The following is a 72,089-nucleotide window of genomic DNA, read 5'->3' as shown; positions in this document are numbered from 1 at the left end:
CAGAATCCTACTCGGAATACCACAGACAAGGTTTAGACTTTCCGGATTCTCATGAATGCCGCCATCAATCTAGCTTATACCACAAAGATTCTGATTAAGGAATCTAAGAGATACTCATTCAATCTGATATAGAACGGAGGTGGTTGTCAGACACACGTTCATGGATTGAGGAAGGTGATGAGTGTCACGAATCATCACCTTCTCTATAATTAAGCGCGAATGAATATCTTAGATAGGAACACGCATGTTTGAATGAAAAACAGAAATAGTTACATTAATTCATCGAAACACAGCAGAGCTCCTCACCCCCAACAATGGAGTTTAGAGACTCATGCTGTCAGAGATTACAAAGTTCAGATCTAAAATGTCATGAGATACAAAATAAATCTCTAAAAGTTGTTTAAATACTAAACTAGTAACCTAGGTTTACAGAAAATGAGTAAACTATGATAGATAGTGCAGAAATCCACTTCTGGGGCCCACTTGGTGTGTGCTGGGCCTGAGACTTAAGCTTCTCATGTGTCTGGGCTGTTTTGGGCGTTCAACGCCAGGTTGTAACCTGTTTCTGGCGTTGAACTCCAACTTGTAACCTGTTTCTGGCGCTGGACGCCAGACTGCAACATGGAACTGACGTTGAACACCAGTTTACGTCATCTATCCTTGAGAAAAGTATGGACTATTATATATTTCTGGAAAGCCCTGGATGTCTACTTTCCAACGCAATTGGAAGCGCACCAATTGGACTTTTGTAGCTCCAGAAAATCCATTCCGAGTGCAGAGAGGTCAGAATCCAACAGCATCAGCAGTCCTTTTTCAGCTCGAATCAGATTTTTGCTCAGCTCCCTCAATTTCAGCCAGAAAATACCTGAAATTACAGAAAAATACACAAACTCATAGTAAAGTCCAGAAATATGAATTTTTCCTAGAAACTAATGAAAATATACTAAAAATTTAACTAAAACATCCTAAAAACTACATGAAATTAACCCCAAAAAGCGTATAAAATATCTGTTCATCACTTGTGCATGGTTGTAGATCCTTGATTGGTTTGGATGCAGCTTTTTTTAAGACTTTCTATAGAAGATGGTTGATGTTTGTCATGGGGGTAAGATGCAAACAACTATATCTACCCCATAGATGCTATTGGAGTAATTTATGTTACTAATGTTGTTTAGAAATCACAATTTGATCATTTTTATTGAGTATTATAATAATTTATTACTATTAATATTGTAAATATTAGCATTATAGTTGATTCTAGTTGTTATGATTGAGAGTTGCTGAAGTGAAAGATAACTAGGCGAAACAAATTTCTAATTATTATGCCATCTGTTGATACTACCAGTTCTCCAAAGACAAACTCTGTCCCTTGCAGCTCAGCCCTATCAAATGTTGGTGCTGCTAACATGGTTTTAAGGGAGAAAATCAAAGGAGTAAATACAGAAACATCTGAAAAGATGGAAGATTTGATAAAGTTTGTTTTAATACCTGAATTTAAAGCACCAAAAAAGAAAGTCTAATGATGTGATGATAAATGTAATATGTTGGATAGATAGTAGGACACATTTGGTGCTATTAAGTTTACTTTTTCTTTTGATACATTATGACTAAACTTATATTTTGAATTTGCTTTTGTATATTGGTGTGGCCCTCATACTAAATGGCCTAATTTATATTTTGCTTTTGCATTATGCTGATGCATAATAGACACTAATATATGCTTTTGCACTAATAATACCAATGTAATAGTTATTATAATGTTAATTAATTAGGGGATGTTTTATTTATCAATCCATCTTTGTTCAAATTTTTTTGTTATTTATTTTTGACCATATTATCTATTGAAACTGAAAAAGTTGATAAGTAATTACCAAACTTAACTTCATTTTAATTATTATATAATGAACTTAAGATTGTACATGATGGTCAATTGATCATAAACACACCCACTGGTGCGCAGAAGTTGTGATTACACTTTAATTATGTAAAATTCATCGCTCTTTCTTTCCCTGGTAATGGCGCCAAAAAACATGATGCCAATACCCTGGTTCACAACTTCGCACAACTAACCAGCAAGTGCACTGGGTCGTCCAAGTAATACCTTACGTGAGTAAGGGTCGAATCCCACGGAGATTGTTGGTATGAAGCAAGCTATGGTCACCTTGTAAATCTCAGTCAGGCGGATATAAAATAGTAATGGAGTTTTCGAAAATAATTAATAAAATAGGGATAGAAATACTTATGTAAATCATTGGTGAGAATTTCAGATAAGCGAATAGATATGCTTTCGTTCCTCTGAACCTCTGCTTTCCTGCTATCTTCATCCAATCAGTCTTACTCCTTTCCATGGCTGGCTTTATGTGATACATCACCATTGTCAATGGCTACTTTCGGTCTTCTCTCGGAAAAATGATCCAAATGCCCTGTCACGGCACGGCTAATCGTCTGGAGGCATCACCCTTGTCAATGGTTTCATCTTATCCTCTCAGTGAAAATGATCAACGCACCCTGTCACGGCACGGCTATTCATCTGTTGGTTCTCGATCCTGCTGGAAAAGGATTTACTATCCTTTTGCGTCTGTCACTACGCCCGGCAATCGCGAGTTTGAAGCTCGTCACAGTCATTCAATCATTGAATCCTACTCGGAATACCACAGACAAGGTTTAGACCTTCCGGATTCTCTTGAATGCCGCCATCATTCTAGCTTATACCACGAAGATTCCGATTAAGAGATCTAAGAGATACTCATTCAATTCTAATGTAGAACGGAAGTGGTTGTCAGGCACGCGTTCATAGGGAATGATGATGATTGTCACGTTCATCACATTCAGGTTGAAGTGCGAATGAATATCTTGGAAGCGAAATAAGATGAATTGAATAGAAAATAGTAGTACTTTGCATTAATCTTTGAGGAACAGCAGAGCTCCACACCTTAATCTATGGAGTGTAGAAACTCTACCGTTGAAAATACATAAGTGATAGGTCCAGGCATGGCCGAATGGCCAGCCCCTCTAAAACGTGATCACAGGATCAGAATACAATCCAGGATCCAGGATTCAAAGATGTCTAATACAATAGTAAGAGGTCCTATTTATAATAAACTAGCTACTAGGGTTTACAGAAGTAAGTATTTGATGCATAAATCCACTTCCGGGGCCCACTCGGTGTGTGCTTGGGCTGAGCTTTAACTTTCTACGTGCAGAGGCCATTTGTGGAGTTGAACGCCAGGTTTTGATCCATTTCTGGCGTTCAACTCTGGTTTTTTATCCCTTTCTGGCGCTGAACTCCAGAATTAGGCAGAGAGCTGGCGTTGAACGCCAGTTTGCATCGTCTAAACTTAGGCAAAGTATGGACTATTATACATTTCTGGAAAGCTCTGGATGTCTAATTTCCAAAGCAATTGGAAGCGCGCCATTTCGAGTTCTGTAGCTCCAGAAAATCCACTTTGAGTGCAGGGAGGTCAGAATCCAACAGCATCAGCAGTCCTTCTTCAACCTCTGAATCTGATTTTTGCTCAAGTCCCTCAATTTCAGCCAGAAAATACCTGAAATCACAGAAAAACACACAAACTCATAGTAAAGTCCAGAAATGTGAATTTAACATAAAAACTAATGAAAACATCCCTAAAAGTAACTAGATTCTACTAAAAACATACTAAAAACAATGCCAAAAAGCGTATAAATTATCCGCTCATCACAACACCAAACTTAAATTGTTGCTTGTCCCCAAGCAACTGAAAATCAAATAGGATAAAAAGAAGAGAATATACTATAAATTCCAAACTATCAATGAAACATAGCTCCAATCAGATGAGCGGGACTTATAGCTTTTTGCCTCTTGAATAGTTTTGGCATCTCACTCTATCCATTGAGGTTCAGAATGATTGGCTTCTATAGGAACTCAGAGTTCAGATAGTGTTATTGATTCTCCTAGTTCAGTATGATGATTCTTGAACACAGCTTCTTTATGAGTCTTGGCCGTGGCCCTAAGCACTTTGTTTTCCAGTATTACCACCGGATACATAAATGCCACAGACACATAATTGGGTGAACCTTTTCAGATTGTGACTCAACTTTGCTAAAGTCCCCAATTAGAGGTGTCCAGGGTTCTTAAGCACACTCTTTTTTGCTTTGGACCTTGACTTTAACCGCTCAGTCTCAAGTTTTCACTTGACACCTTCACGCCACAAGCACATGATTAGGGACAGCTTGGTTTAGCTGCTTAGGCCAGGATTTTATTCCTTTAGGCCCTCCTATCCACTGATGCTCAAAGCCTTGGGATCCTTTTTATTGCCCTTGCCTTTTGGTTTTAAGGGTTACTGGCTTTTTGCTCTTGCCTCTTGGTTTTAAGAGCTTTTGGCTTTTTCTGCTTGCTTTTTCTTTTTCTTTCTATTTTTTTTCGCCTATATTTTTTTTTCTGCAAGCTTTGTTCTTTGCTGCTTTTTCTTGCTTCAAGAATCATTTTTATGATTTTTTAGATGATCAAATAACATGTATCCTTGTCATCATTCTTTCAAGAGCCAACATATTTAACATTCTTAAACAACAACTTCAAAAGACATATGCACTGTTCAAGCATTCATTTAGAAAACAAGAAGCATTGTCACCACATCAATATAATTAAACTAAGTTCAAGGATAAATTCGAAACTCATGTACTTCTTATTCTTTTGAATTAAAACATTTTTCATTTAAGAGAGGTGATGGATTCATAGGACATTTATATCTTTAAGACAAAGTTACTAATTACTAATGATCATGTAATGAAGACACAAACATAGATAAGCACACAACATAGAAAACGAAAAACAGAAGAAATAAGAGCAAGGAATGAATCCACCTTAGTGATGGTGGCGTTTCCTTCTTGAGGAACCAATGATGTCCTTGAGCTCTTCTATGTCTCTTCCTTGTCTTTGTTGCTCCTCCCTCATTGCTTTTTGATCTTTTCTTATTTCATGGAGCATGATGGAGTGCTCTTGATGTTCCACCCTTAATTGTCCCATGTTGGCACTTAATTCTCCTAGGGAAGTGTTGATTTGCTCCCAATAGTTTGTGGAGGAAATTGCATTTGAGGCATCTCCGGGATCTCATGGTGATGAGCTTCTTGCGCCTCTTGAGCTCCATGAATGGGCTCTCTTGCTTGCTCCATCTTTTTCTTAGTGATGGGCTTCTCTTCCTTAATAGGAGTGTCTCCTTCTATGAAAGCTCCAGCTGAGTAACATAGATGGCAGATAAGATGAGGAAAAGCTAGCCTTGCCATGGGGGATGACTTTTCGGCTATTTTGTAGAGTTCATTAGAGATGACTTCATGAACTTCTATTTCCTCTCCAATCATGATGCTATGAATCATGATGGCCCGATCCACAGTAACTTCAGATCGGTTGCTAGTAGGAATGATTGAGCATTGAATGAACTCCAACCATCCTCTAGCCACAGGCTTGAGGTCCAATCTTCTTAGTTGAACCGACTTGCCTTTGGAGTCAATCTTCCATTGGGCTCCTTCCACACATATGTCCATAAGGACTTGGTCCAACCTTTGATTAAAGTTTACCCTTCTAGTGTAGGGGCGTTCATCTCCTTGCATCATAGGCAAGTTAAACGCCAACCTCACATTTTCCGGACTAAAATCTAAGTATTTCCCCCGAACCATTGTAACATAGTTCTTTGGATCCGGGTTCTTACTTTGATCATGGTTCTTGGTGATCCATGCATTGGCATAGAACTCTTGAACCATTAGGATGCCGACTTGTTGGATGGGGTTTGTTAGAACTTCCCAACCTTTTCTTTGAATTTCATGTCGGATCTCCGGATACTCATTTCTTTTGAGTTTGAAAGGGACCTCAGGGATCACCTTCTTCTTGGCCACAACATCATAGAAGTGGTCTTGATGGGCTTTGGAGATGAACCTTTCCATCTCCTATGACTCGGAGGTGGAAGCTTTTGTCTTCCCTTTCCCCTTTCTAGAGGATTCTCCGGTCTTAGGTGCCATCAATGGTAATGAAAAAACAAAAAGCTTATGCTTTTACCACACCAAACTTAGAATATTGCTCGCCCTCGAGCAATAAAAGAAAGAATAGAGGAAGAAGAAGAAGAAGAAAATATGGAGAAGAGGGGTGAAGTGTGCTTCGGCCAAGTAGAGAGGAGAGGGTTGTGTTGTGTGAAAATGAGGAAGAATGAAGGGCTATATATAGGGGAGGGAGGGGGGTTAAGGTTCGGCCATTTAGGGTGGGTGTGGGTGGGAAATTGGTTTTGAATTTTGAAGGTAGGTGGAGTTTATGAGGTGATTGGTGAAGGGTTTTTGGGGAAGAGTGTTTATGGGGTTGTGTGAAAGAGAGTGGTGAGAGGTGAGAAGAAGTGAGTGGAGGTAGGTGGGGATCCTGTGGGGTCCACAGATCCTGAGATGATCCTGTGGGGTCCACAGATCCGGAGGTGTCAAGGATTTACATCCCTGCACCCATTAGGCATGTAAAATGCTCTTGCACACATCTCTGGGCGTTCAACGCCCATTTGTTGGCCATTTCTGGCGTTGAACGCCAGAACCATGCTTGTTCTGGGCGTTCAGCGCCAGGATGCTGCCCATTTTGGGCGTTCAGCGCCAGAACCATGCTCTGTTCTGGCGTTGAACGCCAGGCAGATGCTTCTCCAGGGTGTGATTTTTCTTCTGCTGTTTTTGATTCTGTTTTCAATTTTTATATTCATTTTGTGACTCCACATGATCATGAACCTATAAAGACATATAAATAAGAAAAATATTGTTAGATAAATAAAAATTGGGTTGCCTCCCAACAAGCGCTTCTTTAATGTCAATAGCTTGACAGTGGGCTCTCATGGAGCCTCATAAATGTTCAGAGCATTGTTGAGACTCTCCAACACCAAACTTAGAGTTTGTATATGGGAGTTCAACACCAAACTTAGAGTTTGGTTGTAGCCTCCCAACACCAAACTTAGAGTTTGACTGTGGGGGCTTTGGTTGACTCTGCTTTGAGAGAAGCTTTTTATGCTTCCTCTCCATGGATGCAGAGAGAGATCCTTGAGTTGTAAACACAAGGTTGTCCTCATTTACTTGAATGATCAATTCTCCTCTGTCCACATCAATCACAGCTCTTGCTGTGGCCAGGAAAGGTCTTCCTAGGATGATGGATTCATCCTCTTCCTTTCCAGTATCCAGGACTATGAAGTCATCAGGGATGTAAAGGCCTTCAACCTTTACTAACACGTCCTCTACTTGTCCATAAGCCTGTTTTCTTGAATTGTCTGCCATCTCTAATGAGATTTTAGCAGCTTGCACCCCATAGATTCCCAGTTTCTCTATTACAGAGAGTGGCATGAGGTTTATTCCTGAACCGAGGTCACACATAGCCTTAAAGATCATGGTGCCTATGGTACAAGGTATTATGAACTTTCCAGGATCCTGTCTCTTCTGAGGCAATGTCAGTTGATCCAGATCACTTAGTTCATTGGTGAACAAGGGATGTTCATCTTCCCAAATTTCAATACCAAATAATTTGGTATTCAGCTTCATGATTGCACCAAGAAACTTGGCAGTTTGCTCTTCAGTAACATCCTCATCCTCTTCAAAAGATGAATACTCATCAGAGCTCATGAATGGCATAAGGAGGTTCAATGGAATCTCTATGGTCTCTAAATGAGCCTCAGAGTCCCTTGGTTCCTCAGAGGGAAGCTCCTTATTGATCACTGGGCGTCCCAGGAGGTCTTCCTCCTTGGGATTCACGTCCTCCTCTCCCTCTTTGGGTTCGGCCATTTTGGTTACGTCAATGGCCTTACACTCTCCTTTTGGATTCTCTTCTGTATTGCTTGGGAGAGTACTAAGAGGGATTTCAGTGATCCTTTTACTCAGGTGGCCCACTTGTGCTTCCAAATTTCTAATGGAAGACCTTGTTTCATTCATGAAACTCATAGTGGCCTTAGATAGATCAGAGACTAAGTTTGCTAAGCTAGATGGGTTCTGCTCAGAATTCTCTGTCTGTTGCTGAGTGGATGATGGAAAAGGCTTGCTATTGCTAAACCTGTTTCTTCCACCATTATTAAAGCCTTGTTGAGGCTTTTGATCCTTCCATGAGAAATTTGGATGATTTCTCCATGATGAGTTATAGGTGTTTCCATAAGGTTCACCTAAGTAATTCACCTCTGCTATTGCAGGGTTCTCAGGATCATAAGCTTCTTCTTCAGAAGATGCCTCTTGAGCACTGTTGGATGCAGCTTGCATTCCATTCAGACTCTGGGAAATCATATTGACTTGCTGAGTCAATATTTTGTTCTAAGCCAATATGGCATTCAGAGTATCAATTTCAAGAACTCCCTTCTTCATAGGCGTCCCATTATTCACAGGATTCCTTTCAGAAGTGTACATGAACTGGTTATTTGCAACCATGTCAATGAGTTCTTGAGCTTCTGCAGGCGTTTTCTTTAAGTGAATGGATCCACCTGCAGAGGTATCCAATGACATCTTAGATAACTCAGACAGACCATCATAGAATATATCCAGGATGGTCCATTCTGAAAGCATATCAGAAGGACACTTTTTGGTCAGTCCTTTGTATCTCTCCCAAGCTTCATAGAGGGATTCACCTTCTTTCTGTCTGAAGGTTTGAACATCCACTCTAAGCTTGCTCAGCTTTTGAGGAGGAAAGAACTTGGCTAGGAAAGCCTTGACCAGCTTATCCCAAGAGTTCAGGCTATCCTTAGGTTGAGAGTCCAACCATACTCTAGCTCTGTCTCTTACAGCAAAAGGGAAAAGCATGAGCCTGTAGACTTCAGGATCTACTCCATTAGTCTTAACAGTATCACATATCTGCAAGAATTCAGTTAAGAACTGAAAAGGATCTTCAGATGGAAGTCCATGAAACTTGCAGTTCTGCTGCATCAGAGAAACTAATTGAGGTTTCAGCTCAAAGTTGTTTGCTCCAATGGCAAGAATGGAGATGCTTCTTCCATGTAAATTGGAATTTGGTGCAGTAAAGTCACCAAGCATTCTCCTTGCATTGTTGTTGGGTTCGGCTGCCATCTCCTTTACTTGTTCGAAATTTTCAATCAAGTTGTCTCTGGATTGTTGTAATTTAGCTTCTCTTAATTTCCTCTTCAGAGTCCTTTCAGGTTCTGGATTAGCTTCAACAAGAATGCTTTTTTCTCTGTCCCTGCTCATAAGAAAGAGGAGAGAAAAAGAAAAGAAGAGGAATCCTCTATGTCACAGTAAAGATGTTCCTTATTGTTAGTAGAAAAGAATAAGAGAAAAATCTGAACTCAGAAAGAGAGAGAGAGGGTTCGGATTTTTGGTAGTTGAGGGAGAGATGTTAGTAGATGAATAAATAAATAGAATAAGATGAGAGAGGGAAAATTTCGAAAATAATTTTTGAAAAAGAGTTAGTGATTTTTGAAAATAGTTTTTGAAAAAGGTTAGTAGTTTTTTTTTTCGAAAATAAAAATTAAAATAATAAAAAAGAAATTTTTGAAAGAGGGGGAAGATATTTTCGAAAATTAGAGAGAGAGAGGGAGTTAGTTAGGTAGTTTTGAAAAAGATAAGAAACAAACAAAAAGTTAGTTAGTTAGTTGAAACAAATTTTGAAAAGATAAGAAGTTAGGAAGTTAGAAAAGATATTTTGAAAATCAAATTTTTGAAAAAGATAAGATAAGAAGATATTTTTGAAAAGATGTGATTGAAATTTGTTTTTTTTTTTTTTGAAAAAGATTTGATTTTTTTTTAAATCACAATTAATGACTTGATTCACAAGAAATCACAAGATATGATTCTAGAACTTAAAGTTTGAATCTTTCTTAACAAGCAAGTAACAAACTTGAAATTTTTGAATCAAAACATTAATTGGTTATGTTATTTTCAAAAATTTGATATAAAAATAAGAAAAAGATTTTTGAAAAATATTTTTGGAATTTTCGAAAATAACTAAGAAATTTGAAAAAGATTTGATTTTTGAAAAAGATTTTGAACAAGATAAGATTTTCAAATTGAAAATTTGATTTGACTCATAAGAAACAACTTGATTTTAAAAATTTTTTGAAAAAGTCAATCCAAATTTTCGAATTTGATGAGAGAAAAAGGGAAAGATATTTTTTTTATTTTTGAAATTTTTTTTTATGATGAGAGAAAGAAACATGAAAAATGATGCAATGCATGAAAGTTATGGATCAAAATAATGAATGTATGCAAGAATGATATGAATGTCAAGATGAACACCAAGAACACTATGAATGTCATGATGAACATCAAGAACACATTTTTGAAAAATTTTTAATGCAAAGAAAACATGCAAGACACCAAACTTAGAATTCTTTCATGTTTAGACTCTAACAAACGAAAAATGCACATGAAAAACAACTAAAGATGCAAAACAAGAAAACATCAAGATCAAACAAGAAGACTTACCAAGAACAACTTGAAGATCATGAAGAACACTATGAATGCATGAATTTTCGAAAAATGCAAGATGCATATGCAATTGACACCAAACTTATGATATGACTCAAGACTCAAACAAGAAACACAAAAATATTTTTGATTTTTTTGATTTTCTAATTTTTTTGGATTTTTTTGAAAATTATATGAAAAAGAAAAATAAGGATTCCAAAATTTTTTAACATAAATTCCAGGAATCTTGCATTCTTAGTCTAAAGCTTCAGTCCAGGAATTAGACATGGCTCACTAGCCAGCCAAGCTTTCAATGAAAGCTCCGGTCTAAAACACTAGACATGGCCAATGGCCAGCCAAGCTTCAGCATGTAAATCAGGAACAACAGCAGGTAGATTAGCAACAACTAGCTTGCTCTTGATAACAAATTGCAAGCCTCAGTCCAAATGAATTTAGACATGGCTTTACAGCCAGCCAGGCTTCACATGCTTCATGAAACACTAGAATTCATTCTTAAAAAAATTTTGAAGCCATAGAATAATTTATTTTTGAAAACATTTTTTTTTTCGAAAACAAAAGAAAAATTTTTGAAAGATTTTTTTGAAAAATTTTTGAAAACAAAACAAAAAGAAAATTACCTAATCTGAGCAACAAGATGAACCGTCAGTTGTCCAAACTCGAACAATCCCTGGCAACGGCGCCAAAAACTTGGTGCGCAGAAGTTGTGATTACACTTTAATTATGTAAAATTCATCGCTCTTTCTTTCCCTGGTAATGGCGCCAAAAAAACATGATGCCAATACCCTGGTTCACAACTTCGCACAACTAACCAGCAAGTGCACTGGGTCGTCCAAGTAATACCTTACGTGAGTAAGAGTCGAATCCCACGGAGATTGTTGGTATGAAGCAAGCTATGGTCACCTTGTAAATCTCAGTCAGGCGGATATAAAATAGTAATGGAGTTTTCGAAAATAATTAATAAAATAGGGATAGAAATACTTATGTAAATCATTGGTGAGAATTTCAGATAAGCGAATAGAGATGCTTTCGTTCCTCTGAACCTCTGCTTTCCTGCTATCTTCATCCAATCAATCTTACTCCTTTCCATGGCTGGCTTTATGTGATACATCACCATTGTCAATGGCTACTTTCGGTCTTCTCTCGGGAAAATGATCCAAATGCCCTGTCACGGCATGGCTAATCGTCTGGAGGCATCACCCTTGTCAATGGTTTCATCTTATCCTCTCAGTGAAAATGATCAACGCATCCTGTCACGGCACGGCTATTCATCTGTCGGTTCTCGATCCTGCTGGAATAGGATTTACTATCCTTTTGCGTCTGTCACTACGCCCGGTAATCGCGAGTTTGAAGCTCGTCACAGTCATTCAATCATTGAATCCTACTCGGAATACCACAGACAAGGTTTAGACCTTCTGGATTCTCTTGAATGCCACCATCATTCTAGCTTATACCACGAAGATTCCGATTAAGAGATCTAAGAGATACTCATTCAATTCTAATGTAGAACGGAAGTGGTTGTCAGGCACACATTCATAGGGAATGATGATGATTGTCACGTTCATCACATTCAGGTTGAAGTGCGAATGAATATCTTGGAAGCGAAATAAGATGAATTGAATAGAAAACAGTAGTACTTTGCATTAATCTTTGAGGAACAGCAGAGCTCCACACCTTAATCTATGGAGTGTAGAAACTCTACCGTTGAAAATACATAAGTGATAGGTCCAGGCATGGCCGAATGGCCAGCCCCTCTAAAACGTGATCACAGGATCAGAATACAATCCAGGATCCAGGATTCAAAGATGTCTAATACAATAGTAAGAGGTCCTATTTATAATAAACTAGCTACTATGGTTTACAGAAGTAAGTATTTGATGCATAAATCCACTTCCGGGGCCCACTCGGTGTGTGCTTAGGCTGAGCTTTAACTTTCCACGTGCAGAGGCCATTTGTGGAGTTGAACGCCAGGTTTTGATCCATTTCTGGCGTTCAACTCTGGTTTTTGATCCCTTTCTGGCGCTGAACTCCAGAATTGGACAGAGAGCTGGCGTTGAACGCCAGTTTGCGTCATCTAAACTTGGGCAAAGTATGGACTATTATATATTGTTGGAAAGCCCTGGATGTCTACTTTCCAACGCAATTAGAAGCGCGCCATTTCGAGTTTTGTAGCTCCAGAAAATCCACTTTGAGTGTAGGGAGGTCAGAATCTAACAGCATCAGCAGTCCTTCTTCAACCTCTGAATCTGATTTTTGCTCAAGTCCCTCAATTTCAGCCAGAAAATACCTGAAATCACAGAAAAACACACAAACTCATAGTAAAGTCCAAAAATGTGAATTTAACATAAAAACTAATGAAAACATCCCTAAAAGTAACTAGATTCTACTAAAAATATACTAAAAACAATGCCAAAAAGCGTATAAATTATCCGCTCATCACCCACATTACCTACTTGTTAACTAAAATCACACCAAAGAAAATCTTAAACCAAATCCAACAATAATCACAACATACACCAGGGCCACCATTATCATCTTTAATGTAGTTACAGCACTCTCTAAATTTCCTACTCTCCAATTGTGCTCATTCAATATTTTCTGTGAAACTTGAACCACACCTTACTATTCTTTGTATCCATCATCTATCCCAATGAAAGAAATTAGACACCAAACTGCAATAATTTAGACGCAGACAATGAATAACAATCACTAAATCATCTCTTCAAATACAACACAACAGAATCAGATAGCTTTTAGATATATCTAAATTTACCTCATAATTAGGATACCCATAAAATGACATTCCAAGATTGTCTGTGGTGGCTGAATACTTAATGACCATACGCAACTCACAATTACATAACAACATTCTTACCCTTGTTTTGAATACCCTAGCCACTATAATTTTTGGTACTAGAGTTGTTTATGCTTGAACTTTCTTGACTTATATCACCAAAACCCATCATGCCTCATGCATAAAATAGGAGAAGAACAGCAAGAGACGTGGAGGAAAATGACAACAGAGAAGAGGAGAAGAAAAATAAATGATGAAGATGAAGATTTGAGAGTTAGCATTTTATAATTGTGTATGGATCAATTTGAGTTTTTAAACAAATTTGAATTTGGATACCATGCAATTTGAATTGAACTCATTGTTTGTCCAAATCAACTAACAGTTAACTACCAAGTTGGTACTTAACTACACACATCAACAACATTAAACGGTTGATGGTACACGTGGTCATGAACATCGAAACTGCTCACCTTCTGCATATATCAATCGACTTTGCTTTCTGGGAGAGCCAATAGAGAACTCAACAAGGGTATCCACTTTTGACTCGACTCGTTGAAAGAGTAAAAGCTCCTGACTAGCTTTAGAGCACACGGCTATTGTACTTCACTATCGGTCACCGCATTGTAAGCGATCTTTATACGTTAGGTAAGTTAGCGGCGTAATAAGCCGGCCTTTGAAGAAAGAAAGACCGTTCCATTTTGTTCGAAAGCGGTCCACTCCGAAAGTAGTGGTGGAAAATCTTTGGGATGGACTTAAAAACTCTTTCTTTCTTGAAACGAAAGAATATGAAATGAAGAATGACAGGGTTAGGTAAAAGGTGCATTAAAGCAAGTCACTTATTATCCCCACCCACAGGGGGTAAGGAACTGGGACGGAATGCGAGCCAGAGGCAGTACATCCTTTCCGGTAAGCAGCACGTGTGGGTGTGTTTGTTCGTCTCAGATTTCTGAAAATGAAGAGTATATTTGGTCATTTTATAAAATGAAAAATTTAATCGAAGCGGATTTTGAATTTTACAGACCATTTGGAGCATTACCTCCGTTATTATTTATCAGTTTAATGCATAATATAGTTTATGAGAATATGCAAGTAAGTTTCAAGAAATAAAATGTGTGTAGGTTGTGTTTATCACATTGTTTTGATGCGTGTAAATTTTTAGTTTTTGTCTTCGTGACATATGGATAAGTTATTAAGTGTTTAGTTATATGTATTTGTTTTATAAAAAAAATTAGCATATATATATATTTATTGTTGTCACCTTAAGAATGTTCACTTTTACCCACGATCAAGGAGTCAGTCGGTAATCAATTTTAAGTGCGTGAGTAAAAGTTTTATTGGAAAATTTAAGAAATATTACTGACGATTTGTAACCGTCCATAAAAACAAAATAATAATAACAGTGCTTGTACGAGTGCTAATAAAAATTGTCAAAAAAAATGAAAATATTAAATTTATTGATGCTTAAGTCATCGGTAATAATAACAAAGATTTTTTATTATTAAAAATGTGCATTTACCGATGATTTAATCATCAGTAATGATATTATTCATTGTTTTCTATTATTTCCATTAATAATATATTATTATATTTTTCAAATACCTATTATATATTATTAAAAAAAGTTTAAAAATAATTCAAAAATAAATAAATAGTAAACATATAGGCTTATTCAAAATTCATACCAATAAACTAAATAAATGCAATAAAGTCAACAAAAACAATAGATACAATCAAATCCTATCTAGTTAGTATGCTGCATGTAATCCTCATAAAGGAATTGAATATCATCATCCCTAGTGGTCGTTATCACGCTGCTCGGGATTATCACTACAAAAAAGTCATTGAATACCGTTAGATTTATTGACAGATTTAGCGACAGAATAAATCTGATGGTATAAACTTCGTCAGTAATTATTTATCGACGAATTTTTTCGTCCGCTGCTAATTACCAGCAAATTTAGCGACGGATTTAAATTTTTAATTGATGAAATTTTGGAGCTTGTTATCGTCGGATATTTTACCCGGCAAATCCGATGGTAATATATTATTTATTATTAATAGTTACCGGCAGATTTAACCGATAGTAAACTTAAATTTTAATTTTTTTAAATAATTTTTTTAAATATTCAAATTTAATAATTTCTAAACTAACAAAATTCAAAGTTTTACAATTTTGTATAATAATTTATCTATAATTTTTAAGTAAAAGTTCACAAACAAATTTAAATATCAAAGTTTAATATTAAAACTAAAAAAAAATCAATTAAGCAAGAAAATCAAATTTAAAATACACCAAACCTTCAATTTGATTTTTGACATTTTTTAATTTAATTTTATTCTATACATATTTTCACTTATATTTATATAAGCCTAACATACTTTAAATACATTCAGCAAAAACCATAACTGTCTATAATTGTAAGAGCTATACATATATAGAATATGAATTGAATATATTTACAATAATAAATGCAATTCCAAACAACTAACATATATTTTATTAATAGAATAAAAAAAAGTAAAAACACAACAAAAGACCTTAAAAGAAAAGAAGCTAGACAAAGTATTCAATGACTAATGAAGAAGACACTTCTCAAACGAAATTTATGAGACCTTTACATTTATAATTTGCAAAAAAATGAAATATGTGTGATCACAATAGTAGATCAGATGCTCCCAAAGCACTGACAATATTGCAAGCAAATCAACATGCATCTTGATAATATGTATACTTTTATTATATTGCAATTGTTTTACTAGTTTTCTTTATTTTTTTCTTTCTTTTGGCTTCTATAAAAGTAAATTTCATCTCTATTTGTTCTTTTTTATAATAACTAAAATAAAATAAAATATCACATATTTTATAAGGACTACTAGATAGAACGATAAACCTAATTTAACTTAACACTTAGAAATTATCCTAATTATTAGGTTTAGGGTTTAGCAAATATCAATAATGCCATATAAAATAGAAAGAAGGAAAGAAGACATACATGAATGAAAGAGGAAGGATAACATTGCAGCTGACAAAGACAAGTGGTGGCGGCGGCAAATGATGGAGGCAGCAACTCACAGCGGAGAAACAAAATCCTCCATGGTAGAAACAAGCTCTAGGTGGACGCTCCTCAACGACGACGATGGCTAGAGTTTTGGGAAGCGGTCGACGGCGATGAAACGGCAATGAATGGTGGCGATGGGGACTGACGGCGAGAGAGAAAGAGAAGGGAGAGAGATGAAATTGTTGATTTTGCAAAAATAGAGGAGAAGAGTTTGCAAATTCGAATTGAGGATCAATTTTACCAACGGATTTACCGTCGAAAAAATCTATTGGTATCGCACAGCCTATGACCAAAACGATGCATTTCATTTAATTATCTCACCATCAGCTTTTTTTATCTCTAAATTCGATGGTAATGATCGTGCCAATTTATCTTTTTTTTCTCTAATTATTATCGGCGAATTTACTGCCAAAAAAATCGAATTTACTAGTAAACCCACTGCTAACCTGTGACGCTAAATTTAATAGTAAATTCGATAGTATTTAGCATTTTTTTATTGTGCATCGGGGATGCATCTTATGGTGGTCGAAACAAAGGCTATAAAGGAGGTTTGGTGGAAGAGACATGATCAGAACACCACTCGATGTTGATGGTGTCACAAAATAAATTATGTTATGTGTCATTATCATCTAATATCTGATGGAATGATTAATTTTTGCAATTGTATCTTTTACAAACCATTCGAGGCATTTAATAACTACATTGGCGCATACATATGGTATATGTTATATCTGCATTTAAAAAAAATGCTCTTTACATTTACTATATTTATGTTCAGTTGTATTTAGGTTTAATTATTTTGTCGGTCCTTATAATTTTACCGAATTTTCAATTAGGTCTCTATATTTTTTTTTATTGAATCTCGAAACTAATATTTTCTTCAATTAGGTCTCTACTATGACAAAACCGTTTAGTTTAACAGAATATTCCATTTTCAAATTGCAGATACTCTCAATTTTTTTGAATCCTAATTATGTCTCTCTTTTATTTTTATAAAGACAAAATTAACCGTTTCACTCCTCTTCTTCTTCCTCTCCATCTCCCTCCTTTATTCCCGCCTCTCCCTCTCCCACCCTCACTCCTGCCACTTCCGCCGCACCCCTCCTCCCCCTCTCCAATTCTACCCCCGATGACCTCTCCTTCCACCTCCCGAGCTCGACTTTGATGACCAGAACACAAGGGATGGAAGAGAAGAAGGAGTTGGAGCAACTGCAGGTAAAAGAGAACATTCAAACGAAGTTCATTTCTTTGGAGAAGTTCATAGGTGTTGACGCGTTGAGTAGCGGTGATATTGGCAATGAAGAAGGTCCAAACTCATGCGTTTTTCACTAAAGAAAAGCTCGGAGATATGCTGGGATTTCCACTAAAGAAAAGCTCCCAGATCAGTTGCGTCGATCTTCGAGATTGCCTCCAACACTGTCACCCTCAACTTCTTCACCTTCATTGTAATCACGAGTCCGCTGCTTTGATCTAACAGGAGCATCGTCGAATCCTTCTTTGGCCACCCTCCACGCCTCAAGAGAGAGAAAGATAGAACGAGAGAGAAAGAGAGACCGCGAAAGAGAGATCACATTACGGGGAGAAAGAAAGGGATCGAGGAAGAGCGAGGCGACGGAGGGTGACAACGCTGCTGCCATCGTTCTTGGAAGAGGTCACTGACGAGCTACTTCCTTTCCGTCTGTTGTTGGTGTTTGCGGTGTCAAATTCGGCATCCGTTTGCTTCGTTTTGTTTCACCCTTTTTTTCTTGCTTCATTATGCATCTGTTTCTACTTCATTTTGCTTTTGATTCATTCTATTTCTGTTTTTGAATTAGTTTTACTTCTGTCCAGTGATTATGTTAAAAAAAATTGATTGTGATAAAGATTATGATTATGAGTTCTAATTATGTGTGTTTGCTTGTAATTAAAATGATTATGTTATGGCAAAAACTTTGTTTATGATCATGCTAAAAATTGATTATGGCAAAAATTTTAGTTTTGCATTTATGTTGATTATGACAAAAATTCTATCATAGAAGAAAGGGAGCTTGTTGGTAGGAGGGTAATGACAGAGAAGGAAGGCGAGAAGATGCTAGAGGACGGTGAGGGTGGAAGAAAGAAGGGAGGGAATAAGAGTAAATTAGTAAATTTATATTTCATAAACATTTTTTTATCGTTAACTATTAATAAGGACTTAATTAAAAAATCTAATATAGTATAGAAACTGAAGTAAAAAGGAAAAAAAAATATAAAAACTTAATTAAAAATTTGATAAACTATAAAAATCAGCAGAATAATTAAATCTTATAATTAATTAATCACTTTAAATTTTAGAAACAATTATATACCATTGTTATAATTTGTCATTATGAAAAACAACTTTTGTTCTTAGTTTATTTAGTATATCTGTTAAAACTTTTGGAAAGCAATAGTAATAACAAAATTAAAGTAGTCTTATATCACTACTAGAAAATTAGTTATTACAGACGGATATTTCCGATGGATTTTATCCCACGGAAATACAGACGGAATTTTAGAGGGATTTTTTGTCGGAAAACAAAAAAATGAATTAGCATAAATTACAGACGGAAAAAAGAATCCGTCGATAATTCTGTCGAAAAAATTAATTTTTTCCGTCGGAAATAGTTACAGACGGAAAAATCCGTCTATAATTAAATAAATAAAAATTCTGAATTTTATTAAATTAATACAGACGGAAAATCCGTCTGTAATTTAAAATTTTCCGTCGAAAATATTAAAATAAGAGTTTAATTCTCGTTCCTCTCTTCATTTCTCAAACACCCCATCTTTCGCGGGCTCCTCACCCATGCCCTCCAAATCCTTCATCGGCGGCACCTCTCACCGTTGCACCGCCACTGCCCGGAGCTCCATCACACCCCTTTCCCAATCTCTCCGTCACACCCGTTCACCAGTCTCTCTCTTTCAGCTTCGACGTCGATGAATTTTGCCACCCTCTCGACACCGTTTTCTGTCGCTGCTCGTTGAAGCTCGTCAGCGTCGTCACCGCTTCTACCTTTTCTTCTCGTCGCCGTTGATTTAGGTATGCTCCGTCGTCCCTTCCGATAACATTGATTCTCTTGCCATTGTATCTGTTCTGTTCTGAAAACAATTTAGGATTTTGTTACAGACACAGAGATGGCAAGCTTTATGTGAAGGAACTCCAATTTGTTGAGCATTGAATTGAATCAGATTGGATATATTTTGGAATGGACTTTGTTAATATGCATTCTACCTGTTTGTTGTTTTGTCTATTTCTGATTTTCTGTTGTTGTTGTTGTTGTCTCTTTGGGGTTAGCCTCATTCTTCAGGAGAAATTAGGAATAGATTTATGTGTGTGAAAGGGGAAACTAAAATTGGGAAGAAGCTTGAGAAATCACGCGTCTCAGAAGAAGAGATGATTAAGAAAATTGAAGGTAATACCTTGACTTCAAATTGATTGTGACTATGTTGCTGCTTCTTGTCACCTTTGTCAATTAAGCATCAAGATTCTAGACGGCATGAAAAATCATCTCATGTTAAGACTAACAGGGATATGAAGTTTCTACTTAGATATAGAGAAATGTAAGGAAAACTTCTAATTCAATGCTTGAACTAGTTTCATCATCAGGCTCTTATTCTTCTTCTTCTTCATGAAGGGTTACTAAGATGTGGTAAGAGTTGCAGATCTCAAAAGAGGAAATATCTCTATGAAGAGGAAGCCATCATCACTAAGTTACATGCTTCTTTTGGCAACAGGTTAGTGCTATTTACTACTACTCTATATGTGTCTCAATGCCATTATGTGTCTCAATGAGAGAGGTGACCTACAACTCCTAATTCATGGCATATGCATACGTCTCCTTATTGTTATGTTTGCCACTTTCCTTGCAGTCACAAAGGTGGCTGTGGGAAACATGTGAGGATTTGTTATTTGGTGCATTCATGACACATGGCTCCTCTTCCCCTTGGATTGATTATTCATTATTATTCAAACTAATGGTCCATTTTGCTTTGCTGTTTCAACTTCTCGGAATTAGGTTGGGCGTTGATCTACTGTGAGTCCCTGGCGTAAGCTTTTTTAATACAATACAATACTATATTTGATTTCACGTGGTCATTTATCTAATCAAATACTCCTACCAAGAATATTAAATTTCTTTGTCTGCGAGGTGTTTGTCAGAATTCCACAGAGAGCGAGAAGAAAAGGTGGGTTTGTGATGGCTGGATAGCTTTAGGATCAGGGTCAGAGTCAGCATCAGTGGGTGCTGATACATGGAAGGCTCATTTAGCCATGGCCATGGTGCAGCTCTTATATGGTGGATACCATGTCACCACAAAAGTGGCCCTCAATGTTGGTGTCAACGAATTAGTCTTCTGTGTGTTTAGGGATCTCGTTGCCCTTTCTATCCTTGCTCCTGTCGCTTATTTCCATGAAAAGTATGCTCTTTTTATCTCCCTTTTCTCCTTTAAGAAATTTTTAATTGTGTTCTGTTTTAGCCATAAATAATTACTACTTTCCAATTTGTTGTAGAAAAATTTAACCTGTTAGAATAATTACTATTTTGCATTTTCTTCTTATTGATGCACTTTCCACTGTATATGATGGGTGATTCTGGCACCGTGGAGTCTGTGTTTAGGGCCATTCTATTTGTATGAAAATATTAATTATTTAGAAATTTCTTCCTGCAAATTTAGAGCATGCTCTGTATTTCACTGATATTGAATGGCTTACTCCTTTTGGACATTAATTTGAGGCAATGAACAATAGTAATCTAAAACCTGGTTCAAGAAATGTACTATGTTTGTGCTTGATTATTGCTACTGGTTCCAGGCTGCTAATCATGTTTATATCTTATACAGGAAGACTGCTAATTTTGATTGTTGGCACCTAACAGCATAGGTTATACATACCTACTTTGCACATTTAACAGTTCTACAGATTCGAAGTAATTTAGAAACAGTTTTAGCTCTGAATTTTATTGTTTCCACTGACGGTATTCTCAAGTCTTCATTTCATTTATTATTTGTGATTTCCTAATCTACCATGTTGCCTGTAGGCGTACACAGCCCCAATCATGAAGCGCCTATTGCTGTCATTCTTCTTTCTTGGATTAACTGGGTAAGATTCTTGATGTAGTCACTTGTTTACTGTTTTGGCAATATAGGAACAATAATCTTATTATCACGTATACTACGTTTGCTTCTTGAATCTTGGTCAGGATATTTGGCAACCAGCTTTTGTTTCTTATGGGTTTAAGCTATACTAATCCAACATATGCTTCTGCCACGCAGCCAGCAATTCCAGTCTTTATGTTTCTGTTTACTGTATTACTAATTCACTAAGTAAAAGATAAAGGAAGTACATGAAAAATGTGATTTAAATTTTGTGGGTCTCTCTAATTATAGTTTTGCATTAGAAAGTTGTAAATAGCATTTTTCCATGATTTCAATGTTTCTGTTTAGTTCAGATTAGGAATTATGAATTTGGTTTATTTAGCAGGTGGAGTGGGACTGTTTCTGCTATTGTTTCAGAGGGGAGCGCAGTTGGCGCGAGTTTTTCTGCGACTGAAGTCTTCAAATTGACAAAATGTATTCATCTTCTCTCTGTCTGATTCTGATCAATGGTTAATCCTGCTATTCAAGAATTCATTTAAGATCAATAAAACTCATCGTCATGATTACATTATGCAGCGTTATATATATATTAGAGACATGCACAACACAATAGATCCTTTATCATCTCAGAGCAGCATGGCGGGGCCTGTTTATGTGCTCCAACTTATTTGTCTTGTTCCTTTATCATCTCAGATTCCCTTGTTTTATTTGTCTTGTTCCTAATGACATGATGGATGAAACTCCAACTTATCTGTAAATGCTCCTCTTCCCAGGTTCAAGTAATGGATTCGTAAATTGTGCTAGGTTCATCGTGTATATTATGAACCTCTGTTTTTGGGTTTGAGATCTGCAAACAATTTGAATTATTTATGCATAAAATAGCAATGCCAACTCCAGAAGTTAGTGGAAAACATTGAAGAAAGATTAACGAGTGTATGCCTATATATACTATGGGAATCCAAGAATCTAATAGAATACACTATGGAAAGTCACAATCTTCTGTTGAATTGGGTACCTCGTCAGGGGCCATGATGCCTTTTGGAGGTCTGAACAATATGAGACAACCTGATAATAATAACTCTTCAGGGTCCCCTTCTGCTGGAATTTTGAATCTTCCATCAGCTAAATCTGCTACAATATTAACCAATTTAATAGGAACTCTCAACCTTCTTGGCCTCCTTGGTGGCTTCTTAGCTGATCCTGGCATTCAAAATTTATATGATGCTATAAGAACAATACAATGAATTTATGTTTTGAATTATAGTTGATGTATTAACACATTTTGCTGATGTATAGTTGTTATTTATTATTATAGTTGATGTATCAATACACTTTGTTTATTTTTTGAATTATATTGGCTTTCTTGTAAATTACTTTTTTCTTTCAGTTTAATAATACAATAAATTTGTTTATTTTTTGAAATATTATAAATATTCGAATACAAATTAGATAAAAAAATTTTATTTATTAAATTTATATTTATTTTGTATGAAAAAAGGTGTATTTTGCAATGAAAAAATCCAAAAAAAAATTACCTTGCTGATGGATTTACAGACGGATTTTTTGTCTGTATTCAAAGTTTGAAAAATCTGTCTGTAATTATAGACGGAAAATCCGTCGGAAAATCCGTCTGTAATTACAGACAGAAAATCCATCGGAAAATCCGTCTGTAATTACAGACGGAAAATTCCGTCAGAAAATCCGTCTGTAATTACAGACGGAAAATCCGTCTGTAATTACAAACGGAAAATCTGTCGGAAAGTTCGTCGCCTTCGAAAAATGGATGCAGGATTTACAGAGGGAAAATCCATCGGTAACTGGTAAAAATCCGTCTGTAATTTTCCGACGGAAAAAAAATCCGTCGGTAAATAATTTCCGACGGGACTTTTACAGAGGGACAAAATCCGTCGGTAATTTCGTCGGTAACCAAAAATCCGTCTGTAATAAAGACTAAATCCGTCTGTAAATCTGTCTGTATTAATCCATTTTCTAGTTGTGTATATAGGGCTACGTACTTACGGACATAAATTTTAATATCTTTAGGATTGATTTGGATTGGTTTTTGAAAAAAATATTTATTTTTTATTTTTTTTATTTTTTTAATAAATAAAAATTATTTTATATTTTGACAGATTTTTTAAAAAAAAATTTAAATATTAAAAATATTTTTTATTTTTATTTTTTAATTAAAGTAAAGTATGGTTTAGTTTAAAAAAAATAATTTATTTTTTTAATAAAAATATTTTTCTTAAAGATATATTCAAATGAGTTTAAAATTTAATAAAAATATTTTATTTTTTATTAAAAATATTTTTTATTCAAATAAATTAATCCAAACTAACACTTAGACGTGTGAAAAAAATATTAGTTACAATAAAATTATAATTGCGACAAAAAATACAATTTAAAACCTTATAATTAAAATTAAATTTGGGAGAACATTTAAAAATTTTCAATAATCAATCCATATAAATTTTTTGTGTATTTTAAAATTTTATATATAAATTTCCAATTTTTTAAAAATAAAATTTCTTTTTATTAATTGACTAATTTTTATTATCCTTTAAAATGTTTTAAATTATCGTGTCCCATTTTGCACGTATATCGTACAATTCTTACCTGGAGAAATTTATCAAAAGTTCTATATTATATTCCCTCCTTCCACGTCATTTTATTTGTTAGAGAATCATTAGCATCAATTTACATCAATTAGTATCGTCTATATTTATATAGTATATCTGTATATTAATTATAGGATTCTATGTCTTTATTACTCTGATTCATTTAGCACCTATAAATACCTCTTGTATATTGTACCTTTTTACACAATTGAATAATACACTTTTCAGATTACTCTCTGAGTCTCTTGTTTCTAACATGGTATCAAGAGCTTAGGTCTTTCTTTTTTTTTTCAATGAATATTAATTCCTAGTCCCATTGTTTTTCCTTTTCGGCAGTGTTCTTTGGCCTCCTTTTTCGTTATCTTTTCGACGCTTTGGTTCGTCAACCCCATAACCATCTTGTTCGTCTTGTCTCCCTGATTCCAACGCAACCAGAACCGCCGCCATCCGCCGCCAGACGCGCCTCCACGCGCCGCCGAAAGACGCTACCACGACCAGGTTGCTCTTCCTTCCAGCTTCCACCCGTGCCTCTTTGCTCGCCTTTTTCGACCTGTTTCCGATGCTTTGGTTCGTCACCTCCGGTATCATCGTGTTCTTCTCTCCGTCAGCTTTCCAACGCCGCCAAGATCGCCGCCAGAGACCACCGCACGCGCCCCACGCGCCCTCCAAACGTTGATGTCCACCACCATTCTTTTCTCCTCTAGAGGCTTCCTATTCCGTTGGATCTTCGTGCAGATCGGACGTCCCTGGAGCGTCCACGTGTCACACGCAAGCTGCTGGGTAACCCTAACCTGCGACGACCCGACCCGACCCGCCCTTTCAACCCGCGTGCCACCTGTCGCCAGCGTGCCTCCTTCCGCCTATCCGGTGCTGCCACGTGTCGTCACTCGCTGACGTGGTGCTGACGTGGCGCTGACGTGGGCCAAGCGGGACCCTCTCTAAGGTTTTTGGGTGAGCTCTTTCCGATTTTACACTCCGATTTCTCATTTTTTGCTTCGAAATTGCAGTTTTCTCTCCTCTCTTTGATTTGTGTGACTACTGTTATGAAAAAGTCGGATGTTTTTGTTGCCACAGACAGAAAGGATACATTCTGTCGAAACTGCAACCGTTTTGGGCACCTTTTCTCCGTCTGCCCCTCTGTTGAATGTCGCACATGCCACCAGAAAGGGCATATTAGCTACCATTGTTCACAGTTGTTCTGCCGTTATTGCAAGCTCTCGGGACATTTGATTACTACCTGTCCTACTCATCCACCACGTCCTGCGCCTGCTTCTGTTGTTGCTGCTACTACTGAACCTACCACCTCTGCACCTTTCAACCCGTCTTCTGTCTCTCTATCTAATATTGCGTCTCTTCTACAGCGTCTTCTCTCTGTTTCTGGTAATACCCCTACTGCTTTATCGATTCCTCCAGGTAATTCTAAATGGTACTTTGACTCGGGTTGCTTTAATCACATGTCTCCGTTGCGTAATATTTTCTCGTCCATACATATCCTATGGGTCACTAGTCTAAGTGTCTAGAAATATTATATATTACATAGAGAAAATCGAAACCATACCTTGGCTAATTCCCAATATATACAAAATCACCAAGATTTGATTCCAACAAGCCTCAACTCACCAACCGCCAATTCAAGAACCAATGCTCCAATAATCACAATTCCAAGCTAGACATACATAATTTATCATAAATCAATACCTAGGGTTGCTAATTACACAAACTCACAAGGGAGAAAAGCAAGTTTACCTTACCCACAGTTGATTAGGACAAAACCCACTAAGTACCGGTGCTAGATTATACCTAATTAATCAAAATCACAAGAACTACTCATTCACTATAGCCAAAATCGAATCTATTATAGAAGGAAAAACTGGATAAAAAATTGAAAGTTTCTTACTACTTTAGTCAGATGAAATCGAAGAGCTCGACAACAGCTTCGCGTGGCAACTGATGGCACATGAATCAGAGCTCCGGAGAGTGAGATATGGCTCCAAGAAGATGATGAATAGTAAATGAAACCCTCACCTCTCCTCTCTTCAATTTCACATTGCTGCTGCTGTTTGGTGTTAAAAGTGGCTGAAATGGCCACTTAAATGACTTTATATATGTCGAGCTTAGGTCCAACTTGGGCTCAATCCAACCCATTAGCGTTTTTGGCCTGTTTGACCAATTTCAGGCCAAATCTTTAAAATTAACACCTGGTTTTCAACTTTAATTATTTTCCTAAGTTTTCTACAATTTTTATTATTCTCATGAAGTACCAAACAGACTTAAGCCAGTACTCTCGACTAATTTACCAGTATACGTTTTTATGCAATTTTTCGCAAAAAATTACATTTTCCAACTCAGAAAAATCTATTGAGTCCAAATATTATATTTATATTTTCTAATTACTATTCTAAATTTTTGAACCTAATTCGGACAATTTAATTATTATTATTTAACGTTAATTAACTGGTTAATTAATTCGCGGTTCTTACAAAATACATGGAGATTTATCTGGCATAATGGCATTCACATCTCAACTTTTTGATACTGATGTTTCAGTGCATCGGAAGGGGGAGTCTCTATTAAACTGATTGAAGAGCAATCTCTCTCTCTCTCTCTATTTTAGGAGAGACAATTGAGAGTTGAGAATTTGTTTTAAGAGAGATGAAGGGAATCAATAGAAAAACAGAAAAGATTTGTGTTGGGCAGAACCTTAGAAGATTGGTATCCTCTCTAATGCTACCTTGTTCTGTACCTTTCAGCATTTTGTTTATCAATTAACACATCAGAGATTGGGAGGTTATCACCTTAATATCTTCCTGCTCTTCTGATTATTAAAAGTAATGTATGCTTTTAAATTGATGTTTAATATTTAATTAAACTAATTAATGAATTAATTATTATGTGTTACTGATAATGGATGGCATGAATATGCATGCAGGTGGAGGATATGTAGTAATTCATTTAACAAAGGAAAGCAGTTAGTAGTAAAACACATGCTTGCAATTGATTAGAAGTTATGAAAATTGTATCTGAGGCCCCCAACATCAGGATCCTTAACCCTTAGAATGCTAGAGAGATGTGCAGCACTGAGAGAGATGTTCAAATCAAAAGGGGAGGAATAAAGTGTAGAAAATATTGCAGCAGATATAGGGATACCAGCAACTCTAGCAAATGAGAAGGAGGATAATGAAGTAAAGACAGGAGATAGTGGCAGCAAAAAGGTTGTGGACCTTATGGAAGTGGAAGATGATGCTCCCAAAGAGGCTGTTGTAGATATTGCAAAAAGGATAAAGGATCCACAAATGGCAGCTAAACAACTAGCCACCGAGGCATTGAACAGAGATAGTAAAGATGTTTTGAATACAGAGTTTATATTTTAAATTATAGTTGATGTATCAATATATTTTATTGATGTATGATTGTTACTTATTATTATAGTTAATATATCAATATACTTTGTTTATGCTTTGAATTATATTGACTTGTTTGTTTATAGTACTTTTCTTTTAGTTTGATAATATGAATTTGTTTATTTTTTGAAATATTATAAATATTCGGATACAAATTAGATAAAAATTTGTATTTATTAAATTTATATTTATTTTGTATGAAAATAGGTTTATTTTGCAATGGAAAAATCTAAACAAAAAAATTCTATTTTACCTTACTGACAGATTTATAGACGAATTTTCTGTCTGTATTCAGAGTTTGGGATGATTTTCCAAGGTTCCAATTACAAACAAAAAATCTGTTGCCAATTACTGATGGAAAATTCGTCGGAAAATCTATCTCTAATTACCAACGGAAAATCCGTCGAAAAATTTGTCTCTAATTATCGACGGAAAATCCGTTGAAAAGTTTGACATTTCAGGGAAATGGAGGAGAAAATTTACCAAGGGAAAATCTGTTGGTAACTGGTAAAAATTTGTCGGTAATTTTCAACGGAAAAAAATCCGTCGGTAACCAAAAATCTGTCTGTAATAAAGACTAAATCTGTCTGTATTAAGCAATTTTCTAGTTGTGATTAAAAAGTATAGGCTAAAGTATGTTGTTGGATTACTAAACTAAAAGAATTTGATTGATGGCAAAAATTAGTGACTAAAACTAATAAATTTTGATGGCCCTCTAGTCAGGGACGTGATTATGTGTATTGTTATGGGGGCAAGTGCCCTCACTACAATTTGAAATTATTTTTGAGTAATATATGATAACAATATTTATTTGTCCCCATTAAATTATTGAATTTGTCCTCAAAATAAGTTTTTACTCAACTTTTGATACTTAATAGTTAATTTAAGAATTTCATATTAGATGCCTATTAGAATTATCAATTTTCAATTTAAATGAGATTGGTGCTTTTTTAGAAATTAACCCGAAAGAGTATTATTTATCTTCTTTTAAAATTAACTTTAGTTTTTCTGTAGCAACTGTATTAATTTAAAAAGCTTTTTTAACTATGAATATCAGTATAAAAGATGGCTACTAAGTATACAAGAAGTAAATTTTAAAGAGAGAGAGAGAGAATTTTTGATTATATTGTTAAAAAATTGCTCAATTTTTTACCATATAAAATCTAAAAAATTAAATTTTAAATTAGAGCATTAGTTATCTTCTTTTAAAATTAACTTTAATTTTTCTGTAACAACTGTATTAATTTAAAAAAATCTTTTTAACTATGAATATCAGTATAAAAAATGGCTACTAAGTATACAAGAAGTAAATTTTTAAATCATTATTTACTGATAATATATATATATATATATAGAGAGAGAAAGAAAGAGAGATATTTTGAATTTTTTATTATATTATTAAAAAAAAATTGCTCAATTTTTTACAATATAAAATCTAAAAAATTGAATTTTAAATTATATACTATTATTTAAATTACTATTTTAACGTTTTAATTTGTAAATTAAATATTTCGAAGATTAATTATATTACACAATTATAAAGTATAATTATAACAATAATTATACTATATATACATAAAAATAATCACCCTATAGAATATATATTAAAAATAAATTTTTAAAATATATATTTTTACATAAATACATAATAATTAATAAATAATTAATAAATAATTTAATAAATAATTTATATATAATATTTCTATTATAATTAAAAATTATTATTATGTTATATATTTTGTCGCTTATTAAAATTTTTTAGATTCATCTCTAGTATTTCTCATGATTTAAATTATCGTGTCACATAATATATATTCCTTTGCACTATATGGTACGACTCTAACGTCAGAATTTAGTACTAAAATTAAAAATGCTAAAAAAATAAAAAAAATTTATAAATAAAATATAATTTACATTTTTAAAATTTTTTTTTTTACTTAAAAACAGATATTCTTAACATAATAAATAAAACAAAAAAAAGTACTTTATGTTATTGTATTTAAATATAATTGTTAAATAAAATTTTTATTTAAAATATTTAAATATAAAATTATTTTTATTTTTTTTAAAAAAATTACTTAAAAAAAAATCTTTTTGTAAAAATTCATTCAAATAAATTTTAAATTAAGGCGTTAAACACATTGATGCTACACATTTTCTTCTAAAAGAAGGCTTCTTTCAAATTGTATATCAGGAAATGTTAAAGAGTCAATATTTTAAATAATAATAAAAAAAAGAATTGGCCTATAAGGCATCAATGAGGTAATCCCGAAAAAACGAAAAAAAAAAGATAAAATTACTATTTTCTCAAGTTAACATCCCATTCCTTTCAGGATAAAAAAAAATGGAGCAATGAAAATGGTAAAACAATATATACCCTCGGAATACGAGAACAAATATATGATAATAATTAAATTATTTAAACATGAGCAAACAAATAAAATAGCATACTACTTTTTTTTTCTTTTATCTCTATTTAAGTAGTTGAGTAAAGTATCGTTTTTATCCCCAATGTTTGGGGTAAGTCCTAAAGTTATTCCTAACATTCTAATCGTCTTATTTAAGTCCCTAACGTTTTAAGATTGACTCAATATTGTCCTGCCGTTAGGGATCCGTTAACAAAATTGACGGCGGAACAAAATTGAGACGATTTTGAAATGTTAGGGACTTAAATAGGACGAAAACGTTAAGGACAAAAACGATACATAAAAATAAATTTTAATTTAATTTTATCTTTCAATAATATTAATTTTTTATTGTACATAGTATTCAATTATTTTTTAATTACATCTAAATAAATTACACTTAATCACATTACTTTCATTTTAAATAAATTTATTTTTTTTATAATTTTAAAGAATTTTGATACATTAGAGACAAAAGGTATAATTTATATTTTATTGTATATATATCATTTTTTTTTCTTTTCTGCAAGTTTATATATTAGTCATTTTACAAACATTTCATGATAACTAAAAATTTTTAAGAGTAAAATTATTAAAAAAATTAATTTATTTAAAATGAAAGTAATATGATTAAGTGTAATTTACTTGGATGTGATGAAAAAATAATTGAATACTATGTATAGTAAAAAATTAATATTATTGAAGGATAAAATTAAAATTTATTTTTATGTATCATTTTTTTCCCCAACGTTTTCGTCCTATTTAAGTCCCTAACGTTTCAAAATCGTCTCAATTTTATCCCGCTGTCAATTCTGTTAACGGATCTCGAATGGCAAGACAACATTGAGTCAGTTTTAAAACGTTAGGGACTTAAATAGGACCACTAAAACATTAGGAACAACTTTGAGACTTATCCCAAACATTTGGGACAAAAACGATACTTTATTCTAAATAGTTTTACATAACACTACGTGACATAGGATATAAGAGAGAAAAGAACATAGTTATTGTTTGAAATTAAACAAAAAGTCTTCCTTTTAACCCATATGAGAATATCTGAACAAAAAGCACTTCCCAATGCCAGTCCAACAACAAATCCTCCCACATAACCGATGAAAATTATTTTCCAGTCAAATTCCACAAAAGATTTTGAGCCAGAGTAGTCTTGATGGCCATTAGATTCAGGTGGTTGATGTCTAGTACAATCATCACATTTCTTCTTCAGTTGAATTTCACACAAAGTATTAAACTACTCTTCTACTTTTGTCTATGACAACAATAAAAAATTTCGTGACCCACAAATTCAACTCAACAAAATACATAAATTCAATTATAATTTTAATTTTTATTATCTTATCTTATCTTTTCTTTATCTTTTCTTTATTTGTTTTTATCTTTCATAGGACAATACTCTATATATATTTAATTTTATCTTCATAATTTACAACTTCAATTCAATCAATCAAAAAATACAAAATATAATATTCTTCCTCTCTTCTTTTCTTATTCTTTCACAATTTTATCACAAAAATATGTTTACAGGAACACAAGAAACAAGCATTTGGGCGTGCCACATGTCCTCAAAGGCCTCTAAATCTCTAGCCAAACTTGCTTAGGGCGTGCCACATGCCAATCTTGAGCGTGATACTCTGGACATTTTTTTAGGAAAGTCTCCAAGACATGAATGAAGGGCGTGCAACACGCCAATATTTGGTGTGCCACACGTCCAAAGAAGAGATTTCCAGGGCTGAAATTTTGTAGCGTGTCACACGCCAATCATAAGAGGCGTGCCATTCAAAGGTTCCTCCAAGCTAGAAGTTGACATGCAACACATCAAGGGTGAGCGTGCCACATGCTAAGGTTGCATGCTTCCAGGACTGAAATTTTGATGGTGTGCAACACGTCAAAGGTGGGCGTGCCACACACCCATGTTTGACAAGCCCAATTACCACTCTAAGTCCATGATGTTGAAGAATTGAATCACCAAACTTTGAATCTGAATTACAAGGAAGATTACTAGTCAGTTAAGAGTCATTAAAAAAAGATTTGATTTGAATTAGATTTGATTCTGTTTTGATTTAGTTTTGTATTTAAATTCTAGGTTTCGGTTTAGGTTTTAAATAAGTCCAAGGATTGTTTTCACGAGGTGGACATCATATCTCATATAGTTTACACTAGACTTTAGAGTTTTTGTTTTCATTCCACTGTGAGTAACTAATCTCCTTTGTTAAGGTTAGGAGCTTTGTTCATCTTTTTATGGATTATTAATCTAATTTTACTTTATATGAGGTTTGTACTTTAATCTATTTTATGATTGAGTTTTCGTTCTTCATCCCTAAAGATTCAAAATTGTTGGAAAACATTCTAACTTTGTTTTAGATTTTAAATATTGTTTTGAAAAACTTAATATTAGAATTAACTTGAAAACTCTTTCTCACAACTTTTTTATTTGACTATGAATAATGTTTCAAAGAGTGTGCAATACTTTGTGATTTTCAATTGCTCTAGTTTGAAAAGTGACATAAAATTTGGATTAGAAAACTTTTAGAAATCATTCTTCTTTCTTGTAAGTTTCAATTGTTTAAGACTAGCTTGAATAAGTGATATATAATCCAACCTAAAATTATTCTTGAATCTTATTTGAAACTAAATAAGATTTGTGCTTAACCTCTTTTCTTAATTAGTTGACCAAAGAATTGACAATTAGTTAATTAAGGAGAAATTGGATTCTCAAGGAATTGAAATTCAATTATATATGATTTTATCGTGATTGATCTCTACATGCTTTAACATTCTCACCATCATTATTTTCACTTACAGTTTGCTATTTACTTTTCCTCTGTTTATATGTTTGCTTTAATTCCTCATTCATTCTTCTGTTTCTTGATTTGTCTTATTAGAATAATCAATTAATCATTGTTGTTTAGTCCTTTAATCTTCGTGGGAATGATAACTTATTCACTGTGATATTACTTAATACGATTCAGTGCACTTGTCGAATTGTGGTTTTGAAAAATTTCACATCAATAGACTGCTTTGTATATTTGTAGATATTGTATTTGTGGATGTTAGGTTAATTGCTGATATTAGGTATTACCTTTGACTATAGTTTCTGCACAAACATTGCTATTTTAATAGTGATCACAGAATGAGAAAAAGCACACATTAAGGAGGAGCTAATCAAATGAAAGAGAAGGAAAAATCAATATGCATGAAAGTGGATCATCAAAGAGAAGTATCATTAACTCTTCTCACCTCTTTTAATATCAATTCATTTTCTTTTATAATGTTTGTCATCAAGAGAAAGATTGTTGAGTTTAAATAAAAATAACAATAATTTGATAATGACAAATATTAGTGATTTCGGTTGAAAGCCCAAAAATGTGTATAATATATATGTTCACTGTGCAGAAAAATAAAATATTCAAAACAGGCCCAAAGCTCCCTTAACAACACTTATTATCTTCTAGCCCGTAACCAAGTGTTCAAATTTCCAAGACTCTAACCAAACAATCACTTTTCTCTTCTGACCATAACCCATGTGACTAATCTTAAACCAAGGATAAAAAGATGTTTCACAAGTAAAAATGTATACTCAGATTAGGTTTAAGAAAAGTGAAAAAGGTGGATTACCAAATTTATGCATCAAAAGGGAAAAAAAGGAAAAAGTCAAAGATTGAAGGCAAAAAGAGAAAAATCAAATCAAATTTGGTTAAGAGGCAAAACAAAGAAGAAAGTTGTCATCTTTGTACAATCACTATAACTTGTTGAAGTACCATCTTTCTGTTTTCGGGCAAGAAAAAGAAAATGAATGTTGTTTTACTCTATTGTAAATCAAATGTCACAATTGAAACTTGAAGCCAAAGAATGGATCAATAGTTCATATTTTTTATGTCAAAGAAAAAGAAAGAAAGAAAAGTAGTTAGGTAAGAATTCAAGTTAACTCTATAATCCATGAAATTATTGCTGCTGTCCTATCTCTTCTTTGCGTCTCTAATCTGATTTATGAGAAAAAAGAATAAAGACAAAGGTGTTTAACCAAGCTCAAATTTTGATAGCTTTATTCTTATTTAAAAGGATAAATAGCCAAAAATTAAAACAAGAAGAGTGAGCACACTGTTTCGGCCTTCATAGCTTTCTAGTTATATTTTTTTCTTCTTCATGGATTTACATTGAATTTTATGTTCTTCAGTTTTATCCTTCTTTGTTTTTAAATCAATGGAAAAAGGCAAATATGTGAGTCATTAATAAAAGCCATTAAAAGAAAAGGCAAAGAGAGTAATCATGGAGAAAAATCAGAAAATTATTCCAATTTCTTTTGTACATATTTCTATTTTGTAATCATTATATCCCGAGAAGATTTTCTTGTTAAGTTGGGTGAGCACTTAATGGTTGTAAGACTGGGAGTGAACCTATCTAAATCAAGCTTTGGTAAAAGTTTGATTGTCCTAATAGGATTAGGTTGAATTCTTGGAAATTGGTGTTTGTAAATCTTTAGATAGTGGAAATTCTACCACAGTTGTGATAGAGACTAGATGTAGGTCACATTGCACATGGTGGTTGAACCAAGATGCATGACTGTGTCATTTATTCTTCTCTGCTCTATTTCTTTTTTACTTTTGATATGAGACAAAATGAAATTATCTCCTGAATAAACAATCTTGCAGATGTCACAACAACTTAGTCTATTACTGATCAATCGTCAAAAGACAAAACAAAATTGTCTCCTACATAATCAATATTGCAGACTCAATAACAACACTGACTTAAATTCAGTTTGAAGTTGCAGTATACAAATTTAAAAAAGACCATAGATTCAGCTCCCATCCTAGACTATTGAGAGCCTTCAATATATAGCACATATCATCGGATTGGAAACAAACAAACAAAAACAAAACATCAAGGATAAAACCATGATGTTGAACAAAGAAAGAAACTAAATAAAAGGGACAATATATGATTCTGTTGTCACTTGTGATCCAAGTTTCAAAGGACATTACAAATGAATGGCTCTTGAGAGACAACAATGAGCTTGCTGCCTATATACTGTATTGGCCATGAGGTGAAGGCAATGCCAACAGATGCACCCCATTGCCACATGTTTAAATCTCCTCCTCCTGTAGCAATTGCTAGACTCTTGACCATCACCACTTGAAGAATCACAATGCCAAAAATTATTCCCCAAAACAATTTCGTCCTCCCTGTTCCTTTAAATATACCTCTTCCATCAAGCTTCCTTGCTTTCAGAACAGCAAAGACTTGGAACAAAACCAACAGATTAAAGACGAACGTGTCTTTCACATTGCCATCGATAGCCAATAGATTTTCGCCTTTGAATTGGAAGGTTAAGAGGACAGCTATCTCATGAGAGGCATGAATGAGTATGTTTTTGAGAATTTCGTTGCTGATGAGTGGTTGGTTAGGCCTTGCAGGCTGCTGCTCCCGCATGAACTCGTCTGTTGTTTTTCGCTCCACCACTATGGCGAGAACAGCTAAAGTACCAATGATGAGCTTCAACCACAGTATTTGCAGCACTGCGTATGGGATTTCTTGAACAGAAATACCTGTCAAAATATTAATTGTTGGCGGTTGATCTGTCGAAATTATGGAAACGAAGTCTGTCACCAAGGAGGCTAAGTTTGCAGCAAGCAGAAACTGAATGAAAACTCTGATGTTATCATAAATCCCTCTCCAAATTTGTAGGACAGAAAAAAAAGACACAAAACCTCCGTTAAGGACGACTATGTCAGAATTCTCTACGGCTATGTTGTTACCCTTAAAACCCATATGAATGGCAACATCACCTTCTACCAAGGCTGGGGCATCGCCGGGGCTGTTTCCGGTGACTGTAACCACATGGCCTTTTTTTTCAAGCATTTCACTAGGAGGAGCTTGTCAGACGAACTAGCCTTGGCCATCACGCAGATTTGTTCAACAATATCTAGTCTTTCGCTATGCGAATAGTTTCGAAATTCCAGCGCTTCCATTACCTGTCCATTACAGAATTCTTGATTGGGATGAAGGATGCCACACTCAGAAGCTATAGCTTTTGCTGTTGAAACATCCTCGCTTGTAATTAGTTTGATGTTCACTCCTGCTTGTTTGCAATCTTGTACAGCTTCCGGCACCCCAGAATGGATGAGATCCTTGAAACCTATCAGTGCTAGTAAGACTAATGTGTCATCTTCAATCCGTGGATGGGATTCAGAAATGTCGTTGAGTGCTTTATGTGCAAATGCTATGCATTTGAACCGTTCCTGTTCCATCAATTGCATTGCACATTCTACATTTCTCCTTGTGTCATTATCTAAGGCTTTCACATCCCCTTTAACTCCATAATAATATGAACACTTGGAAAGTATCCCCTCGGCTTTTCCGTTCACATGCACATGAATTGTGTGGTCACCTTCATTCCTTAAAAGAACTTTTCTTTGCTTCATTTCTTCGTTCAATGTTTCAACATGGAGAACATTGAAACCTTCCCTTGACTCTTGGGCATCCATGCCTAATTCCGTAGCGGCCCAACAGATAATGTCATCCTCATTTGAAATATGTCCTAGACCAATCCCCAGGCAGACCAGGTGTCGAATGTTCGCTGCTATTAACTGTGATAATGATGAAGAACTATCCTCTCCCTCTTCATGGATAAAGAATTTTTTACCTAACCAAAGTTTGAACTTGTTTTGTTTCACGGGTGTTAGTATTTCATTGGTGTCAGTACATATAACAGTGGTTGAGGCAAGCTGAACACAAGCTGAGAACTGTCTGAATAATGCTTGATTCTTTAGCATTCTCTTCACTGCGTAGCTAACTGTAATTGCCACAGCCAAAGGCAACCCTTCAGGGATTGCCGATGTTGCAACGGCCACTGCGCTCACCATAAGCCCAACTACTTTAGGCCAAGCATCATAGGCGTTACTCTTGCCGGATCTAAACATTAGTGAACCATCATTATTTCTCATATAACCAGAGAAAAACCGAACTAGCAGAACAATCAATGTGGATGCTGTTACTACAGATCCAATTATACTTGTTATTCTGGTCAGTGCTATAAGCCGGCTTTCAAGAGATCTCCATTTGTGAGGTTCCTGGCCTAGAAGGCTCATTATCTCATTCCATTTGGTGTTTTCACCTACTGAAGTTACTAGCATCTTACCATGGCCATGATCAACCTTTGTCCCAGAAAACAAGAAAGGATTTGTGCCTTTACTAACCTCGACTTGGTGCTCCACTCCCAAGGTTGATTCATCCACAAGCAATGGCAATAATGAATTGGAACTCAAAAGAACTCCATCTGCAGGAACTTGGCAGCCATTCCTTAAGCAAACAACATCTCCGACGACGATGTCAGATACCAAAACCTGCTGCTCCTGCCCATTTCTTACTACTTGAATAAACTGGTTTTCATTGCTCATCTGTAGCAGCTTATTGAAGTGTCTATAGGGCCAGAAGTGACTAATTGAACAAACGGCAACAACAACAAGAACAGCAATGAAAATGCTTCCACCATTATACCATCCATGTATGAATCCATCTCCCCTTATGTTGAAAACAAGAGACAGGGTGGCACATACCAATAGGATAATGAGTATTGGATCCTTCATTACTGATAGCACATAGTGGAGGAAGCTCTTTGTTGTTAGCTTATGATAATTGTTGTTGAACCCGAACGCTTTGTGTCGACAGGAAATTTCTTCCGGGCTTCCATTGATGCCGTTCCTTTCATCGGTTTGAAGCAACCTTACAAGACCATCTACACCTCCAAATTGATGAGCTAGTGTGCCATGATCTTTGTCCTTCACAAGGTTGCTTATGCGTGTCTTGTTAAGATCTGAAAAGAACAAGTCTGGCTCACCAACATGGATGGCAACAAATGATGATGGAGTATTGTGATTTCTCTTGGCAGCAACTTCATTGAAAAGAGAAGCTATAGCTCTATAGGAGTAAATAGCAGCAAAGGCCACTTGCCACCTGTGTCTTGCATTGTTTACAACGGCACAAGATTCTTGCGAATTGATCATCACAATAATTAAGCTTTGCAATCTTGGAAAAATGGGGAAGAAAAGGTGGAGAGATTTAAGGGTAACACACTTAAAATGGAGCTATTTCAAGTCACTGGAAAGAGTACTTTGACACTGGTGTAGCAAGAGAAATTTCATGGAATTGAAGTGCGGTATGTCTCAATCAGGTTTCTTCAACTTAATTGATTCGGGTAGTTTCGTTGAAATATAAGATCATTATCCCATACTCAAAAGTCAAAAAATCATTTCTAAAAGAGTACGGTGACTTTTTTCTTATGAATTGCATCAACGGATCAACCTAATAATATTTTTTTTTAGAAATGTTGGATGAATAAGTCATTCTTTAACCGAGTCTAACAAAGTCTTTTCTCTTCTTATATTTTTCATCCTTCTTCTTCAAATAATTTTTATGAGTTAATAGTCAAATTAGTCCATGAAAGATAAGATATTTTTAAATTCATTCCTAACAATTTTTTTCAATCAAATTAGTCCTTTAAAGATTACGAAATAATCATATCTGTCTTTCAATTACTCTACTCATAATTTTTGTCAACGATTGATGATATAAAATGTTAACTGATAACATACATAACATGTTCAATTGGCCGTTAACTAAATATGTTTAAGAAAATCTATCAATTTAGTCACTAGATCATATTGAGAATAGAATTTTTATAATTAGAAAAAATGACTAAATTAATAAATTTTCATAAATATATTTGGTCAATATCTAATTAGACATATTGGGTATTATATATATATATATATATTATTAATTAACATTTTACAGCATTAATCTTTAAACAAAATTATTAATGGAGTGACTGGAGGACAAATATGATTAATTCGTAATCTTTCAAGGATCAATTTGATTGAAAAAATTTTCCAGGGATGAATTTGAAGAATGTCTTATCTTTTAGTAATTTGACTATTAAGCCTAACTTTTATTGTGCCAATTGTTACGGACCCACACAGGTCCAGCCCGATTACCCGGCGGGTCGGGGACACCGCCTCCGACCCATGCCCGAACCACCAGGATAAGGAAACCCGACGGGTCGGCCCCCCACGCCCGACCCGGAGTAACGCGCGACTTGCCACTGCGGCTCAAGTCACCACGCCCAGCAAACCGGTTGGATCGGTATCCTCGAGGCAGCACCCGAAATCCCGACCTGAAGTCCGGAGCGACTTGCTCCTCCCACGTGGACCAGAACAGCTCACAGAAGCTTCTTGGCCAGTAGGCTGGGCCATTTAATGGGCCCGCCCAGCACAGTATATAAGGGGAGAAGTCAGCTCTCCCCCCAAGGTACGCAGCATCTTACCCAATTTGGCTATAACCTCGTACGGACACTGACTTGATCGTCGGAGTCTCTTGCAGGTGGCCACCCCTTGTCCATTCTACCTTCGGTGTCGCCAGCCTTCAACTCACGTCCGGAAACCCACACAAAGTCACCCCGGGGTCTCGCCCACTCACCCTTTCATCGTCACTCGACCCATCGAGTACCCGAGATCTTCAGGTAACGAACATTGGCGCCTTTCTGTGGGGACCCTAGAACAGACATGGAGCGACTCCCCACTTCGGAACAGAACTCCGCGAAGGAAGCGGGGCCCGCCTGAGTAGGGCGAGTTCGACAGCTCGTACTGGCGAACAGCCACGATCCTCTATTCAGTCAAACCAACCAATCTACACCAAGACCCCCGAAAGACGTCCTTTCGGAGGAATGGGAGCCGACAGCGCCAAGATCATACAAGAGCTCAGACACAGAGTACAAAACCTTGAAAGGGAGCTGGCAGTGAGGAGTCGATCCCACGGCGACGACAGCCGATCCCACGGTGACGCCAGCCGATCCCGCACGCACACCCGCTCCCCTTCCCGAAGATACGAGAACAGAGAAAGGAGCCCAGCAAAGTGCGACAAAGCACATACACAGGCGACCTCTCGACCTACCCAAGGCAGGCCGAGAGCCACGGGGAGTCCCAAAGAGGGAAAGCCAAGAAACAACAGGAACCCATCATCATGGGAGCCACCCCTTTCCACCCCTCAATCCTCAAGGTCTAGCTTCCGAAGAATTTCGACAAGCCAACGGACATGAGGTACGATGGGACTAAGGATCCCCTGGAGCACCTCACAGCTTTTGAAGCAAGAATGAATTTGGAAGGAGTAGGCGACGCGGTCAGATGCCGAGCATTCCCTGTGACGCTAGCCGATCCAGCGATCCGATGGTTCAACGCACTCCCACAAGGGTCCATCACGGCCTTCGCAGACATCTCCCAAAGCTTTCTGGCTCGGTTCACGACACGCATAGCCAAGGCAAAGCACCCGATTAACTTACTAGGGGTTACCCAAAAACCCAGAGAGCCGACCAGGAAGTTCCTGGACAGATTCAACGACGAATGCTTGGAGATCGACGGCCTTACGGACTCAGTTGCTAGTCTCTGCCTGACGAACGGCCTGCTAAACGAGGACTTTAGGAAGCACCTCACTACCAAGTCCGTCTGATCCATGCAGGAAATTCAAAGCGTGGCCAAGGAATACATCAATGATGAGGAGGTGAGTCAGGTTATAGCAGCCAACAAACGGCAGCTCCCAAACCCCTCACCTCTGCAGGCCCCCCAGGTCGACAGATACAAAGAAGCTCCCAAGGATGGCACCCTAGCTAAGCAATCCAAGCAACCCCCACGGGTAGGGAGGTTCACAAACTACACGCCACTCACGGCGCCCATAGTGGAGGTTTACCAACAAATTGCAGACAAGGGATTCCTATCCAGACCTAGACCATTGAAAGAAAGAACAGGAGGCAACAAAAGCCTTTACTGCGATTATCACAAGGGATTCGGTCACAAGATCCAAGACTGCTTCGATCTCAAAGATGCCTTAGAGCAGGCCATCAGAGAAGGAAAGTTGAGCGAGTTCTCCCGGCTCATCAGAGAACCGAGGAGACGGGAACGTGAATGCTCCGAGGAAGATCATAGCTGGACTGTCAAGCCAAGGAAAGAACCCATATGGGACGCCAACAACCCCCCAACCTTTGTGGTCAACGTCGTGGTCGGGCGCGACAGCCCTCCTAAATCCAAGTCGGCAACAAAAAAGGATACCCGGATTCTATCCGTCTTGACAGAAGGTCCCATCGTCAGCAGAGGACCTCCCACGATGTCCTTTGGCCCAAAAGATAAATGGTTTCACGACCTCCCCGAAAACCCCCATGGTAGTTATAGGGATGGTCGGGACAGGGTTAGTCAGACGAATCCTCGTCGACACCGGGGCCGACTCTAACATCCTGTTTAGAAACGTATTCGATACCATGGGGCTCAAGGAGTCTGACCTCAAGAATCACCAGCACGGGGTTATGGGGCTAGGCGATAACTACATTAAACCCGACGGGACAATCTCCCTCCCAATCTGCCTAGGAACCGGTGACGCCAGGAGGTCGGTTATGGCGAACTTCGTAGTCCTCAGAGACTCCACAGCCTACAATATCATCTTGGGTAGAAAGACCATCAACGAGTTCTCAGCCATAATATGCACTAAATTCTTGATAATGAAGTTCATAACGGACAAGGGAACAGTTGGCTCCATAAGGGGAGACCTAGAAGCGGCAGTCGCCTGTGACAACGCCAGCCTCTCCCTAATGAAAGAATCTAAGAAGGCAACTGGCGTGTTCTTGGCAGACCTGGACATCAGGATGGAGGACAAGCCAAGACCAGAACCAGAAGGGGACATGGAAAAGTTTCAGATAGGAAAGTCGGCAGACCAGTTTACCTTCGTAAACAATAACCTACCCCCACGAACACAAGGGCCCCCTCATGGAGGTCGTAAGGGCGAACGGTGACCTCTTTGCGTGGACACCATCAGACATGCCGGGATTGGATCCCGAGGTCATGTCCCACCGACTAGCCGTGAAACCAGACGCCAAGCCAGTAGCCCAGCGGCGAAGAAAGATGTCTCAAGAAAGGGCCAATGAAGTCGCCAAACAAACAGCCAGGTTGTTGGAAGCAGGATTCATCAAAGAACTTGAGTACTCGACATGGCTGTCCAACGTCATCCTAGTAAAAAAAGCCAGCGGGAGGTGGAGAATGTGGGTTGACTATTTCGACCTGAACAAAGAATGCCCCAAAGACTCTTTCCCCCTCCCCAACATTGACACCTTGCTAGACTCGGCGGTAGGGTATCGTTTTCTCAGCTTCATGGATGTGTACTCCGGCTATAACCAGATCCCAATGCACCGACCCGACGAGGACAAAACGGCATTCATAACGCCAGGAGGCACCTATTGTTACAAAGTAATGCCATTTGGGCTGAAGAACGCAGGAGCCACCTATCAAAGGCTAATGAGCAAGGTCTTCCACAACCTCATCAGCAAGACAGTAGAAGTGTACGTCAACGACATCTTGGTGAAAACAGCAGAGCCGAACAGGCTAATAGATGACATCCAAGCTGTCTTCAAAGCACTAAGAAAATTCAAAATGAGGCTCAACCCACTCAAATGCGCATTCGCCATGAAAGCAGGGAAATTCTTAGGATTTATGATAATACAAAGAGGGGTGGAAGCCAACCCAGACAAGTGCAAAGCCGTCCTCAAAATGACAAGTCCTGGGTGCATCAAAGATGTGCATCGACTCACTGGGAAGCTCACGGCTCTATCCCGGTTCCTCGAAGCCTCGGCGGAAAGGGCCATCCCATTCTTCAACCTAATGAAGAAAAGAATCGCCTTTGAGTGGACCCCGACATGTGAAGAAGCATTCAGCCACTTCAAGAAGATACTCTCAGAACCTCCCGTGCTCAGCAAACCCAGAGAGGGGGAACCTCTGTACTTATACCTAGCAGTGACCACACAAGCCATGGCGGCAGTCCTTGTCCGAGAGGAAGACAAGACTCAACGCCCAATATACTTCATCAGCAAAGTACTCCAATGGGCGGAGTTGAAGTACACCAAGTTGGAAAAATTGGCTTACGCCCTACTAACCTCATCCAGAAGGCTAAAAGAGTACTTCCAAGGGCACGTGATCATCCTAAGAACCGACCAGACCATTCGGCAAGTCCTCTAGAAACCCGATCTCGCGGGAAGAATGATGGCATGGGCAATAGAGCTGTCCTAATATGACTTGCAATACGAACCCAGGCAGGCAATTAAAGCCCAAGCGATGGCAGATTTTCTGGTAGAGGTCACAGGAGAGGCTCCCAACATACTAAACACACGGTGAAAACTCCATGTTGACGGAGCATCCAACCAAACGTTCGGAGGGGCTGGGATCATTCTCGAGAACTCGGCAAGAGTAGCTTACGAGCAATCGATCAAGTTCGATTTCCCAGTCTCCAACAACCAGGCAGAGTACGAAGCCCTGATAGGAGGGTTAATCCTAGCCCAAGAGGTTGGAGCATCAAGGGTGGAAGTTAGTAGCGACTCCTCGTCACCTTTCAGATAAACGACAGCTACCAGGCCAGGGACACACTACTACAAAAATACCTGGAAAAGGTAAAGGAGCTATGCAAAAGCTTCGAGGAAGTCAAAATTCAGCATGTCCCTAGAGAGAGAAACGCCCGAGCCGACCTCCTCTCCAAGCTAGCAAGCACCAAGCCCGGGACGAGAAACAGATCATTAATTCAAGGGCTAGCAACTGAACCTGCAATCATCTTGTGTGCAACCCAAACGCCGAACCCCCCTCTTGGATAGACCCTATCCTCTGATACTTGGAGCATGGTGATGCATGAGCATCTTTCCTATATTTTCCTAGTGAATTTGCATTTAATTTGTTGAGTTTAATAAAGAATTAATTATTTTTTAGCCACTATGGATGCTACTTTGATTCTCATGTAATTCTGTTTATTTTAGGTAGCATTCAACTCGATTTGATGGAGTTTCTGCAGCACAAGAATTAAAGGAGATGTCAGCGAGGAGCGACGCGTGCGCGTACCTGACGCGTACACGTGGCATGCGCCACATGCAGAAAATGCAGAAAACGCAGAAAATGCAGAAAACGCTGATTAATTAATTCTAATTTAAAACTTTATTTTTATTTTAATTAGGAAAAGATATTATTTAGTTTTAGAAATTAGATTTTAAATTTATTAGGATTAGATATAAAAGGAAAAAGAAACTTCCCTTTTGGAAAGGTCCCAACGGGATCCCAACATTAGTTAACTTTTCATTCTACCTCAGCCCAATTTACAATCCTAGTTTTTCACTCTGAACCATGAGCAGCTAAACCTCCATTGTTAAGGTTAGGAGCTTTGTCTATTTGTATGGATTGATTCTATTACTTTTCTATTTTAATTCATGTACTGATTTATAATTTAAGAATTATTTTTGCTCTTTATCTTATGAATTTGGGTGGAACGGAAGTATGATCCTCTTTCTAATTGAGTTCTTGTATAACTTGAAAAAGCTCTTTACTTGAACAACAGCTTGAAAACAATTTCTCCTAAATTCAAATTATCTGGACTTAACGGGATACGTGACATATAATCCTCTTATATTTGGATAATTAGGATTTTTGTGGCATAATAACTAGAATTAAACTTCACCCTCTAATTGGAATTAATTGACCAAGGAATTGGCAGTTAATGAGAATTAGAGGAGACTAGAAAGGTCTAAGGAATTAGGGTCTAATCACATATAGTTTGCCATGAATTAAATCTTACATGATTAAAATAGTTAGTAAGAAAAGTTAATCTGGAAAAATAGATAACTCTGAAACCTTAACTGCCTTCTCCATATTTTATTCCCAACCTATTCACTTGCTTGTTTTCAAACTCTGAATTTATTATTTAATGCTTTTTGAACTCTCAAACACTATTTTCTGCTTGTCTGACTAAGCCTATCACTCAGTTATTTTTGCTTGATCCATCAATTCTCGTGGGATCGACCCTCACTCACCTGAGGTATTACTTGGTACGACTCGGTGCACTTGCCGGTTAGTTTGTGGCTATAAATTCTGCACCAAGTTTTTGGCGCCGTTGCCGGGGATTGACTGTGATTAACAACTATTAGTTGTTTGATTGCTTATATTAGGCGTTTTAGTTTTAATTTTTTTATTTATTTGTTGCTTTATTAATTTCAAAAAAAAAATAGTATTGATATTTTTTTTCTTAATTTCTGAAATTAAGTTTGGTGTTACCTAGTTAATTTTATTCTAATTTTCCTGTTAAATTTTCGAAATTTTTTTTGTCTAATTTCTGTTATCATTTTCGAAATTTTTTTCTATTTTATTTATTTAGTATTTCTATTTTATTATTTTACACAGGTTACCTCACTAGGAGTTCTCTGCACTCTAACGTAGAGAACCCCATTTTTTTTTCTTGTCTTCTGTCTGTTTATGAGCAGGAACAGGGACAAGGAACCTCTGTTAGACTTTGACCCTGAACCTGAAAGGACTTGTAGACGATGTTTACAACAATCAAGACTTTATAAGGCTGCAAAATCCACTATGGATCCTAACAATGCTGCTAATGCCAATGTGGCAAATCCAAATGGGGATGAGCAACAAAGGAGAGTGCTTGGCTCTTATTCTGCCCCTACTGCGGATCTTTATGAAAAAAGCATTGTGGTGCCTCCTATAGCTGCGAACAACTTTGAGTTGAAGCCACAATTGGTCACCCTGTTGTAACAAAATTGCCAGTATCATGGACTTCTTCATGAAGATCCAAATCAATTTATCTCTGATTTTCTGCAGATTTATGATATTGTGAAGACAAATGGAGTGAACCCTGAGGTGTACAAACTCATGCTCTTCTCGTTTGCTCTGAGGGATAAATCAAAGCTATGGCTAGATTCCCAACCCAAGGAGAGTTTGGATACTTGGGACAAGGTTGTTACTGAGTTTCTTACTAAATTTTTCCCACCAAAGAAGCTGACCAAGCTTAGGTTGGAGGTTCAGACTTTCAGGCAGAAGGATGGTGAAACTCTTTATGAAGCATAAGAGAGATACAAGCTACTGACTAGGCAATGCGCTCCGAACATGTTCTCCAAATGGACCCAACTAGATATCTTTTATGAAGGCTTGGGTGAGATGTCCAAGATGAGCTTAGATACTTCTGCAGGTGGTTCATTGCACAAGAAGAAGACACCAGAGGAGACTATTGAGCTTATTGAATTGGTGGCTAGCAACCAATATCTATACTCATCTAACAGGAATCCTGTGAACTCTGAGACCTCTCAGAAAAGAGGCGTGTTGGAAGTGGAAGCTGTTAATGCTCTTTTTGCTCAGAACAAGCTTATGTCTCAGCAAATAAATCTACTTATTCAGCAGATGGGTGGCATGCAAGTCTCAGCTATCAACACTCAAAATCCACCTCAAGAGGTCTCTTATGACATGGCAGGTAATTTTGTGCAAAATGATACTTATGATTATGCTCAATCCTCTTCTGAACAGGTCAATTACATGGGGAGTGGTCCTAGGAATCCCAACAACGATCCATATTCTAAGACATACAATCAGGGGTGGAGAAATCACCCAAATTTTGGATGGAGGGACCAACCTCAGAGACCTTAGAACTTCAACAATAATTCTCAGGGCGACTTCCAACAGAACAATTACAATAACCGCCAATTTCAGTCTCAGCAACAACAACCAACTCAGCAGGCAAACTCTAAATCCGAAGAAGATTCTAATTGGGAGATGATGAGGAGTTTTATGCAGGAAACCAGAGCCTCCATTAGAAATTTAGAGGTGTAAATGAGCCAACTAAGCAAGCAAATACCTAAGAGGTCTGCAAGTACATTTCCAAGTGATACAGTGGTGAACCCAAGAGAAGATTGCAAGGTTATTCAATTGAGAAGTGGTAAAGTAGTTGGCTCTAAGAAAAAGGCCAATGAAGAGCTAGTTGAAAAGGAAACTCCAGAGAAGAAAAAGGGAGAAGTGGAGCACGCCCCTCCAAAGCGTGCAGACAACCCGTTCCCCGACTCTCTTGACACTTATCCTACCTTGCCAAAGGCTCCTGAATACAAGCCAAAAATGCCATACGCTCAGAGGCTTTAGAAGGCTTCCAAAGAAAAGCAATTTTCTAAATTTTTAGATGTTTTCAAGAAGCTACAGATCAACATTCCTTTTGCAGAGGCTCTTGAGCAAATGCCTCTCTATGCTAAGTTTATGAAAGAATTGTTGACCCACAAGAGGAATTAAAAGGAACAAGAGACAGTGGTGCTAACCAAGGAATGTAGTGCCATTATTCAACACAACCTTCCTAAGAAGATGCCAGACCCATGGAGCTTTGTCATTCCTTGCACCATTGGAGATGTCACCATTCAAAGAGCTTTATGTGATCTTGGAGCTAGCATCAATTTAATGCCACTTTCAGTGATGAAAAAGCTTCAAATTGAGGAGGTAAAACCCACTCGTATTTCTCTTCAACTTGCTGATCTTTCTATTAAATTACCTGTAGGTGTTGTTGAGGATTTACTTGTTAAAGTAGGACCATTTATTTTTCCTGTTGATTTTGTTATATTAGACATGGAAGAGGAGGTAAAATGCTCTATTATACTTGGTAGACCCTTTTTAGCTACAGGTAGAGCTCCGATTGATGTGCAAAAGGGTGAATTAACCCTGAGGGTCAATGAAGAACAGGTGGTCCTCAATGTCTTTGAAGCTCTCAAGCACCCTAATGATTCTGAAGGGTGTATGAAAATTGATGTTATTGAACCACTTGTTCAAGAGGTACTGAAAGTTGAGGTACTTGATGACATTCTGGATCCTATTTCTGAGTATGAATTAGTTGAAGTTGATGATTCACCACCCCAGAAAGCTATGGTTCACACGCCTAAAGCAGAGGAGGAAGCCCCCAAGCTTGAGCTCAAACCTTTACCTCCTTCTCTGAAATATGTGTTCTTGGGTGAAAATGATTCTTATCCAGTGATTATTAGCTCTTCCCTGAAGTCTGAAGAGGAAGAGGCGCTTATTTCAGTGCTCAGAAGCCATAAAACAGCTCTTGGGTGGACCATTAGTGACTTGAAAGGGATTAGTCCAACCAAGTGTATGCACAAGATCCTCCTTGAAGATGATGCTAAACCAGTTGTGCAACAACAAAGGAGACTCAATCCAACTATTAAAGAGGTGGTCCAAAAAGAGGTAATGAAATTATGGGAAGCAGGTATTATTTACCCTATTTCTGATAAACCTTGGGTAAGTCCTGTGCAGGTAGTTCCTAAGAAAGGAGGGATGACAATGATCAAGAATGAAAAGAATGAGCTTATTCCTACAAAAACAGTCACAGGTTGGAGAATGTATATAGTCTACAGGAGGCTCAACACTGCTACAAGGAAGGATCATTTTTCCCTGCCTTTCATTGATCAGATGCTTGAGAGGTTAGCTAGTCATGCTTTTTATTGTTTTCTAGATGGATATTCTAGATATAATCAGATTGCAGTGGACCCTCAAGATCAAGAGAAGACAGCATTCACATGCCCCTTTGGAGTATTTGCCTACAGGAGAATGCCATTTGGACTTTGTAATGCTCTAGCAACTTTTCAGAGGTGTATGCTTTCAATTTTTTCTGACATGGTTAAAAAGTTCATTGAGGTATTTATGGATGACTTTTCTATTTTTGGTAATTATTTCGAAACGGTGTCAAGAATCAAACCTTGTTTTGAATTGGGAAAAATGCCATTTTATGGTCACAGAAGGCGTTGTTCTTGGACACCGAATTTCAAGTAAGGGGATTGAGGTTGACAGAGCAAAGGTGGAGGTAATTGAAAAATTACCACCAGCAGCTAATGTTAAGGCATTTAGGAGTTTCTTGGGTCATGCAGGATTTTATAGGAGATTCATAAAGGACTTTTCTAAAATTGCTAAACCATTGAGCAACCTGTTGGTTGTTGATGTTCCTTTTGTCTTTGATTCTGATTGTCTGCATGCTTTTGAAACTCTAAAAACAAACCTTACCTCTGCCCCCATTATAGCTCCCCCTGACTGGGATTTACCATTTGAATTGATGTGTGATCCCAGTGATTTTGCTATAGGAGCTATTTTAGAAAAGAGGCATGGTAAGCTTGTACATGACATTTACTATTCCAGTCTGTGTTAAATGATACCCAAAAGAATTACATAACTACAGAAAAGGAATTATTAGCTGTTGTGTATGCTGTTGATAAGTTTAGGTCTTGTTTACTTGGTTCTAAGGTTATTGTTTATACTGACCATGCTGTTTTGAAGTACCTTCTAACTAAGCAGGACTCTAAACCAAGATTAATCAGATGGGTGTTACTCCTTCAGGAGTTTGATATTGAGATAAAAAACAGGAAAGGATCAAAAAATCAAGTAGCTGACTATCTCTCCAGGATTGAGCCTGAAGCCGGAGTACAACCACCCACAGCTGTGACTGAGACGTTTTCGGATGAGCAATTATTCCTCATTCAGCAGGCTCCATAGTTTGCAGATATTACAAATTATAAGGCCATGAATTTTATACCAAAGGAGTACAGTAGACAACAAGTAAAAAAGCTATTGATTGATGCAAAGTACTACATTTGGGAGGAACCATACCTTTTTAAAAGGTGTTCAGATGGTATCATCCGGAGATGTGTCCCAAATGAAGAAACACAGCAAATCCTTTGGCATTGTCATGGTTCAGATTATGGAGGCCACTTTGGTGGTGAAAAGACAGCTGCAAAGGTCCTTCAGAGCAGGTTTTACTGGCCGACTCTCTTCAGAGATTCAAGAGAATTTGTGAAGCACTGTGATAGATGTGAAAAAGCCACAAATCTCTCTGCCAACCATGAAATTCCACAGCAGGGGATTCTTGAGGTTGAGTTATTTGATGTGCGGGGTATTGATTTCATGGAACCTTTTCACCCTCACATTCAAACAACTATATTCTAGTGGCAGTTGATTATGTGTCCAAGTGGGTGGAAGCTGTGGCTCTACCCACCAATGATGCTAAGGTGGTAATGAGCTTTCTTTGGAGATATATCTTTAGCCGGTTTGGTGTCCCAAGGACACTGGTTAGTGATGGAGGCAGTCACTTCTGTAACAGACAGCTGGACTCTCTTCTGCAGAGATATGGAGTCCGTCATAAAGTGGCATCCCCCTATCACCCTCAGACAAGTGGACAGGTTGAAGTTTCCAACAGGGAATTTAAGAGGATTCTAGAGAAGATCGTCGGTGTTTTAAGAAAAGACTGGTCTAGGAAGCTTGATGATGCTCTCTGGGCATGCCGGACAGCATACAAGACTCCCATTGGCATGTTCCCTTATCAGTTGGTCTATGGCAAATCCTGTCACTTGCCAATTGAGCTAGAGTACAAAGCTTACTGGGCAATCAGGTATCTGAATCTTAATTCAGAAGCTGCAGGAATTAAGCGAATGCTTCAGTTGAATGAGCTTGATGAATTCAGATATTCAGCCTATGAGAATGCCAAGCTCTATAAGGAGAGAACCAAGCTATTGCATGACAAGAAGATTGCCATCAGAGTCTTTGAGTTAGGATAGTGAGTGCTTTTGTATAATTCAAGGCTCAAACTCTTTCCCGAGAAGCTGAAATCTTGGTGGTCAGGACCGTTTGTGGTTACCAGAGCTTCACTATATGGTCATGTGGAAATACAGGAAGAGAATTCTAACAGAAAATTTACAGTGAATGGCCAGAGGTTGAAGCACTATCTTGGAGGCGAGATTGATCGCCAGAGGTCCACTCATCTACTAAATTAGCAGAACTGACCGTCAAGCTAGTGACGTTAAAGAAGCGCTTGTCGGGAGGCAACCCGATAATTTTGTATCCTTAGTTACTTTTCGTAGTAGTAGTTTTCTTACTTATTTAATTTTTATTGAGTTTTTACTATTTTTCTGATCATGCAGCTAGTTTAAGAACAGGAACTGGATAATTTAAAAAAAACCGAGCACACGACACGCAAGCATCGCTGACGCGTACGCGTCATATGTGTGTGCATGAAAAATAAAATTGAATAGAGAGTTGTGCAGGAGTGGTTCTGGTGGAGTGCCTAGCGCACAAGCGAGCCCACGCGTACGCGTGACCCTGCAAATCGGCGTAAATGGGTGTATGGCCAGAGAGTTATGATGGTATGGGGCTGGAATGGTGCTGGGAGCACAAGTCGCATCACGCGTATGCGTCCCTGATGCGTTCACGTCATTTTCCCACCCTGGCCGTCCATGCGTATGCATCCCTGACGCGTACGCATCGCTTGAAATTCACGCAATCCACGCGTACGCGTTCCTTACGTGTATGCGTCGCATACGACGCCCAATTAAACCACCTCAGCACCTGATTTCAAATCATCCAGCCCCCAATCCTAATTCTCTCTTATTCTTTTATCCTTTTATTCTTCTTTCATTATACTATTTGTTTTTGTTTTCAGTTCTTCTTTACTTGAGGACAAGCAAACCCTTAAGTTTGGTGTTGTCGCTTTGCTTATGGATTTTCTATGGGACCAAAGGGAGGCGAATCATCTTCACTGAAGAGCATAGCCGGAGGAATGAGATGGCCACCAACATAATTGAGGTGGTTGAATTCCTTTCATTCTATATTCCTTCCCGCTCTTACTATGTTATGTTCCGGTTTTTCTGCTATTTTGTCTCGTTTATTGCATGATCCTTTATTAGATAAATTCCTAGGTTTTAGTTTGGTTCTGTTAGTTGCTTTAATTCTGAAAGGTGTCTCATGTATTGTCCACTGAGCTTGAAATCAAAAAAAAAAAAGAAGAAAAGATGTAGTGCATGAGAAATTGAGTTTAATTTCTAGAATAGTCTCATTTATTCAAATGTGGTGGTATTTTCTGTGACTTTGAATGCATGACATGAACAGTTCATATTTAAATTTGAATCAAAGAATGTTGATGTACAAGGAACAAGAATTTAGAGAATTATTATGAAGTCTCTGCAATAAGTAAAAGTTTAATCCTTGAAGCAAAAGAAGCAACAAAAAAAAATATAAAAGCAAGGTCCAAGGCTCTGAGCATCAATGACTAGGGAGGTCAAACATGATTAAAAACTCAAAGAGTTGTTTCCCTAGTCACATGCTTGTGGTGTTCTTGTGTCAAGTAATCCTTGAGACAAAACATTTAGAGTCGAGATCAATTGTAATTAACAGAGTATGCCAAAGGCTTTGAGCACCACTGTCTGGGAGTAACTAAAAGGAAAATCAAAACTTAAAGAGAGTTCCCCAGTTAAGTGCTTGTGGTGTTTCTGTGTCAAGTGAAGCTTGAGACAAAACATTTAAAATCACGGCTAGGCTCAAGGTGCAAAGCACCAAAGAAAAAAAAAGAATCAAAGAAAAATTGATGTGTTCAAGGGTTAAATTGAGTTACAAATGATCAGAGAATTCATAATATTATCCGGATTCTAATTCCGAATGACAGTGACATCCTTCTGATTCAAAGGAGAGTGAGATGCCAAAACTATTCAAGATTGTAGTTGTAAACCCCACTATAAGAAGAGACCTGAGCTTAATCAAACTCTCATTCTCATGCAAATTCACATCCTAAGCCTAAATTAATTTTGGTTGCTTGAGGACAAGCAACAATTCAAGTTTGGTGTTGTGATGCGTGAGCATCTTTCCTATCTTTTCCTAGTGAATTTGTGATGCGTGAGCATCTTTTCTATCTTTTCCTAGTGAATTTGCATTCAATTTGTTGATTTTAATCAAGAATTACTTATCTTTTAGCCACTATGGATGCTACTTTGAGTCATGTACAATTCTATTTAATTTAGGTAGTATTCGGCTGAATTTGATGGAGTTTTCGCAGAAAAAGAGAAGAAGGCGAATGATGCTGTCAACCCTGACCTCTCTGCACTCAAACCTGAATATCTGGAGCTACAGAGGTCCAATGGACGTGATTCTAGTGGCATTGGAAAGCTAACTTTCAGAGCTTTCCAACGATATATAATAGTCCATACATCTTCTCCACCAAGTTAGCAAAGGTGGCGCCTAACTTGAGATTTCTCAAGTTAGGCGCAAGGATGAAGGAAAAGCGCCCAAGGAGTCTGCCTAGGCTGTGCCTAACTTGAGAATTCTCAAGTTAGGCGCAAGACACCAACAAGCATGCATAAGGAGCAACTCACACTCCATGTAAGGCGCATGAATCCTTGAGTTAGGCGCAACCTCACCCACTCAAACTCCAATCCATGCGGCCAGGACCAAGTAAGGCGTGGACAACCCCAAGTTAGGTGCATGATCTCCCGAATCAAGTGGTCCCAGCGTCCAAAATAAGGCTGTTCGAAGATTTTATTTTAATTCTGATTAAGCTTTAATTTTATCTTAAAAATAGGAAAAGATATTATTTAGTTTTAAAAATTATAATTTACATTAATTAGGATTAGATATAAAAGGGAAGAGAATTAGTCCTTCGGGCTCTTCTCTTTTCTTCCACCTCATTCTGCAATTTACAGTTTTTCACAATCCTAGTTTTCTCTCTAAACCATGAGCGACTAAACCTCCACTGTTAAGGTTAGGAGCTCTGTCTATTGTATGGATTGATACTATTATTTTTTCTATTTTAATTCATGTAATGATTTATATTTCAAGAATCGTTTTCGTTCTTTATCTTATGAATTTGGGTGGAACGGAAGTATGACCCTTGTTTTAATTGAGTTCTTGTATAACTTGGAAAAGCTCTTTACTTGAACAACAGCTTAAAAATAATCTCTCCTAAACTTCTAATTATCTGGACTTAACGGGATATGTGACATATAATCCTTTTATCTATGGGTAATTAGAGTTTCTGTGGCACATAAACTAGAATTGAACTTCATCCTCTAATTGGAATTAAGTGACCAAGGAATTGGCGGTTGATGAAAGTTAGAGTAGACTAAGAAGGTCTAAGGAATTAGGGCTTAATCATATATAGTTTGCCATGAATTAAGTCTTGCATGATTAAAATAGTTAGTAAGAAAAGTCAATCCAGAAAATAGATAACTCCGAAGCCTTAACTGTTTCTCCATATATTATTCACTATTTGTTTACTGCTTGCTTTTCTGATATTCTGAATTTACTGATTAATGCAATTGAACTCTCAACATCATTTTCTGTTAGCCTAACTAAGTAAATCACATAACCATTGTTGCTTAATCCATCAATCCTCATGGGATCGACCCTTACTCACGTAAGGTATTACGTGGTACGACACGGTGGATTTGCCGGTAAGTTTGTGGTCTTGAATTCCGCACCAAGTTTTTGGCGCCGTTGTCGGGGATTGATAGTGATTAACAACTACTAGTTGTTTGATTGCTTAGATTAGGCACTTTAGTTCTCATTTTTACATAATTGTCACTTTATTATTTTCAAAAAAAAAATTATATATATATATATATATATATATATATATATATATATAATTAAATTAGCACTAATATTTTCCTTATCTTTTTTCGTTAGCACCCCCCTCCCCTGCTTCGTTTTCTTTCTTTTGTCTTTTATTATTTAATAAATAAAATATATATTTATATATATTTACATTAGTACGAATATATTTTTTTTAGTTTATGAAATTAAGTTTGGTGCTACCTAGTTAAGTTTGTTTTAATTTCTTTATTTAATTTTCCCTTTAAATTTTCGAATTTTTTTTATTGGGTCGTAAGTATTTTTAATTTATTATTTTACACAAGTTACCTCACTGGAAATTCTCTGTACTCTGACGTAGAAAGTTCCACCTTTTCTTGTCTTCTATCTGTTTATGAGCAGGAACAGGGACAAGGAACCTCTGTTAGACTTTGATCCTGAACCTGAAAGGACTTTGAGGCGGCGTTTGCAACAAGCAAGACTTTACAAGGCTACAGAGTCCACTGTGGATCATAATAATAATGTTGTTAATGCCAATGTGACAAACCCGAATGAGAATGAGCAAAGGAGAGTGCTTGGCTCTTATTCTGCTCCTACTGCAGACCTTTATGGAAAAAGTATTGTGGTGCCCCCTATAGCTGTAAACAACTTTGAGTTGAAGTCACAATTAGTCACCCTGGTGTAACAAAACTGCCAGTATCATGGTCTTCCCCACGAAGACCCAAATCAATTTATTTTTGATTTTCTGCAGATTTTTGATACTGTGAAGACAAATGGGGTGAACCCTGAGGTATACAAACTCATGCTCTTTCCGTTTGTTTTGAGGGATAAAGCAAAGCTATGGCTAGATTCTCAACCCAAGGAGAGTTTGGATACTTGGGAAAAGGTTGTTACTGAGTTTCTTACTAAATTTTTCCCACCAAAGAAGCTGACTAAGCTTAGGTTGGAGGTTCATACCATCAGGTATAAGGATGGAGAAACTCTATATGAAGCTTGAGAGAGGTACAAGCTACTGACTAGGCAATGCCCTCTGGACATGTTCTCCAAATGGACCCAACTAGATATCTTTTATGAAGGCTTGGGTGAGATGTCCAAGATAAGCTTAGATACTTCTGCAGGTGGTTCATTGCACAAGAAGAAGACACCAGAGGAGACTGTTGAGCTTATTGAATTGGTGGCTGATGAGCGGATAATTCATACGCTTTTTGGCATTGTTTTTAGTATGTTTTTAGTAGGATCTAGTTACTTTTAGGGATGTTTTTATTAGTTTTTATGTTAAATTCACATTTCTGGACTTTACTATGAGTTTGTGTGTTTTTCTGTAATTTCAGGTATTTTCTGGCTGAAATTGAGGGACTTGAGCAAAAATCAGATTCAGAGGTTGAAGAAGAACTGCTGATGTTGTTGGATTCTGACCTCCCTTTACTCAAAGTGAATTTTCTGGAGCTACAGAACTCAAAATAGCGCGCTTCCAATTGCGTTGGAAAATAGACATCCAGGGCTTTCCAGCAATATATAATAGTCCATACTTTGGCCAAGTTTAGATGATGCAAATGGGCGTTGAACGGCAGTTCTACGCTGCAGTCTGGAGTTAAACGCCAGAAACACGTCACAAGCCAGAGTTGAATGCCAGAAACACGTTACAAACTGGCGTTCAACTCCAAGAATGACCTCTCCACGTGTAAACTTCAAGCTCAGCCCAAGCAAATACCAAGTGGGCCCCCGGAGTGGATTTATGCATCAATTACTTACTTCTGTAAACCCTAGTGACTAGTTTAGTATATATAGGACTTTTTACTATTGTATTAGGGATCTTTGATCAGTTTTATGCTATTGATGAGAGGACTTTTGCGTGATCTAGAAATTTGCGGATAAATCCTTGTTGCAAGTATAGTTTCTAAACCTTCAAAAGTCCTTTCATACAAACGTTTTGGTTGTCACAAGTAACAAACCCCTTTGAAATTGATAACCGAGTATTAAACCTCGGGTCGTCTTCTCAAGGAATTGCAGGGAAGTATGTTCTTATTATTGGTTATGAGTTTGTAAATTGGGGTTTAGGAAGTAAGGTGGGAATATGTTATATGACAAGTAAAATAAAATAATAATAATAAAAATAAAATAAAATCTCTTGGCAAGGTATGAGAACTGGAAGTCCTATCCTTATCAATTGTGATGAGAATTGGATTTTAATCCCACTTTGTTAACCTTTGCTAAACAAAGGAAGGTTAAGTGGACTGATTAGCATGATTCTCAAGTCCTAGTCTAATCAGAATCTGCCAATTTCAACCACTGTTTTATTTGACAGCTCAAGTGTTACCAATTACTTGACCCAAGCCAAAGAGGGAAGAAATTCTACTTGAATGAAAATAATTTGGATAAATCGAGAATTTTAATAAATTAAAGAAAGCAATCATAAATCTGAAAAGACCTCAAATAACATTAATTAAGAAAATCAATCCAAACATAAAGAGTCATGAACAATATTTGAGAAAATAAATAAAAATAAAGAACCTGGGATTGAGAGTCACTCCTAAAACTAAGAGAAATCCTAAATCCTAAGAGAGAGAGGAGAGAACCTCTCTCAAAACTAATCTAAATCATGAGAAGTGAATTATTAGAGCCTGTCGATGAATGGATGCATTTCCCCACTTTATAGCCTCTAATCTGTGTTTTCTGGGCCGCAAACTGGGTCAAAAACAGTTTGAGTGCGAAGAGGTCAGGCTGGACAGGTTAGCAATTTCTCCAACTTCTTGCATTCCTTCCACTTTTGCATGCTTTCTTTCCATCCTCTAAGCCATTCCTGCCTTATAATATCTGAAAACACTTAACACACATATCAAGGCATCTAATGGTAATAAGAGAGGATTAATAATAAGCAAATATAAGATCAAAGAAGCATATTTTCAATCAAAGCACATAATTAGGAAGGCAAATGTAAAACCATGCAAATAGTATGAATAAGTGGGTAAAGAGTAGATAGAAACCACTCAATTGAGCACAAGATAAACCATAAAATAGTGGTTTATCAGCTATCTTAGACTTTCATGGGGGCTGGCCATTCGGCCATGCCTGGACCATTATCACTTATGTATTTTCAAACGGTAGAGTTTCTGCACTCCATAGATTAAGGTGTGGAGCTCTGTTGTTCCTCATGAATTAATACAAAGTACCACTGTTTTTCTATTCAATTCAACTTATTCCGCTTCTAAGATATCCATTTGTACTTCAACATGACTGTGATGATCGTGACAGTCATCATCATTCCCTATGAACACGTGCCTGACAACCACTTCCGTTCTACCTTAGATTGACTCAAAAGGCAAACCAGTTCAACTTAGAAGACTGGACCTCAAGCCTGTGGCTAGAGGATGGTTGGAGTTCATCCAACGCTCCATCATTCCCACTAGCAACCGATCTGAAGTTACTGTGGATCGAGCCATCATGATTCATAGCATCATGATTGGAGAGGAAGTAGAAGTTCATGAAGTCATCTCCATTGAACTCTACAAAATAGCCGAAAAGCCCTCCCCCTTGGCAAGGCTAGCTTTCCCTTATCTTATTTGCCATCTATGTTACTTAGCCGGAGCTTTCATAGAAGGAGACATTCCCATTGAGGAAGAGAAGCCCATCACTAAGAAAAGGATGGAGCAAACAAGAGAGCCCACTCATGGAGCTCAAGAAACACGTGAGGAAGCTCATCATCAAGAAATTCCTGAGATACCTCAAGGGATGCACTTTCCTCCATATAATTTTTGGGAGCGAATCAACACCTCCCTAGGAGAATTAAGTTCCAACATGGGATAACTAAGGGTGGAACATCAAGAGCACTCCATCATACTCCATGAAATTAGAGAAGATCAAAGAGCAATGAGGGAGGAGCAACAAAGACAAGGAAGAGACATAGAAGAGCTCAAGGACATCATTGGTTCCTCAAGAAGGAAACGCCACCATCACTAAGGTGGACTCATTCCTTGTTCTTAAATTTTCTGTTTTTTTGTTTTCTTATGTTAAATGTTTATCTATCTTTGTGTCTTTATTACATGATCATTAATGTCTAAGTGTCTATGCCTTAAAGTAGTGAATATGAATCCATCACCTCTCTTAAATGAAAAATGTTTTTAATTCAAAAGAACAAGAAGTACATGAGTTTCGAATTTATCCTTAAACTTAGTTTAATTATATTGATGTGGAGATAATACTTTTTGTTTTCTGAATGAATGCTTGAACAGTGCATATGTCTTTTGAAGTTGGTGTTTTAGAATGTTAAATATGTTGGCTCTTGAAAGAATGATGAACAGGAGACATGTTATTTGATAATCTGAAAAATCATAAAAATGATTCTTGAAGCAAGAAAAAGCAGTGAATACAAAGCTTGCAGAAAAAAAATGGCGAAAAAAAAATATAGAAAAAGAAAAAGCAAGCAGAAAAAGCCAAAAGCTCTTAAAACCAAAAGGCAAGAGCAAAAAGCCAATAACCCTTAAAACCAAAAGGCAATGGTAAATAAAAGGGATCCCAAGGCTTTGAGCATCAGTGGATAGGAGGGCCTAAAGGAACAAAATCCTGGCCTAAGCGGCTAAACCAAGCTGTCCCTAACCATGTGCTTGGGGCGTGAAGGTGTCAAGTGAAAACTTGAGACTGAGCGGTTAAAGTCAAGGTCCAAAGCAAAAAAAAAAAAAACAGTGTGCTTAAGAACCCTGGACACCTCTAATTGGGGACTTTAGCGTAGCTGAGTCACAATCTGAAAAGGTTCACCCAGTTATGTGTCTGTGGCATTTATGTATCCGGTGGTAATACTGGAAAACAAAGTGCTTAGGGCCACGGCCAAGACTCATAAAGTAGCTGTGTTCAAGAATCAATATACTGAACTAGGAGAATCAATAACACTATCTGAACTCTGAGTTCCTATAGATGCCAATCATTCTGAACCTCAATGGATAAAGTGAGATGCCAAAACTATTCAAGAGGCAAAAAGCTACAAGTCCCGCTCATCTGATTGGAGCTATGTTTCATTGATAGTTTGGAATTTATAGTATATTCTCTTCTTTTATCCTATTTGATTTTCAGTTGCTTGGGGACAAGCAACAATTTAAGTTTGGTGTTGTGATGAGCGGATAATTTATACGCTTTTTGGCATTGTTTTTAGTATGTTTTTAGTAGGATCTAGTTACTTTTAGGGATGTTTTTATTAGTTTTTATGTTAAATTCACATTTCTGGACTTTACTATGAGTTTGTGTATTTTTCTGTAATTTCAGGTATTTTCTGGCTGAAATTGAGGGACTTGAGCAAAAATCATATTCAGAGGTTGAAGAAGGACTACTAATGCTGTTGGATTCTGACCTCCCTGCACTCAAAGTGGGTTTTCTGGAGCTACAGAACTCAAAATGGTGCGCTTTCAATTGCGTTGGAAGGTAGAAATCCAGGGCTTTCCAGCAATATATAATAGTCCATACTTTGGCCAAGTTTAGATGACGCAAATGGGCGTTGAACGCCAGTTCTACGCTGCAGTCTGGAGTTAAACGCCAGAAACACGTCACAAGCCAGAGTTGAACGCCAGAAACATGTTACAAACTGGCGTTCAACTCCAAGAATGACCTCTCCATGTGTAAACTTCAATCTCAGCCCAAGCACACACCAAGTGGGCCCCGGAAGTGGATTTATGCATCAATTACTTACTTCTGTAAACCCTAGTGACTAGTTTAGTATATATAGGACTTTTTACTATTGTATTAGGGATCTTTGATCAGTTTTATGCTATCTTAGACCTTCATGGGGGCTGGCCATTCGGCCATGCCTAGACCATTATCACTTATGTATTTTCAAACGGTAGAGTTTCTGCACTCCATAGATTAAGGTATGGAGCTCTGCTGTTCCTCATGAATTAATACAAAGTACCACTGTTTTTCTATTCAATTCAACTTATTTCGCTTCTAAGATATCCATTCGCACTTCAACATGAATGTGATGATCGTGACAGTCATCATCATTCCCTATGAACACGTGCCTGACAACCACTTCTGTTCTACCTTAGATTGAATGAGTATCTCTTGGATTCCTTAATCAGAATCTTCGTGGTATAAGTTAGAACCCATGGATGGCCATTCCTGAGATCCGGAAAGTCTAAACCTTGTCTGTGATATTTTGAGTAGGATCTGGGAAGGGATGGCTGTGACGAACTTCAAACTTGCGAGTGCTGGGCGTAGTGACAGACGCAAAAGGATAGTAAATCCTATTCCAGTATTATCGAGAACCTCCAGATGATTAGCCATGCTGTGACAGAGCATTTGGACCATTTTCACAGAGAGGATGGGATGTAGCCATTGACAACAGTGATGCCCTTATAGAAAGCTTGCCATGGAAAGGAGTAAGACTGATTCGATGAAGACAGCGGGAAAGCAGAGATTCAGAGGAACGAAAGCATCTCTATACGCTTATCTGAAGCTCTCACCAACGATATGCATAAGTATTCCTATCTTTACATTCTGTTTATTTATTATTATTATTCGAAAACTCTATAACCATTTGATATCCGCCTGACTGAGATTTACAAGGTGACCATAGCTTGCTTCATACCAACAATCTCCGTGGGATCGACCCTTACTCACGTAAGGTTTTATTACTTGGACGACCCAGTGCACTTGCTGGTTAGTTGTGCGAAGTTGTGAAGTTATGTTTGGACCATGGTATTGTGCACCACTTGTTGGCGCCATTGCCAGGGAGAGAACGAACAACAAATTTTACAACCTCTGAGTAACAATTTCGCATACCAAGTTTTTGGCGCCGTTGCCGGGGATTGTTTGAGTTTGGACAACTGACGGTTCATCCTGTTGCTCAGATTACGTAATTTTCTTCTTATTTTGTTTTCAAAAAGTTTTCAAAAATTTTTCAAAAATATTTTCTTCTTTTTCGTTTTTCCCAATTAATATTAAAAAAATATTTTAAAAAAATATATTTTTCTTCAGAATTTTTAAGAATGAATTCTAGTGTTTCATGAAGCATGTAGAAGCCTGGCTGGCTGTAGAGCCACATCTAAATTCATTTGGACTGAGGCTCCCAAGTCATCATTACAAGAGCAAGCTAGTTGTTGCTAATCAAATTTGTTATTGTATGACTGATTTGTATCTTCTAAAGCTTGGCTGGCTATTAAGCCATGTCTAACCCTCAGATTGGAGCTTTAGACTAAGAGTGCAAGATTCCTGGAATTCATATTAAAAATTTTGAAATCTTTATTTCTCTTTTTCACATTAATTTTCGAAAAATATAAAAAAAATTATAAAATCATAAAAATTAAAAATATTTTGTGTTTCTTGTTTGAGTCTTGAGTCAATTTTTAAGTTTGGTGTCAATTGTATTTTTTTTTTAAAATCTATGCATTTTTTTGAAAGTTCATGCATTCATAGTGTTCTTCATGATCTTCAAGTTGTTCTTGGCCAGTCTTCTTGTTTGATCTTCATATTTTCTTGTTTTGTGTCTTTTCTTGTTTTTCATATGCATTCTTGCATTCGTAGTGTCTATACATGAAAAATTTCTAAGTTTGGTGTCTTGCATATTTTCTTTTCTTGAAAATTTTTCAAAAATAAGTTCTTGATATTCATCTTGACATTCATAGTGTTCTTGGTGTTCATCTTGACATTCATAGTATTCTTGCATGCATCACATGTTTAGATCCAAAATTTTCATGCATTGCATCATTTTTCTTGTTTTTCTCTCTCATCATTAAAAATTCAAAAATAAAAAAAATATCTTTCCTTTTTTCTCTCATAAATTTTGAAAATTTGGATTGACTTTTTCAAAAATTTTTAAAATTCAATTGTTTCTTATGAGTCAAATCAAATTTTCAATTTAAAAATCTTATCTTTTTCAAAATCTTTTTCAAAAATCATATCTTTTTCATTTTTTTATTTATTTTCGAAAAAATTTAAAAATATTTTTTAAAAATCCTTTTCTTAATTTTACATCATATTTTCGAAAATATCATCAACAATTAATGTTTTGATTCAAAAATTTCAAGTTTGTTACTTACTTGTTAAGAAAGATTCAAACTTTAAGTTCTAGAATCATATCTTGTGATTTCTTGTGAATCAAGTCATTAATTGTGATTTTAAAAATCAAATCTTTTTCAAAACTAATTTCAATCATATCTTTTCAAAATATCTTTTATCTTATCTTTTTTAAAATATCTCTTCTAACTTCTTATCTTCTTATCTTTTCAAAATTGAATTTCAAATCTTTTTCAACTAACTAATTGACTTTTTTTTGTTCCTCATCTTTTTCAAAACTATCTAACTAACTATCCCTCTCTAATTTTCGAAAATACCTCCCTCTTTTTCAAAAATTCTTTTTAATTAATTAATTGTTTTCAATTTTTAATTTTAATTTTATTTCATTCTTAATTTTCGAAAATCATTAACCCTTTTTCAAAAACTATTTTCAAAATTTAACTTTAAATCCTAATTTTTAATTTTCGAAAACCCTCTCCCTCATCTCCTTCTATTTATCTATTCATCTACTAACACTTCTCTTTACCCAAAATTCGAACCCTTTCTTCTCCTCTGAGTTCGAATTCTTCTCTTCTACATTCTTATTCTTCTTTTCTTCTACTCACATAAGGGAACCTCTATACTGTGGTAAAAAGGATCCCTATTATTATTTTTCTGTTCCCTTCTCTTTCATATGAGCAGGAGCAAGGACAAGAACATTCTTGTTGAAGCAGACCCTGAACCTGAAAGGACTCTGAAGAGGAAACTAAGAGAAGCTAAAATACAACAATCCAGAGACAACCTTACAGGAATTTTCGAACAGGAAGAGGAGATGGCAGCCGAAAATAATAATAATGCAAGGAGGATGCTTGGTGACTTTACTGCACCTAATTCCAATTTACATGGAAGAAGCATCTCCATCCCTGCCATTGGAGCAAACAACTTTGAGCTGAAACCTCAATTAGTTTCTCTAATGCAACAAAACTGCAAGTTTTATGGACTTCCATCTGAAGATCTTTTTCAATTCTTAACTGAATTCTTGCAGATATGTGATACTGTTAAGACTAATGGAGTAGATCCTAAAGTCTACAGGCTCATACTTTTCCCTTTTGCTGTGAGAGACAGAGCTAGAATATGGTTGGACTATCAACCTAAGGATAGCCTGAACTCTTAGGATAAGCTGGTCAAGGCTTTCTTAGCCAAGTTCTTTCCTCCTCAAAAGCTGAGTAAGCTTAGAGTGGATGTTCAAACCTTCAGACAGAAAGAAGGTGAATCCCTCTATGAAGCTTGGGAGAGATACAAGGAACTGACCAAAAAGTATCCTTCTGACATGCTTTCAGAATGGACCATCCTGGATATATTCTATGATGGTCTATCTGAATTAGCTAAGATGTCATTGGATACTTCTGCAGGTGGATCCATTCACCTAAAGAAAATGCCTGCAGAAGCTCAAGAACTCATTAACATGGTTGCTAATAACCAGTTTATGTACACTTCTGAGAGGAATCCTATGAGTAATGGGACGCCTCAGAATAAGGGAGTTCTTGAAATTGATACTCTGAATGCCATATTGGCACAGAATAAAATATTGACTCAGCAAGTCAATATGATTTCTCAGAGTCTGAATGGAATGCAAGCTGCATCCAACAGTGCTCAAGAGGCATCTTCTGAAGAAGAAGCTTATGATCCTGAGAACCCTGCAATAGCAGAGGTAAATTATATGGGTGAACCTTATGGGAACACCTATAACCCCTCATGGAGAAATCACCCAAATTTCTCATGGAAGGATCAACAAAAGCCTCAACAAGGCTTTAATATAATGGTGGAAGAAACAGGTTTAGCAACAGCAAGCCTTTTCCATCATCCACTCAGCAACAGACAGAGAACTCTGAACAAAATACCTCTAATTTAGCAAACTTATTCTCTAATCTATCTAAGGCCACTGTGAATTTCATGAATGAAACAAGGTCTTCCATTAGAAATTTGGAAGCACAAGAGGGCCAGTTGAGTAAGAAGATCACTGAAACTCCTCCTAGTACTCTCCCAAGCAATACAGAAGAAAATCCAAAAGGAGAGTGCAAGGCCATTGATATAACTATCATGGCCGAACCCACAAGAGAGGAGGAGGACGTGAATCCCAAGGAGGAAGACCTCCTGGGATGTCCAGAGATCAATAAAGAGTTTTCCTCTGAGGAACCAAAGGACTCTGAGGCTCATCTAGAGACCATAGAGATTCCATTAAACCTCCTTACGCCCTTCATGAGCTCTGATGAGTATTCCTCTTCAGAAGAGAATGAGGATGTTACTGAAGAGCAAGTTGCCAAGTTCCTTGGTGCAATCATGAAGCTGAATGCCAAGGGGAGATGAACCTCCCCTGTTCACCAATGAACTAAACGCATTGGATCAACTGAGATTGCCTCAAAAGAAACAAGATCCTGGAAAGTTCCTAATACCTTGCACCATAGGCACCATGACCTTTGAGAAGGCTCTATGTGACCTTGGGTCAGGGATAAACCTCATGCCACTCTCTGTAATGGAGAAACTGGGAATCTTTGAGGTACAAGCTGCTAAAATCTCATTAGAGATGGCAGATAATTCCAGAAAACAGGCTTATGGACAAGTAGAGGACAAATTAGTAAAGGTTGAAGGCCTTTACATCCCTGCTGATTTCATAATCCTAGATACTGGGAAGGATGAGGATGAATCCATCATCCTTGGAAGACCCTTCCTAGCCACAGCAAGAGCTGTGATTGATGTTAACAGAGGTGAACTAGTCCTTCAATTGAATGGGGACTCCCTTGAGTTTAAAACTCAAGGACATCCTTCTGTAAAAATGGAAAAGAGGCACAGTAAGCTTCTCTCAAAACAGAGTCAACCAGAGCCCCCACAGTCAAACTCTAAGTTTGGTGTTGGGAGGCCTCAGCCAAACTCTAAGTTTGGTGTTGAACTCCCATATCCAAACTCTAAGTTTGGTGTTGGGAGTCTATAAAATTGACTTGATCACCTGTGTGGCTCCATGAGAGCCCACTGTCAAGCTATTGACATTAAAGAAGCGCTTGTTGGGAGGCAACCCAATTTTTATTTATCTAATTTTATTGTTATTTCATGTTTTATTAGGTTCATGATCATGTGGAGTAACAAAATAAATCAAAAAATTAAAAACAGAATCAAAAACAGCAGAAGAAAAATCACACCCTGGAGGAAGGGCTTACTGGCGTTTAAACGCCAGTAAGGAGCATCTGGCTGGCGTTCAACGCCAGAACAGAGCATGGATCTGGCATTGAACGCCCAAAACAAGCAGCATCCTGGCATTTAGACGCCAGGAATGCACACTGAGGAAAGCTGGCGCTGAACGCCAGAAACAAGCATAGAACTGGCGTTCAACGCCAGAAACATGCTGCATCTGGGCGCTGAACGCCCAGAACAAGCACCAATTCGGCGTATAAATGCCAGAATTGCATGCAAAGGCATTTTACATGCCTAATTAGTGTAGGGATGCAATTCCTTGACACCTCAGGATCTGTAGACCCCACAGGATCATCTCAGCATCTGTGGATCCCACAGGATCCCCACCTACCTCCACTCATACTCTTTCCTCTTCTCAATGTTCATCCTCTCTTCCCAATAAACACCCTTCCCCAAAACCCTTCACCAATCACCTCAAGCTCTCTTCCCTATTACCTATTCACCACTCACATCCACCCATTCTTTCCCATAAACCTACTTCATACACCCCACCTACCTTCAAAATTCAAAATCACTTTCCCACCCAAACCCACCCTAAATGGCCGAACCTAAACCCTCTCCCTTCACTATATAAACCCCTCCATTCTTCTTCAATTTCACACAATACAACCCCCTCCTCCTCTTCTTGGCCGAAACACATCTCTCTTTCCCTCTCCTCCATTTCTTCTTCTTCTTCATCTATTCTTTCTTTTCTTGCTCGAGGGCGAGCAATATTCTAAGTTTGGTGTGGTAAAAGCATAGCTTTTTGTTTTTTCATTACCATTGATGGCACCTAAGACCGGAGAATCCTCTAAAAAAGGGAAAGGGAAGACAAAAGCTTCCACCTCCGAGTCATGGGAGATGGAAAGATTCATCTCCAAAGCCCATCAAGACCACTTCTATGATGTTGTGGCCAAGAAGAAGGTGATCCCCAAGGTCCCTTTCAAACTCAAGAGAAATGAGTATCCGAAAATCCGACATGAAATCCAAAGAAGAGGTTGGGAAGTTCTAACAAAACCCATCCAACAAGTCAGAATTCTAATGGTTCAAGAGTTCTATGCTAATGCATGGATCACTAGGAACCATGATCAAAGTAAGAACCCGAACCCAAAGAATTATCTCACCATGGTTCGGGGAAAATACTTAGATTTTAGTCCGGAAAATGTGAGGTTGGCGTTTAACTTGCCTATGATGCAAGGAGATGCACGCCCCTACACTAGAAGGGTCAACTTTGATCAAAGGTTGGACCAAGTCCTCATGGACATATGTGTGGAAGGAGCTCAATGGAAGATTGACTCAAAAGGCAAACCGGTTCAACTTAGAAGACTGGACCTCAAGCCTGTGGCTAGAGGATGGTTGGAGTTCATCCAACGCTCCATCATTCCCACTAGCAACCGATCTGAAGTTACTGTGGATCGAGCCATCATGATTCATAGCATCATGATTGGAGAGGAAGTAGAAGTTCATGAAGTCATCTCCCTTGAACTCTACAAAATAGCCGAAAAGCCTTCCCCCTTGGCAAGGCTAGCTTTCCCTCATCTTATTTGCCATCTATGTTACTCAGCCGGAGCTTTCATAGAAGGAGACATTCCCATTGAGGAAGAGAAGCCCATCACTAAGAAAAGGATGGAGCAAACAAGAGATCCCACTCATGGAGCTCAAGAAACACGTGAGGAAGCTCATCATCAAGAAATTCCTGAGATACCTCAAGGGATGCACTTTCCTCCATATAATTTTTGGGAGCGAATCAACACCTCCCTAGGAGAATTAAGTTCCAACATGGGATAACTAAGGGTGGAACATCAAGAGCACTCCATCATACTCCATGAAATTAGAGAAGATCAAAGAGCAATGAGGGAGGAGCAACAAAGACAAGGAAGAGACATAGAAGAGCTCAAGGACATCATTGGTTCCTCAAGAAGGAAACGCCACCATCACTAAGGTGGACTCATTCCTTGTTCTTAAATTTTCTGTTTTTCGTTTTCTTATGTTAAATGTTTATCTATCTTTGTGTCTTTATTACATGATCATTAGTGTCTAAGTGTCTATGCCTTAAAGTAGTGAATATGAATCCATCACCTCTCTTAAATGAAAAATGTTTTTAATTCAAAAGAACAAGAAGTACATGAGTTTCGAATTTATCCTTGAACTTAGTTTAATTATATTGATGTGGAGATAATACTTTTTGTTTTCTGAATGAATGCTTGAACAGTGCATATGTCTTTTGAAGTTGGTGTTTTAGAATGTTAAATATGTTGGCTCTTGAAAGAATGATGAACAGGAGACATGTTATTTGATAATCTGAAAAATCATAAAAATGATTCTTGAAGCAAGAAAAAACAGTGAATACAAAGCTTGCAGAAAAAAAATGGCAAAAAAAAATATAGAAAAAGAAAAAGCAAGCAGAAAAAGCCAAAAGCTCTTAAAACCAAAAGGCAAGAGCAAAAAGCCAATAACCCTTAAAACCAAAAGGCAAGGATAAATAAAAGGGATCCCAAGGCTTTGAGCATCAGTGGATAGGAGGGCCTAAAGGAACAAAATCCTGGCCTAAGCGGCTAAACCAAGCTGTCCCTAACCATGTGCTTGGGGCGTGAAGGTGTCAAGTGAAAACTTGAGACTGAGCGGTTAAAGTCAAGGTCCAAAGCAAAAAAAAAAAACAGTGTGCTTAAGAACCCTGGACACCTCTAATTGGGGACTTTAGCGTAGCTGAGTCACAATCTGAAAAGGTTCACCCAGTTATGTGTCTGTGGCATTTATGTATCCGGTGGTAATACTGGAAAACAAAGTGCTTAGGGCCACGGCCAAGACTCATAAAGTAGCTGTGTTCAAGAATCAACATACTGAACTAGGAGAATCAATAACACTATCTGAACTCTGAGTTCCTATAGATGCCAATCATTCTAAACCTTAATGGATAAAGTGAGATGCCAAAACTATTCAAGAGGCAAAAAGCTACAAGTCCCGCTCATCTGATTGGAGCTATGTTTCATTGATAGTTTGGAATTTATAGTATATTCTCTTCTTTTTATCCTATTTGATTTTCAGTTGCTTGGGGACAAGCAACAATTTAAGTTTGGTGTTGTGATGAGCGGATAATTTATATGCTTTTTGGCATTATTTTTAGTATGTTTTTAGTAGGATCTAGTTACTTTTAGGGATATTTTTATTAGTTTTTATGTTAAATTCACATTTCTGGACTTTACTATGAGTTTGTGTATTTTTCTGTAATTTCAGGTATTTTCTGGCTGAAATTGAGGGACTTAAGCAAAAATCATATTCAGAGGTTGAAGAAGGACTACTAATGCTGTTGGATTCTGACCTCCCTGCACTCAAAGTAGATTTTCTGGAGCTACAGAACTTAAAATGGCGCGCTTCCAATTGCGTTGGAAAGTAGAAATCCAGGGCTTTCCAGCAATATATAATAGTCCATACTTTGGCCAAGTTTAGATGACGCAAATGGGCGTTGAACGCCAGTTCTACGCTGCAGTATGGAGTTAAACGCCAGAAACACGTTACAAACTGGCGTTCAACTCCAAGAATGACCTCTCCATGTGTAAACTTCAATCTCAGCCCAAGCACACACCAAGTGGGCCCCGGAAGTGGATTTATGCATCAATTACTTACTTCTGTAAACCCTAGTGACTAGTTTAGTATATATAGGACTTTTTACTATTGTATTAGGGATCTTTGATCAGTTTTATGCTATCTTAGACCTTCATGGGGGCTGGCCATTCGGCCATGCCTAGACCATTATCACTTATGTATTTTCAAACGGTAGAGTTTCTGCACTCCATAGATTAAGGTATGGAGCTCTGCTGTTCCTCATGAATTAATACAAAGTACCACTGTTTTTCTATTCAATTCAACTTATTTCGCTTCTAAGATATCCATTCGCACTTCAACATGAATGTGATGATCGTGACAGTCATCATCATTCCCTATGAACACGTGCCTGACAACCACTTCTGTTCTACCTTAGATTGAATGAGTATCTCTTGGATTCCTTAATCAGAATCTTCGTGGTATAAGTTAGAACCCATGGATGGCCATTCCTGAGATCCGGAAAGTCTAAACCTTGTCTGTGGTATTCCGAGTAGGATCTGGGAAGGGATGGCTATGAAGAACTTTAAACTCGCGAGTGTTGGGCGTAGTGACAGACGCAAAAGGATAGTAAATCCTATTCCAGTATGATCGAGAACCTCCGGATGATTAGCCATGCCATGACAGAGCATTTGGACCATTTTCACAGAGAGGATGGGATGTAGCCATTGACAACGGTGATGCCCTTACAGAAAGCTTGCCATAGAAAGGAGTAAGACTGATTGGATGAAGACAGCGGGAAAGCAGAGATTCAGAGGAACGAAAGCATCTCTATACGCTTATCTGAAACTCTCACCAACGATATGCATAAGTATTCCTATCTTTACTTTCTGTTTATTTATTATTATTATTCGAAAACTCTATAACCATTTGATATCCGCCTGACTGAGATTTACAAGGTGACCATAGCTTGCTTCATACCAACAATCTCCGTGGGATCGACCCTTACTCACGTAAGGTTTTCTTACTTGGACGACCCAGTGCACTTGCTGGTTAGTTGTGCGAAGTTGTGAAATTATGTTTGGACCATGTTATTGTGCACCACCAGTTGTTGGCGCCATTGCCAGGGAGAGAACGAACAACAAATTTTACAACCTCTGAGTAACAATTTCGCATACCAGTGGCTAGCAACCAATATTTATACTCATCTAACAGGAATCCTGTGAACTCTGATACCTCTTAGAAGAGAGGCGTGTTGGAAGTGGAAGCTGTTAATGCTCTTATTGCTCAGAACAAGCTTATGTCTCAGCAAATAAATCTACTTACTCAGCAGATGGGTGGCATGCAAGTCTCAGCTGTCAACACCCAAAATCAACCTCAAGAGTTCTCTTATGATATGGCAGGTAATTTTGTACAAAATGATAATTATGATTATGCTCAATCTGCTTCTGAACAGGTCAATTACATGGGGAGTGGTCCTAGAAATCCCAACAATGATCCATATTCTAAGACATACAATCAAAGATGGAGAAATCACCCAAACTTTGGGTGGAGGGACCAACCTCAGAGACCTCAAAATTTCAATAATAATTCTCAGGGTGGCTTCTAACAGAATAATTACAACAACCGCCAATTTCAGTCTCAGCAACAACAACCACCTCAGTAGGCAAATTCTAAATCCCAAGAAGATTCTAATTGGGAGATGATGAGGAGTTTCATGCAGGAAACTAGAGCCTCCATTAGAAACTTGGAGGTGCAAATAGGTCAAATGAGCAAGCAATTACCTGAGAGGTCCTCAAATACATTTCCTGGTGATACAGTGGTGAACCCAAGAGAAGATTGCAAGGCTATTCAATTGAGAAGTGGTAAGGTAGCTAGTTCTGAGACCAAGGTCAATGAAGATCTAGTTGAAAAGAAAGCTCCAGAGGAGAAGAAGGAAGAAGTAGAGCATGCCCCTCCAAAGCGTGCAGACAACCCATTCCCAGATTCTCTTGACGCATATCCTATATTACCAAAGGCTCCTGAATACAAACCAAAAATGCCTTATCCTCAGAGACTTCAGAAGGCTTCCAAAGACAAGCAATTTTCTAAATTTTTAGAAGTCTTCAAGAAGCTACAGATTAATATTCCTTTTGCAGAGGCTCTTGAGCAAATGCCTCTTTATGCTAAATTCATGAAAGAATTATTGACTAACAAGAGGAATTGGAAGGAACAAGAAACAATGGTATTAACCAAGGAATGCAGTGCTATTATTCAACATAACCTTCCTGAGAAAATACAGGATCCAGGGAGCTTTGTAATTCCTTGTACCATTGGAGATGTCACCATTCAGAGAGCTTTATGTGATATTGGAGCTAGCATCAATCTCATGCCACTTTCAGTGATGAAAAAGCTTCAAATTGAGGAGGTAAAACCCATTCGTATTTCTCTTTAACTTGCTGATCTTTCTATTAAATTACCTGCAGGTGTTGTTGAGGATTTACTTGTGAAAGTAGGACCATTTATTTTTCCTGTTGATTTTGCTATTTTAGACATGGAAGAGGATGTAAAATCCTTTATTATTCTTGGTAGACCCTTCTTAGCTACAGGTAGATCTCTAATTGACGTGCAAAAGGGTGAATTAACCCTGAGGGTCAATGAAGAACAGGTGGTCCTTAATGTGTTTGAAGCTCTCAAGCACCCTAATGACTCTGAAGGGTGTATGAGAATTGATGTTGTTGAACCACTTGTTGAAGAAGTACTGGAAGCTGAGGTACTTGATGATGTTCTAAATCCTATTTCTAAGCATGAATTAGTTGAAGTTGATGATTCACCACCCCAAAAGGAGCTGATGAACACGCCAATAAAGGAAGAGGAAATCCCCAAGCTTGAGCTCAAACCTTTGCCCCCTTCTCTGAAATATGTGTTCTTGGGTGAAAATAATTCATATCCAGTGATTATTAATTCTTCCCTGAAGCCTGAAGAGGAAGAGGTGCTTATTTTAGTACTCAGGAGCCATAAAACAGCTCTTGGGTGGACCATTAGTGATTTAAAGGGAATTAGTCCAACCAAGTGCATGCACAAGATCCTTCTTGAAGATGATGCTAAACCAATTGTGCAACCACAAAGGAGACTCAATCCAACCATGAAAGAGATGGTCCAAAAAGAGGTAATGAAATTATGGAAAGCAAGTATTATTTACCCTATTTCTAATAGTACTTGGGTAAGTCCTGTGCAGGTAGTTCCCAAGAAGAGAGGGATGACAGTGGTCAAGAATGAAAAGAATGAGCTTATTCCTACAAGAACAGTCACAGGATGGAGAATGTGGATAGACTACAGGAGGCTCAACACTGCTACACG

At 37.3% G+C, this 72,089-nt stretch overlaps 1 protein-coding gene, 1 long non-coding RNA gene, 2 other non-coding genes and 2 pseudogenes across 19 annotated transcripts; 3 read left to right on the top strand and 3 right to left on the bottom strand.

Annotated features, from left to right (window-relative positions):
• The first annotated feature begins 8,520 nt into the window (after positions 1-8,520).
• LOC148568890 (small nucleolar RNA R71) lies at positions 8,521-8,628 on the top strand. The gene has a single exon (XR_015883092.1). It is a non-coding gene; the product is annotated as a small nucleolar RNA R71 (small nucleolar RNA).
• Positions 8,629-19,026: 10,398 nt separating this feature from the next.
• Positions 19,027-22,161, top strand: LOC148568889 (uncharacterized). Of its 16 annotated transcripts, none has more exons than XR_015880649.1 (5): positions 19,039-19,291; positions 19,547-19,664; positions 19,780-19,812; positions 19,887-21,349; positions 21,728-22,161. It is a non-coding gene; the product is annotated as an uncharacterized LOC148568889 (long non-coding RNA). The 16 variants fall into 16 exon arrangements; XR_015880654.1 differs by lacking the exon at positions 19,780-19,812 and having other exon boundaries at positions 19,379-19,664; positions 19,887-19,986; positions 20,122-21,349; XR_015880648.1 differs by lacking the exon at positions 19,780-19,812 and having other exon boundaries at positions 19,379-19,664; positions 19,887-20,285; positions 20,411-21,349.
• A 12,597-nt stretch (positions 22,162-34,758) lies between these two features.
• Positions 34,759-35,559, bottom strand: LOC107636939 (calcium-transporting ATPase 12, plasma membrane-type pseudogene; annotated as a pseudogene).
• A 20-nt stretch (positions 35,560-35,579) lies between these two features.
• Positions 35,580-37,793, bottom strand: LOC107636940 (calcium-transporting ATPase 12, plasma membrane-type pseudogene; annotated as a pseudogene).
• A 2,086-nt stretch (positions 37,794-39,879) lies between these two features.
• LOC107636941 (uncharacterized) lies at positions 39,880-40,290 on the top strand. The gene has a single exon (XM_016340412.1). The coding sequence runs from the start codon at positions 39,880-39,882 to the stop codon at positions 40,288-40,290; it is 411 nt and encodes a 136-aa protein (XP_016195898.1).
• A 22,923-nt stretch (positions 40,291-63,213) lies between these two features.
• On the bottom strand, positions 63,214-63,321 carry LOC148568888 (small nucleolar RNA R71). Its single transcript, XR_015883080.1, has one exon. It is a non-coding gene; the product is annotated as a small nucleolar RNA R71 (small nucleolar RNA).
• Between the last annotated feature and the right edge of the window lie 8,768 nt (positions 63,322-72,089).

The sequence above is a fragment of the Arachis ipaensis genome, chromosome B4 (genome assembly GCF_059453495.1).
Source record: "Arachis ipaensis isolate K30076 ecotype BB chromosome B4, ASM5945349v1, whole genome shotgun sequence".
Taxonomy (NCBI): Eukaryota; Viridiplantae; Streptophyta; class Magnoliopsida; order Fabales; family Fabaceae; genus Arachis; species Arachis ipaensis.
Note: the sequence above shows the minus strand (reverse complement) of the source record. Positions and strands in the feature narration are given on the sequence as shown.

Excerpts from the sequence above, each read along its gene's own strand:
- LOC107636941 (XM_016340412.1), top strand. The coding sequence starts at position 39,880 with ATGAGGTACGATGGGACTAAGGATCCCCTGGAGCACCTCACAGCTTTT.